The following is a 72,089-nucleotide window of genomic DNA, read 5'->3' as shown; positions in this document are numbered from 1 at the left end:
CAAATTACTTCCTGCTGAAATGGGATGGTGATAGCCTCATGGGGTCCTGTAGGAAGAAAATGTTAGTATAGTGAAAGTCTTGAATGGATTGTATGTATCCAGTCCATGTTAGATGGCATTCGCTTGATTGAAGATCACACTTGAAATCCTCAACTTGATTGAAGTCAGTACCCGAAGCTCTGGCCAGAGCACCAGTTGAAATGGAGCAAGTTGGATCCAGTGCATTTGAGGAGGTGTGGCCCATTTTTTTTCTGGGGGCATCCAGGGATTGCTGTCAGGCAGGTCTTCATTGGCTGTGTGAGACTCAAACATAAATGTTAGCAGAGAAAGGTTTGCTTGTATAAGTATGCATACTAGAAAAGGCAACCATGGGAGAATAACAATTATGAGAGGGTGTACACCTTGAAGGAAAGAGCCAAGAAAAGACAAAGACAGTCTCCAAATTCTTCTCTTATTCTGTATTACATCAAATGGCTTCTTGATATAATACAGAAACTCTAAAATTAGTTAAATAATGTGCTTGGATTTTAGAGTAGGAAAGCCAAGTCCACCTCTAAATCCAGCATTGGTTTAATTGAATAGGGACTAAGAAATAAAGAGAAACAGAGTTCTCTGAGAGACAGCTGTAAAGTTTGCTATATGGCACATTCCTTTTGTTTGATGATTATAACTACCTTCTCTTCTTAAATATCTACCTGTGCAGTGCTCTTGGACTTCTGGAGATGAGTTTTCCTGTGAAGATAAAAACAAAACACTGCACTTTCCTTTGGGAGGTTTCTATTTAGTTTATGAGATATGCCTTAGTAGAATACCTGTCACTTGTCCTTGTCGATAGGTTTGTCTTTTTCAAATGGAATCTTGATCAACTTTGATGGTATCCAAAGTTTTTCTTCTCCTGTGGAAACCAATGCAAAACCCCTACCCCATCATAACATATGTCCTGGTTTCCATACAGAGGTTAGCACATCTTTGAAGTATACCAGCTGATTCAGTTCAGCAGTTCTTTCCATTGTCCAATGTCATTCTGCAGCTGTTTGTCCTTTCTCATTGGCATTAAAGTATAGTGTTAATAAAGCATATGCAACCTATGTTTGGGGGGTTTAGTTTTCCAAGCCTGTTTATGGAGCATCTCCTTAAGTGTTCTATTAGATTTCTCAACTACTGCTTGTCCTGTAGGATTGTGTGGTATACCAGTGACATGCTTTATGTTATAATATTTGAAAAACTGTTTCAATTTTGTGGAGACATATGCTGGGGCATTGTCAGATTTTATTTGTGAAGGTATACCCATAACTTCCATCAACTCTAGCAAGTATGTAATAACAGAATCACCTTTTTCAGAGTTAAGAGCAGTAACCCATTGGAACCCTGATAATGTGTCTATTGTATGATGCAAATATGTCAAATTTCCAAATTCTGCAAAGTGAAAGACACCCATCTGCCAAACCTCATTTCTCCGAGTACCCTTAGGATTACAGCCCGCTGGCAATGGAGTTGGGCTCTCACCATCTCCTTGTCTTATTGCCAAGAGATAAAGAAGTCCTTTTTCAAACCTTTGCTATTTACATGATGTTTCTTATGAAATTCTGAGGCTTCTAGCACACTTCCCATTACTAAACGATCAATCTCATCATTGCCTTGTGCTAGTGGGCCTGGCAGACCCATATGGGATCTGATATGTGTATGTATATAGAATTACTTCTGTTTCTGATTGTTTCCTGTAATTGTATAAACAGTGATGTTAATTCTGTATTATCAGGAACAAATTCTGAAGTGTCAATGTGTAACATGACTCTATGCATATTGCAACTCAGTAACTTATTAAGAGGTTCTGTAAAATCCATGAGTACCATGAGAATTGCATATAATTCTTCCTTCTGTACAAATGCATATGGACTTTGAACTACTTTACTTACCTCACCTGCTTTATAACCTGCCTTAGCTGATTTGTTGGCATCAGTGTAGAAGCTAAGAACTCCAGAAATGGGAGTTCATCTTACAATACGTGGAAGAATCCAGACTGTCATTTTTATGAGTTTAATTCTGTCATTTTTGGGATAATTGTTGCTAATCATTCCCAAAAAGTCAGTAAGAGCTATTTGCCAATATTCATTATCCTTCCACAAGGAGGAAATTTCCTCATTAGTTAAAGGTACTATAATTTCTGCTGGATCTTTTCCAGTCAGTTGACAAAGTCTTAATTTGCCCTTTAGAATCAATCAGATATCTTTTCTATATATGTCTTTAACTTTTTATTCTGTTTATGTGGCAGAACTATCCACTCCAATATGGTGTCTTCCCTTTGCATCAGAATCACAGAAGGGTATTCTCTGGATGGCAAGATAACCAGAATACAGTCTAAATTAAGGTTTATCCGATCTACATGTGCATCCAATATTCTGTTTTCTACCCATTGTAATTCTTTTTCTGCCTCAGTGGATAATATTCGCCGACTGTTTAGGTCCTTATCACTTTTAAGGGCCATTTTTAAATGCTTTAAGTCATGTCCTTCTACACCAATAATCGTCTGTAATTGAGAAATTTTCCCTAATAATTTCTGAAGAGAATTAAGAGTTTGATAACTATCTCTCCTAATTTGTTCCTTCTGTGGCCTGATCCTTTGTAAGTCTATCTTGTAACCTTATAGTTAACAGAATCTCCTCTTTGTATCTTTTCTGGGGCAATCTGTAACCCCCAACTAGGCAGAACTTCCTTCATCATTTCAAACATACATTCCAGAGTTTCCTTATTAGAATCTAATAAAAGAATGTCATCCATGTAATAATAAACAAGAGATTGTGAAAATTTCTTACAAATTATTTCCAAAGGTTGCTGTACAAAATGCTGACACAAAGTAGAGCTATTTAGCATTCCTTGTGGCAAAACCCTCCACTGATATCTCCTAACTGGCTGTGAATTATTAAGAGTTGGTACAGTAAATGCAAATTTTTCTCTATCATTTTCCTGTAATGGTATTGTGAAAAAACAGTCTTTCAGATCAATGACTATGATTAGCCATCCCTTTGGATCAAGGAAGGCAATGGCATTCCAGGATGCAGAGAGCCCATTGGTTGAATTACCTTATTTATGGCTCTTATGTCTGTCAGCATTCTTCAATTACCTGACTTCTTTTTGATAACAAATACAGGAGAATTCCAAGGGCTAGTAGATTCCTCTATGTGTCCAGCCTCTAGCTGTTACTGAACTAACTTTTCTAAAGCCTCTAGATTCTCAGAGGCCATTGTTCTACCAAACAGGTTCATCTGTAAGACACTTTAATGGCAGTGCCTTTGGGTCCTCTGAAGGTCTATCATTTGTATTTAGTTTCTGTACAGCAAGGATGGTAAGTAAATGTTTTCCATAGCTTCTTATCAGATCTTTTCTACTATCTAAAGATTGTACATAATTTGTATCCGACACTGGAGCAATATTGATCTGAGTATTCCATTGCTGTAAGAGATCACAACCCCAGAGATTTATAGCTATATCTGCCACGTATGGTTTCAGTCTCCCTTTCTGTCCTTCTGGTCCAATGCAGACCACCGAGTGAACACTCTGTTAAACTCTAGATAGAGTTCCAATTCCTAAAATTTATACATTCACCTCTCTAAGAGGTCACTCACTTCTGAGGCCAGGATTTTTGGGTAAAAATAATCACATCTGTGCCGGTGTCTACTAAGCCAGTAATAACTATTATTAATTCTCATTTTCTACTGAGGACTTTTATCATTAATAGAAGTTTGCCAAAATATGTGTTTCTCATTTTGTCCAGTCACATTTGATTCTTCATCGCTAGCAAAACTACCATCTAGAGCAGTATTATTTTTCATAATAGGCAAAGAACTATCTATTCGTCCTGTGAGAGATTGTCTTCCATTGTTACTGTTAATGATCCAACCTTACTCAATGTGGGAGCCTTCTTGAGGCCCCCTCTGGGTTTCCAGGGTTTAACGGGTTTCCTTGCATGTCCCTGGTCGATCTACATTCATTGGTCCAGTGTCTGCCATTACCACATCTTCTACAGAATCCAGAAGGCAGTTAACATTCCTTTGTACATAATTTGTACAATAATGTAATACATAATGAAGCATTGTTAAAATTCCTTTGTCTACAATTTCTCTTAATATGTCCCATTCTACCACAGCTGAAAAATCTAGGTTCCTGGCATCTTAGTGGTTTCCTGGGGAAGGCTCTTCCTACCTGAGGATCTGGTTCATAGTAATGATAAACTCTGGCCTCTTGGTACCTATGTTGACCTCTATAAGGTGCTTCTCCTTCCGAAGCCCTTGCGTCCTCACCTCTAGAACTTTTAATCTCCTGTTGCCTTTTTAAACCTTTCGAGATGGCTTCTCCTACCCAAGCTCCAGTATCTTGCACATTATAGTCAATGTTGGCTGTATGCAAAACCTATTCTTCTAGTGGAGCTGATATGATCTTTAAAGGTAAATGTATTCTTTTGCATATTGGGTTTGCATTTTTATAAGCTATTGTATATATAATTGATTGTCTTGTTTCTGGATCTGTTACCTGCAATTCTACTGCCCTAGTTAAACTTTGTAAGAAGTCCTGGAACTGTTTTGTGGGTCCCTGTTCTATTCTGGTGTAAGCTTCTAGGTATTCTCCTGGCTCACAAACCTTATTCCAGGCATTTCATCCTGCTTTCCTGCATAGGGACAGTATATGGTCATCATATTCAGCCTGAGCCTGTGGGTTAGCATAAATACCCTCATCAAGAATCTTATCAAGGGGGTCTTCATAACCTTCCTTTATGCCTTGATGCTCAAGTAGCTTCACTTCTTCACTGACCAATGCCTTTCACTGGATTTGGCATGAATTCTCAAGTACAGCTGCCATCAGTCTTTCCCAGTCCATGGGTGTCACCCTGTTAAAGATCCTTCAGCTGTATAGGTTGCCATACATACGCCATCTGTCCCTGAAAGTGTTTTTAGAAGGTGGCTTTTCTACCATGGTAGCTGGGAACACTAGTGGTGTATGAGTAACAACCTTGGAAGAATAGTCATGAAACCTGGGTGGAGTAGGTGGCTCAGAGTAGAGTGATTCTGCCTCTGAGGCATTCCAATGATATTTAAGTCTAGTAATGATATACTCATGAAAATTTGCAATTTCCTGAGTCATAAAAGATTCCAAGCATGTTAGTGAATCTGTAAATTGTTCTAACTTCTCCTCTACACGTTTTCTAGGTCTTTAATATGCTTGTCCTTACATAGCATCTGGATGGTATGGAAACTGCCTTCTAGGTATTGGAGTCTAAATTCGAGGTCATGATTTGCTGATTTTGAGTCTTCAGCATCAACCACATGGACTTATCTAATCTGCCAGCCCTGCTCTGTAAATTATCTTCCAAACATGCGAACCTAGATTCAAATTTGTGATCTGTTACCTTAGATGCTTCAATGATTGATTGAATGGCATTTTCCAATTCTTCAACCCTATCCTGGGTATTGCAACTTTGCATCTAATTTCTGGGACATAGAGCCTATCTGAGGTTCTATTTGGCTACATATATTCTTTAGTTCATCATGGTCCTCTGCCAGCCTAGCCTCTAATGCCTCAGACATGGAGCATCTCTCTGTGTTTATCTTATCATAAATATGCTGAATCTCATCTTGGATAACAGACAGCTCTGTCTTTAGCGTATTGGACATAGAGCCAAGTTTATCATCCAACTTCTGTTCCACTTGCTGCACAAATGTGACATGACCTAATCTGTTCTCCAAAACTTCATTTTGTAAAGCTGTTATCTTTTTCCCTGTTCCTAAGGACTCTGGCTAGTAATGTTATTTGTACCATCAAGCTAACTGCCATTACTGCATATAGGCAGGTAATTGGCAGAAAGCGTCCTCCTCAAACTTTGAATTCATGTAATAAGCAAAAATATTACCAATTTTAGCAAATGATAAATATTCTGCCATAATTTTACCTGATGGCTCCTACTCCAGATGTAGTCACTATCTTTGACCAGCAGGTGGCACAGGCATTCAGCTAGTCTGCTCGGCTTTTGGCAGTGGTTGGTCAGGCAAGATGGCAGTGGTGGTGGTGGTGCTTAGTTGGGAGTGCTTAAGGCCTTTCGGCCTCAACTGCTGAGAGAGGCTTTAAGGCTGGCTCAGCCAGGGGAAGCCATGGATCCTGAGAAAGTAGACTTGACTCAGGGCCTGAGCAGGCCCCAGGGCATGCAAAGGGCAAGGAGCTTCCAGGCGCTGGCAGGCCGCAATCTGGGCTGGACCTGTGTGTGCGCAGCTACAAAATGTGGTGGTAAAACCATGAGAGGTCTGTAGAACTCTCCCAGCTGGGAGCACTTTTCTGAGCAGCTCAGCAGCAGTGGGTCTGCTGCAAGCTGGGAGCACCTGTGGAGAGAGGGAGTGCTTTCCTGGCCAGTAGTCTGCCATCCCGGTGGGACCCTCAGGGCACTCCCAAAAGGGGCCTAGGTTTACAATATCCTGTTCCCAACACCAGATAATGTGGGAAATTACCAATACAGAGCTAGGTAAAAACGCAAGGGAATTTAATAGGGACAAGCCTTACTTACAGAGTGACCTAGCCAGCCGGCAGGGCAGCAGTAAGCTGCCTCAGCTGCCTCAGCTGCCTCAGCTGCTTCAGCACAGCAAGCTGAGGAAGAAAGGGCTGCCACGTGAATGTCCCTCACTCTTTAACCTTCCCTATGTCACCCTGACCATGCCCTCCCAGGTGTGGTCAGGAACACCTGTAACCAGGCCCTAAGCAGGTGTGGCTACAGTTTTCCCTACACATAAGTGCTCTCAGAGACTGGTTAGAAAGCCTTCGTAGGACTTACTTAGGCATGGAGTATATATGTTACAGTTGTGTACCTTGATCCTCTTTTGGAACTCCTAACACTGGGAGCAAAAGCTGTCTGACTCGTATTGGCTCTTTGGACTCTACTTCTCATCCTTGGTCACCTTGTCCAGTCTCAATACATGTGGCAGTGCATAGTCTTACAGCTACTTGATATGCCATGTTTTATTGATAGTCATGGGAGACCTGCCCTTTTCTAAACAGAAATAGAGGAGGAGTGGATTGGGGGTGGTGGAAACAGATGGGGAGTGGGGTGGAGGGACTGGAAGGAGTCTATAATGCAGTCTATAAATATTTCAAAGTACTTCCTTTACTCTAGGCATTAAAGTGCATTATAGTATGAATCCGTTTTAAAAGTAATACTGATTAAACAAAATTCTCTTTTCTCCTACCCCAAAAATAAAATTTAAAAATCACCATCTCCGAGATACCAAATAAGATAAATTCATGGTTAATGCTAATGTCAAGTTGGCAGATGTTTTGGAGGCTGGTCCCTGGGTATCTCTATGGGGTATTATCTTGATGGTATTAGCTGAATTGATAAGATTTTCCCAGTGTGAGTAGCACCTTTTCCCTAGTCAGAGGATCCTGGACAAAAATGAAAGTGGAGAGAGTGAGCAGAGAACCAGCATGAAGGTATTCATGGATCTCTTATGACTGAAGGCACAGACAGTGTGACCAGCTTCTTCGAGCCAGCTCCTGATACTTTGTCTGCACCACCATGGACAAAAATGAACCCATTCTTGCTTAAATTACTTTTATCAATGTGTTTTAATTCAGCAATAGAAAATCAAAAACAAAACAGTTTAATTCCAGTTGCCAAATACCTTCGTCCAACCATGGCTTTATCCCCCACTTCTGACATCCCAGTATTTCCTTCTCCAGCCACCACTTGAGCAATGGCTCCTGCAACTCTGAGGATGTTGATTTGCAGATATTGAGCTGCATAAGAATTGTGAAATCAAGTATTCAAAACTTTCAATGAAATTTTATCTTAAAATTATTTTTAAGACACTCGTTTCACTAAATTTGGAAAGGATATAAATTAATTTCATGGTTAGTTGTTTCTGGGAGCCACTGAGCTGTGATCTAGCATTTCTACAGTGGTTTATTGTTTTGTAGATATTTTGTTATCTTGTGTAAGAGAAATTCAAAAAGCATTTCTTTTCCTAAAATCTTTTAACTTACTATGACTTTTCTTCTCAAAGTCAAACCACCGGGTTTTCAGAAGTAGTTTTCTTTATAAAAAAAAAAAATGTTAAGTGTGGGGCAGTTTTCTCTTTCTCTGTGTGTTTTAAAATATTATTCATTTACTTATTTATGTATGCATGCATGTGTAGATCAAAGGACATTTTACAGAAGTTAGTTCCTTTCTTTTACCTTGTGGGTCCCAGGGAGAGAATTCAGATGGCTATCCTTGATAACAAGTGTATTTACCCACTGAGCCATCCCCATGGCCATCTGTGTGGACTTTTAACAAGTAGTCAGATAATTAATACAAAGAACAACCAAACAGGTAAATAGTCAGTAGCAATTCTGAGTGTTCATTGAATACAATGCAAACACCAGATTTCACTTTGAGATAGGAAAACACTGTGGATGCAGTAGCAAAGTAAACATCTGCAGAGACCCACTGAGGTGATAGGAGTTCCACTTCACTGTGGACAGACAACACTGAAAAAATACTGCATAATAGGAGGAGTATTTTAGCCAGGCAGTGGTGGTGCATGCCTTTAATCCCAGCACATGGGAGGCAGAGGCAGTCGGATCTCTGTGAGTTCTAGACCAGCATGGTCCTCAAGAGCTAGTTCCAGGACAGCCTCCAAAGCCACAGAGAAACCATGTCTTGAAAAGAGAAGGAGGAAGAGGAGGAAGAGGAGGAGGAGGAGGAGGAGGAGGAGGAGGAGGAGGAGGAGGAGGAGGAGAGAAGAAGAAGAAGAAGAAGAAGAAGAAGAAGAAGAAGAAGAAGAAGAAGAAGAAGAAGAAGAAGAAGAAGAAGAAGAATTTTAATCAAGGCTTAAAATTTCAGGAAACTTTTAAGATGCCCTTCTCATTTCGAACCACACTATAGCATCTTAAGAAACTATTTGTTCCTTAAAGCAGTGGAAGAGACTACACCCAACAAACTCACACCCCTTCTTCCTCCAACAGCAGAGACTCCCATGAAATCTCTTAACCCACTTTCAAAACACTTGCCTCTTGGGAAAAAAAATCACAACACTGACACCAATCAGTAGTTATAATTGTAGAGTTGTGTTTGATATTTTGTTGTTGCTGATGTAATAAAGTACTTTTATGGGGTGCTTGAAGGGAAAAACTCCCAAGTGGCCTGATTAAGTCGATTGGAGTCTTTATTAACTGCTGGCTGGACTGCCCCAAGCAAATTAGCAGGAAACATCCTAGACCTCCAGTTGATTTGAGTTTTTTTAAGGGCCCAGAAAAAAATGCAATTGTGACGTATACAGAAAGGCAGTTCTGGACATCTGCAGCAAGCAAACATTGAGTAAAGAAGTAAAGAGATAGCAGTTAAAATGTCAGGCAGTTAACTTTTAGCTCACAGTCACATTGTATAAGAATTTGGGGCTAGTCCAAAGACCAGCTTCACCCAAGATAGTTTATCACTTTAAATATTCTTAGGAATATTTTTATGGGGAAGCATAACTATAGTTCAATAAGCCACTACAATACTATTACCAAAGGCAACTTAAGGAAGAAAGTTTAATTTGGTTTACAGTTCCAGAGAGATAGAATTCCATATGGTAGGGAAGACATGGAAGAAGGGCAGTAGGCTGAGCCATTGCATCTCAACCACAAATGCAGGCAGAGAGTGGTGATAAGGTGGGATGGGTATACACATTGGAAGTGGGAGAAGCTGCTGTCATTTAAAACCTCCATGAAGGCTCCACATCTTAAAAGTTCTGTGACATCTCCAGATTGTGCTACCAACTGGGACCAAGGATTCTAACACATGAGCCTGTGAGAGGTAGTTCTCATTCAAATCACCATGGCAGCCATGATGTTTCTTTACCTTGCCCATTTATTTTACCATGTCAGTTCCAGAAAACATAAATCTACAAGTGAGATGTTAAGGTCTGATGAGAACAGGTGGTGTACTGTGTTTCCAGCCCAGGACTTCCCAAATTTTATTCTATGTAGTAGTTACTTGACAGATTTCTTGGACCTTTTCATTTAGGGTCATTTAAATTTGAGCCGCTCCATCCATGTAGATATATATATATATATATATATTATATATATATATATATATATATAATGTTTATTTTCTGAAGCCCCATATGTCACAAAACTTACAGGTACTGGCTTCCCTTTAGAACGGAAAATGTGTAGGCAAAGAAAGAAAAACTGTATTTTTAACAAGTTATCTGCATTCATTAATTTTCTTTAAAGAGCCCACTGTCCTCCTAGCACCATTATGAAACACATAGAATGATCATAGCATTATTGGAATCAACAGACCTTCAAATATTAGATAAATGCCTTTATATAGTATTCTTAAATAACTTTGACACTCTCTTCTCTGTGAGTAAACTGATCAAAACTCAACCATTTTCATTAAAGATCTCATACTAAGGAGTTTAAATTGAGAAGTACAAGTAACTGTTGCCTGCTGGAGAAAACTACTTTCCTTCCCAAGTTGCTTTTGGTCATGATGTTTTATCATAGCTACCCTAACATTGCACCATGAAACTCCTTCAGAATTATGTCTCTTTCCAAGTGTGGTGGTATGTGCTTTTTATTCCACAATTGGGGAAGCTGGGTGAAGAGCGTTCTCCAAGTCCAGGCAAGCCATGGCAACATATGAGACCCTACTTTAAAAAGCAAGAGCAAAACAAAAGCAAACAGACAAATACCACTCTGCTCTAAAAATCTCACCAACTTTCCCCTCATATCCCCTTGATCATATAAGTTCTGAAAGTGTGGATAAATCATAAATAAGTATGCTATTATCTCTCTAGCTTGTAAAAACTTGTACTGATCACATTTTCCATGGCAGGGCCATCTTATTGCTTCATTTAGAAGCAACATTTCTCCAGAGAGCAGTTGGTGTATACTACATCAAGCTTCTTGAAATTTGAAAGAGAAGGGCCTCCATAGACTCATATTTGAATTGTTGGTCTCCACTGGTGGATATTTTTGGGAAGGATTTGGAGGTGTGGCCTTGTTGGAGGGGATGGGGCTTTGAGGTTTCAAAGTCCACCCAATTTTCTCTTAGTATTCTCTGCCTTCTACATATCAATAAGTATGTAAGCTCTCAGCTACTGTCCCAGAACCATCCCTGCCTGCCTGCTGCCATGCTCTGCCAAGACAGTTATGTACTCTAGCCCTCTGCAACTGTGAGTCCCCAAGTAAAGGTTTATTTTTATAAGTTGCCTTGGTTATGATGCTTTGTCACAGTCATTGAAAAGTATCCAAGATAGAGTTGGAATATTAGTGTAATAAACTTTACCCAGGCTGGTTTTTGGAGAAATGTGGAAAACTTTGGGACTTCAGACTAGGAAAGCAGTTGAATACTTTAAGTGGGCTTAGTGGGTCACCTTTGTAGGAGGTTGAAAGACAGTGGTGCTGAGAATGATGTGTTCAACAGAAGCCCAGCTCAAGGCATTTTGGAGGGGAACAATATTAGCAGGTGTACTAAATTTTATTCTTGTGATATTTTGGCAAAGAATGTAACTACTTTATGACCTTGTTCTAAAAATCTATCTGAGGCCAAATTAAAAAGCTTTGAACTAATTTCATTGGGAAAAGAGATTTTTAAAGATAGCCTAATATTGACTCTATCTCATGGTTATTAGTAATCACTCTTCTGTAAGTCTACAATGAAAAGAAGACTTTTCATTGTAGACTTTGGGGTGGGATGGTACTCAGTTTGAGGAGAAAGACATCATAAACTAATTTAATCCTGGAGCCAAGACTTGTGCTGACTAAGGTAAGAAGAAGCCTGATGCCTTCGGGGTAAGACTTAACTCAGCCAAGCTTCTGACTTACAAGACTTAACACAGCCAAGCTTCTGACTTACAAGACTTAACTCAGCCAAGCTTCTGACTTACAATAAGTAAAGACCTAGGGAAATTTTGTGCTCCAAAAAAAAAAAAAAAAAAAAAAAAAAAAAAAAACAACAAGGAAAAGATTATGCAAATATAATTCAAGAAAAGGGTCAAACTCCATCCCACAATGGCCAGCTGAAATATTGCAGAGTTATATGCAACATTGGTCAAATACTTCTGGCTTTAGAATCAGAACGGATTTGCAAGTAAAGGGATTATGGAATCTTCCTCTGTGGTTAAGGAGAGCCACTGAAGCCAGGCATGTGACAGGTGTTGCTTGAAGCTGTGAAAATGAAGCCTGTGGGTTTTTTGTTTTTTTGTTTGTTTGTTTGTTTTTGAGACCCCAGGATACTAGAGGTAATAAGTATGTATTGTCTGTCAGGTAAAGCTGCAGACAGGGAGTGAAACTAGCCTTGGAGAGAGAAGTGTGTTACACTTAGTAAATCTGGAAGGGCAGAGCCATTTAAGCTCTTTGATATCAGTCATGAAAATACAATATTTGGAGTTTTACCCCCTCTGTTCTAGTATTTCCTCACTATTCTCTATTCTTCTCTTTTGTAATGGGATACAGGTTTTATGTTGGAAATATGTAATCTGCTTTTTGATCATACAATTAAGAGACTGCCCTGAATTTCAAAAGACACTGAACTTTTAAACTATGTTAAAACTGTGAAATATTATGGGGACTTTTGAAGTTGAAATAAATGCATTCTGTATTATGACATGGCTAAGAGCCTGTGGGGGCAAAGGGGTAGTAGAATATGATACTTTTAATGAGAATGACCTCCAAAGACTAAAATATTTGGATGCCAGATTCCCAGTTGTTGGCACTGTATGAGCAGAATTAGGAGGTGTAGCTGTGTTGACAAAGGTGTGGTGCTGAGGGTGGGTTTGAGGTTTGTCTTTGTCCCTGTAGGTTATATGCCCAAATTTCTGCATCAGACCCATTAAGCAGGAAATATAGGCAGTGTAAACTGGCCTACAGGCATGCTGGAGACCTAACTCTGAACACCTGAAAAAGCATGAAATATTTTTTCCAGCTCCTGTTTTCAGTTTTCTTACCTTATGTGAACCTAAAGAAGATATTTTCTAGGATGCATCTACCAGACAGTTTTAATCTCCATGTCTGTTTCTATCTCTATTGCCTTCTTTCCTCTTTCTGCTGTTGTTCACTTGCCTCCTTTTCTTGCTCTCATTAAAACTCCAGTGTTTGGATTTAGGACTGTCCTAAATCTACAAGTATCTTATTACAGCACTCTTAAATAATTATCTGGCAAAATCCTATCCAAGTGGGGAGTCACATTCTGAGATTTTGAAGTTCCATAGATTTTGCTTTGTTTTGTTTGTTTTTGGAGACACCATTTGTCCTACAGTGGTGTGTAAAATCCATATGATGAAACTTCATTAACTGTAGTGTACAATCTTCCATGGTTTGAACTTGTAAATTTCTAATTTTTATTTTGCCGTCTTTGAGTTGTTGTTGTGCTTTGTTTTTTTACCTTTAGTTTTGTTTTGTGTTTCTAAAGAAACATTGAGCATACAATTTAAAATCTATCTTAGAATATGTCCAAATGTACTACAATAATGGCAATTTTTCCTAGGGTACTAGGGAGTGCAGGCAACTGCTACCCAGATGTTCTATTGCACAGAACTAAAAGTTCAGAACTGAGAAAACAGAAAAGAACATAAAATTTCAGGGTGAATATTTGAAGTAACCTTTTTCTACTAACCTTGACCCACAGTGTCATTTGCTGTATGGGCACATCATTTGGCAATCTCATGGGCCTGCAAGTTAAGCATTAGTGGAATCCTGCCCCCTCTGTTGACCAATGACAGGGACATTGTTGATAACTGTGGATGAAATACCTCTTAGTTTTTAAGGACAGCAGTGTCTTTCTTGGCTAGGATGCAGTTGTGTGACAAACAGAACCCTCCTGCAGGCTGAACCAATAGCAGGCCACTGTGGGCTGATGAATGAAGAGCCCATCGGCATTCTCCCAAGTGCCTTTTGGTGAGGTGTGGGCTTTACAAATACACAAATATTTAGGATATGCCCATGGTGCATTTAACTAATGTTTGTTAATGATGATGTCACAGACACACAATATTTTTCTGTCTGCATTGCTCCTTGTATAACACAAAGGATAGCTAGCAGCTTTTTACACTTAAGATCTAAATATGGGCATTTTCTTCAATCAGTGTATGTAAATAAAAATCAGAATTCTGTTTGTAAACAACATCCTGTTAGCTACAGTCATAGAACAGACACATAATAAAATAATAGAAATTATGACATTCACCTTTTTCTTATGACTCAAGACATATTGAAGTTTTGTTTTTAATATGTCTGATGGAAAACTACAGAATGCATAAATAAAACATGAGCAAAATTATTGAGTTATTTAAAAGGAATATGGTGAAATTAGTAGTCTATGCATTGCCTTACCCATTTCTTCATAAGCACTCAAATAAATGAAGACTGAAATGGATATGAGCAAACTCCTTTTCTGCACTTAAGGGACCTGGTTTGGACTCATCAGTATCTCAAGCATTATAGATTTGAATTCTCAAAAGATCAGAATTGTTCTTCCACAGCCACAGTGTGCTTTGTATTACATTTAATGGATAAACATACAATAAACTTATTTTCATTAGTTTTCCCCGGAAAATTCAAATTCAAATAACCTTTTATTTAACCACTGTCAAAATACTGTAAAAGGTATAAAATTATTAGGCAGTTCAGGAATTTATAAATATAATCATTTTTTAATCAGGAAGAACAGAAATTAATCTCTTCAATCTCTTCATTACAAAAGGATTCCAATCAACAAATATAGAAAGAGTGATAGGAATCAAGTACTGTCATTCTATAAACAACATAGGAATAATTCTTTCCAACAAGGTTAGCTGACTTTTATTAAAGCCATGGCATTAAAAAGATTTGAAGGGAGATATTCTTTTTCTTAAATAGCTACCTCTGCAGTTTGCTTGCTAATTTTGGAAGGGAAAAGATAGAGGCACAAAGGAAAACCTGGACGGTTCTATCCAATGGAAGAATGTACAGTCACCAAATACAGAAAAAAACAGGACCTTGGTGCCTCTCTATTTGATGCCTTCTGAAGCATCACCTGTGTGACTCCTGCCATGAATATTGGACATGAACCTACAATTAAGAGGGAGACTGGAAAATCCTGCTTGGAGATGTGCTGTGCAAAGCATCTCACAGGAGTTTTTGAAAATTAATAACAATGAAACAAAAAGCAAATGAATGGCTTCAGATCTCTTTTGGACTAGAGATTATTAAATATACATGAAAACCACAATCTGTGATCCAGGATTGGATCCTGGATTAGATAAATTACATATTACAAAGTTATATTTGGATAGACTATATAATATTTCAACATTGGCTGCTAAATAATAGGACTGCACTAAAGTTGTGAATACTAAAGGAGCTCTATATAGTCTATCCATCCTGGAGGATGTTCTGCTTCTTAAGAAATAAAATGTTTATACCTTTAAGAGTGGAGACAAGACTAATGAGGGAGGTGATGGATGAGGTAAAAAGCAGATCTGTGCAATCATTGTAAAATTTCCAATACCAAAGGCATACAAATTTATTAACATGCCAAAGCAAGCACAGCCTAGTGGCCCCATCTCCAAACAGTGTTATCTTTTGGCTAAATATAACTAAATGGCTTGTAACCCCTTTTCTCTAGAGGTGTGGCAAGAAAGGGGGAATCTCAAGGGTCTGATAGGTGATATTTAGAGGAACTCAAAGCATTTAGAGAGCAGACACTGACACTGGCTGACATTGGCCAAATTCCTTTCACTTGCAGAAGAGATAGTAGCTAAAATACAGTGGCCAAGGATGGTCTTTTTTATACTGTGCTGTATACACCAAGGTACATGAAAAAATTCTTGCAAGAAACTTGACAGTGTGATGTCAGCTGTATTCATGAAAGCTCATAGAAGTTACTGAAAGTGAGTCTTCCTTTGATAGGTCTGAATTTTTCCCTGGTGAGAGCCAAGGCAAAAATTTGTAGCAAGCCAAGAAGGTGGAGGACCACGAGTGGGTTAGAAGGATACGGAATAGGGCCGACTCTAAGACTTTTAACTCCTTCATAACAAATTTCTCAGGATGCCATACTTTTGCAGCTGTGTGTTCCTAGTTTTCTTTCCTTTGAGTTCTGAAGCTGACCTAGGTCTATGCTTATATAGATATGTTCCCTGTCCCTGGGAGGCACCAGTATGAAGTTCATCATAAGTCATTATAACATAGTCGATCTTTGGTTCCAGTTGCTCTTTCATCTTTATAATATAGTCAAAATGAAAATAACTGAAGGTTAGAGATTCCAAACTATGAAAGGGGAGAGTCTTCATAGTAGCCAGTGGTCCACAAGGACCTTAAAGTAGGTTATTCGTTAAGGTGGAATGAGGGCAGTACACAGATGATGTACTTGAGAGCTAGAGTGTGTGCACAATTTTTCTGAGCCTCAACTCTACCCTAAGGAAGTGGTGGCATTGAGCTTGTTTTTGCTGACAATGACAACTTACATTTTTGGTTTTTGCCCATTCTGGCCTCTTGTGGGAAGCCTGCAACATTGGTGTTGTTGATTTTTTAGACCATTTCTTTTCAACGATGGAGTCTGGCTGTGAATGTTTATGGAAAATGGGGTGGACTCTTCCATCTTCTAATTAACTGGATGATTTACCTTTGTGGATGTTTCCCCATCTTTCTCCACAGAAAGAGCCTCCGAACCTGGCATGTGTTAACTCATGTATTCCTGTAGTTCACTCCTGTAATAAGCCAGTTTTAAATAATTTTACTATGTTTCACTTTTCAAAATAAAATGTTGAAAATCTTCCAGGAACTTTCTTCTAACATAAAAATTAAACTAGTACAAGGCAGTGACAAATCTCTTAGTCGTCCATCTAGTATTTGCAGGCTGATGCCTACCTATTTTTCCATTAAGCACATTAGGTAGCAAACTAACCAGGCTAAATGTCCACCTTCATATGCCTTCCATGCTCCTCCCCTGTTTCTGAGCTGCCTCCTCTGTTAAATGACAGGTCATATGGGCTGGTTTTGAATCCTGAAGTAATTCTCTACATTATATGTTTTCACTTCAGATATGTGGATTTGTTTACATAGATATGACTTACTGATTGATTGTTTTTATCTTGTGTCCTATAAACATAAAACTGGATGCACACATGAACTTCTAGACCATAATGAGTGAATCCACAAGACCTGCAAAAAATCAAGCCAGCCCAAGTCCCAACACAGATAAGGGAGGGGCTCCTGAAGTCCCACCCTGAGCTGAGCAACTATTGGGAACTGCTGGCTGCTGGATGAAGGACAGCCAGTTCTCTTCAGGATGCAATTCCCGATTCACTGTGCTCTGGTAGACAGTCCTATTCTCATGTACATACTGACAGTGAGAAGTGGTCTTAGTGGGTTTAAAAAATACATGAAGTTGGGAGAAAAAATGGTGAGAACTGCATTTACTCTGGCCTAGTCCAAGTTACAAAGATGATATTCCTGTTCTTAAAGTTTTGGAATTGAGCAAGTGGGGAATGGATCTAACAAAAAACATGATATGCATTTATGAAATTCTGAAGCAGTAAATGAAAAATTATCAGTCACTTGAAGAATAGCAACCAGCATCAATATTAAACATGCCACCAAAAGAACATTTGTTACCAACATGAAATTCAAGCTTTTAAAAGAATACTCACCTTAGTTAAAGATGACCTTTATGTAACCTGCAGCAAAACAAAATGAACACACATCACCTGTACTTGAAGCATATAGTAAAACTTGGTTCTGTCGATTTCAATTTTATATTATTTCAGACCTAAACCAACAAGCTATTAAATTACTTATTCTCTAAAACACATGGTAAATTGGGGAATTATTTTCAAAAATTATTGGAAAAAAAACCAAACATCTATTTTAGGGAAAATTAAAAAAAATTACACCTAGTCTGAATATAAGAAAAAGGAAGAAGGTGGAGGAGGACAAAGAGGAGGGGAGACAGGAGGAGGAAAAAGTCATCTCGAGTTATGGGCATATTCTCCCAAGAGAAAAATCAAACATAAAATTTTACTTCATAATGAAATACAAAGTAGGAATCAAATGGCAGAATGTCAGTAGTCAAACAATCAATTTGCTTGAGCAGGGTTTTGGGTCCCATTACCACGTGGATTCACGTTAACAGAAGAGAGCAGTCGACAAAGATCTTTTAATACTGTGCTGTACATGCCAACACAACATAACTAAACTTTTTGTTGAAAAATGTCAGTATTTTCAAAAATAGAATTAATGAAACTATTCTCCAATAACTACGTAAGTAACACCAACTGGATCTTTGTTAGTGGGCCAGGGCCAGAGTAAACACAGTCTTCTAGACGGTGCGTATTGATTTTATTATCACTCATACCCAGAATCTCAGTGAAAGGTCAGCTAGGTTTGCTGTTTACTCTTTTGTCCAGCATGTTTTCTTCAGATTTTTTCATTCGTCAGTATTAATAAGTCATCGTTTGCTGATGGTGCGGCAAGTGCTAGGCGGTGGTGGAGGTGGGGAATGACAACTCAGGGTTCTCTCAGTTCTTATTGGATGTGTTTTATCAGCTGATTCCCTAGCTTTAGGTTTGTATGTGAGAAGTGGGGAGGGGCAGGGAAGAGGGGCTTGCAGACCTATCTTCTGTCATATACCTTCATTCCAAATATTGTCACAGTCAGAGAAAAGAAGTGTGAGCATCTATGTTTATCTTTAATTAGATATCTTAGAAAGTGAACAGAGCCAGTTAACAAAATCCTGGACTTTGATTTCACAAAAGCTGAGGGAAAATGTAGAAGGGATTATAACAGGACAGAGAAGTTGGAATTCAAATTGGATTCAGTCACTAATGTAAAGGGGGAGAGAGTGACTTCTCGGTTAAAAAGCTGCCAAGGAAAGTGATGCTGTGAAGCCCATTTTCATGTACAAGAGAGGTGAGGAATTCCACTTATCAGTATGACAAAGAGCAAATGTTGCCTGTTAATAATACAGGAAAGAGAAACACATGTCCAAATGCATTTGTGTCATACAGCTCAGTTTTCTTTTCTTTGTTGTCAAATAAGAAATCCACAGGGCATGGGGACTCGCGTTTCTGTTTTCTGTCATTATGCAAAGGTCCTCGAGGAAATAACAATAAGTTGGCTTATAAAAGGACATTAATGGAAAAATGAAAACTAGAAAGCGGAGTTTAAGCAAATTTGCGTTCGTGCCTGAGCCTTGCCTCTTGCTTTTTTGTTCCAAGTGTTTCCTTTCCAGAAAGGCCCATCTTTTTGCTGTCCTTTCTCCCAGTCTGTGAGAACCGGCCTTCTAAGCAACCTAGCAACAGAAGATACCTCCTTAGCAGCTCAAGCGATGCGCATCTGGCAAGCAGCCTCCATACTTCTCTGCTAGGTACTTGTACACAAGGCTGCTTTACAAATCGTGCAGAGGGATAGTAGGACTAATTGTGTCTGCAGTCAAGGGAACAGCGAATGCATTCCTATTGTCAGAAGGACCTGAATCTGCGACTGTATCCCAGTCTGTAGTTTAACCCAGAAGAAGAGATACTCATCTCACTGGGAAATTCATCTTACAAGATTCACCCTGTCCCTCACAATAGTGAATGGAGAAGGGCACCCAAATCCCTGCTCTTCCATCACCCAAGGACTCTTATTTTGCCATACAAGCACCGTTTCACCTTGTGGTACTGTAGTTTCCAAATAGCTGTCCAATGTACTTATGTTGAAGTGAATGGGTGCTTGTGAAATGCTACCATGGCAAGGCCAACAGGCTCTGGCTGAGATACATGTAGTTACTGGACTTGGGCAACAGATGGCAGCATTTATACATGTGAATTCATATTGACGTTTATTACTAAAAGTAAATGGTAAGTTCTCAAAAGTGCTACAATGAAAAGTCTGGCCCCTGTGATTTGGCAAATCTGTACTATTTCAGTTAGCATTTGATTATCTTTAGTTAGTATCTTTTGTAGTTTTATCCACTGGACACTCTTTCTATTACAAACAGCTTTATCTCTTACAAAAGGAACCAGCACACACACACACACACACACACACACACACACACACACACACACACACACACACACACACACACACACGTGTCTCAATTTGATTTGTATAGAGCTGAAAGTAGAAGAAAGGGGAGACCGCCCCCTGAGCACCCACCAGTGTGATCAGAAGTCACAGCTTTTCTTCTTCAGAAAATGGGTTCCCAAGGATGCTTTCTCTTTTCCAATCTACAATGGCCTCTTGCCAGTCTATAAATGCCCATAGCTGCTTCTGTCAATGGTTTTCGATTTACAGACTAAGTGCTTTATGAGGCTTAACATAGCAACACAAATATTTAAATTGCTCCTACATTTTACAACCCTAACTGCTGCATTTTATATAAGGTCCCAAAATGAATATTGTTATTGATAAAAATTGAATGCACCAAGAGGGCTTGGGATCACTGAGAGAGAAAAAATGGAACATACAGAGAAATCCAAGCTGCATGATGAGAAAGGTAAGAAATCTCCAACAAGTACATCTGCCATCCCTGAATGCCAGCAATAAGCAGAGGCGGGTATATGTTTGACCCCTCAAAAAACTGGACTCCCAATATTATTTCATAGAAACAAATATGAGTTTCAAAATGAGTAATACAGTTTTGGAAGCAAAAGAGTAATTTGTGAGGTTTCAAAATTATGTGGAAATATTGCTATCCATTAGAACCAACTTTAGTCATTTGTTTGTTTCTAGTTAGTATGAGCTGGTGTTCCTAAACTGCTTCTGTGATGGGCAACCTTCCATGTCAGGTCCCAGAACTTTGCATAGATGCACTGGGTGGAACAGAGATCTGTGAGGAAAGTCCAAAGCCTCAGTTGTGTAGATTGGTGGCGCTGCACTGCAGGCTCTGGGCGTCTAGACAGATAGACATTGCCCTGAAGCTTCAAGTGTCACCTAAAATACTAATTTAAATTAAAAATGACTACGTTTCTAACAAAAAGCAGAAAATGCTTCAGTAAGGCTAACACAAGTGTCAATGAGTATGTCTTTATGAAATGGTCTGGTGTCTGAAGGAAGCTTGCACTGTCTTATTCAGGGTAGTGTTTGTAGCCAGCTGCACGGTGCTTGGCCAGGTGCTTCCTACTGGAGTACACTTCTCACTAACAGCCAGATCCCTTCCATAGGATAGGCTGGGTTGGTATTCCAGTTCTGGTAAAGACTTTATAAACACCTCTAAGCAATGATTAAATAATACAAATTGATTGCAATTAATTTATTTGATAACTAATGATAATAAGTTCTTTTTCAGCCTTCTGAATTTATCTGAAACTTTTCCAAATGTTATTTTTTCTTTTTTTCAGATTTTTTATATGTGTTGGTTAACCTGATACTAAAAATCATAATCTATAACTGTGATACTGTTATAGATTATGGTGCATTTCCAGCAAATGGTATTGATATAAACATGACTACAAAATTTGTAATAGCTTTAACATTGCAATACTAGTTCTAAATATGCATATAGTGTGCATAAAATAGGAAACTTTAGAAAATGTAGATGAATACCAATTATATCATTAGGTATCCCAAACTGAAAACAAGCTTAACTTACTGATTAGATACCTGCAAGGTATTAAAAACTAACTGAATAATAGGTAAAGATTGGAGCCTTTTGGAAGATAACTAATACTTTTTGTAGTTGAAAAAATGATATATATTGAATTGGAGAAAAGATTTAAAATTTTAAGTAACTTTATTTTGAGAATTTAGCAGGATTTTAAAATCTCATTTTTTACTTTTATGAGATTTGTGTTGTTATTTTTAGTGTGTGTGTGTGTGTGTGTGTGTGTGTGTGTGTGTGTACATGTAAATTATGGGATGCATGCCTCGGTGCCATTGCAAATACATGGAGATCAGAGGACAAACCTGTGTAGTTTGAGGGTTCCAAAGATAGGACTCAGGCTTACTTAGGACTCTTACCTGTTGAGAACCAGCCAGCCAGGCATCTCACTTGCCCAAGGACTCATTTCTTAAATGAGAACTTGAAATCATTTCTTAAAACTCTGAATATTTAGCCATTCACTGCAACACTACTAGAAAAACAAAAATATTTAATAATGTTGAGTACCTCTCATGGTCTGTGTAATAATACACTGTGAGAAGCATTATGCTCTCTAACATGAAAAGTCATAAGGCAGATTTTATTGCTGTCAGTTAATAGAAGAAGCAGCAGGAGAATGAAAAACTTAACTTAAGTTGCTGAGGTTACAAGGGGAGGGAGGAGACCTAGACCAGAAGTTGAATTCTTCAATTGCCAATGAACCTCATCCTCTTAACTTCTCAGAAGAGGCATTGCATCGTCTAGTATAAGGTCAAAGACGATATTAACCCAAGGGACATTCTGATTGCTATTTTATATATTATCAAATATATTTTAATGAAACTCTTACTGCTGTCTACTAACCAATATCACTAATCGTTATTGAATTGATCACTGGGACTGTGAAAAGTATAAGTTCGTTTTCTAAACAGGTCGGGAGATGATCATACCACTGAACTGTAAACATCCTGATGAGTCTATGAAGGGATAAAGCAGCTGTGTGCAAAGCATACAATGCATGGAAGTCAAAACAGCAGAAGTCACACCACTGTGACCAGGATTAGCTGAGGAACTGACTGCTTGCAACTTCACTTAGGATTCTCCAGAGAATAAGCCTAACACACCCCAAGAAACTTTGTGATTCTCCAGGGAGAAAGAGGAATTAAAATCTAGAACTATTCTTAAAAGTTATGAGCTGTTACAAACAAACAAATTTGGCCTTAACAACACACCAATATGCTGCTGCCACCAATGCCTCTTCCCTAAGTAGAGCTGTTTCCAGATGGCATCAGCAGATTATCAGCAGGTTCACCTAGTCGGAACTTTTACTGATCCCTAAATAAATCGTCCAATGCAAATGATTTTGGGGTCTTTATGAATTGCATGCCATGGAGACAATCTGTCTAGTCATTTGTGAATTGTAGTTTTTATGAACAGCTTGAAGTTTTACTAACTCATTGACTTGTTTTTGTCTAATGTTTTGTGGGCACTAGGACTCTTAGGAAAGATAAGGCGTTACCTCTCAAAGAGGCCACTGCCATCTCCAACCGACCGGAAGAAGTTTGATCATGAGTTTGCCATCTCCACTTCCTTTCATGGGATACATAACATTGCCCAGAACAAAAGCAAGGTTCGAAAGGTGATCTGGCTGTCTGTGGTGCTGGGCTCTGTCTCACTCTTGGTGTGGCAAATCTACAGTCGCTTGGTCAATTATTTTGCATGGCCAACTACAACATCTATAGAGGTTCAGTATGTGGAAAAAATTGAGTTCCCAGCTGTGACATTCTGTAACTTGAACAGGTAAAAATCATTGCTTTAATCATGAATTTTAATTAATTTTAGTATAAATTTATTTGGATAATTAGCATAAGGTGTTCTGATGCAGTATTTAACATACGTTAAGAAAATTGTAATTTTTAAGTTGAACTTAAAGTACAAAGATAAGGCAAGAAACCTGCTAATTTCTTCATCAATTCATGTTTTTCCTCTTCCCTTCTTCCCTTGTGCAGTAATATGCTGGGAAAGTACCAAACTCTATGGTTAAGTAGAAGTAAAAATAATGCAGTTCCCTGAACTTAAGTTTGCTAGTAAAACAGGGGAATCCTTATTTATTTGAGTAAATATTAAACACAACATAGATATATACCCAAGTATTCTATGTGGACTGTTTTGGAGATAACTGGAAGCTCCAAGGAATAGATGAGGGAGAACTAAAAATGGACTAATGCACAATACATGGAGATCCTGGGTTTAAGTGATAATAAAATGGAAAATCTACCATAGTAGAGGCGGGACTAGCTATAGACCCAAAGGTATGTGTCTTGGTCCATTGCTTAGAGTCCTGGGCTCTGAAGACCATTACATTCTGCTGAATTCTCTGAGGACAATCTCAAGCTCCAGACCATAGTCCACTGCAGAAAGTTGCAGTCACTGTACCATGTCAGCAGCTAAAGGATAGGTTTTTCCTGTGAGGCCTTGACAAACTGAACTGTTAAAGTATTTAGTCTGAAGGAAATATAGACTGTGTAGACATGATTCATCAGGGGTATTTACTTGCTAAATGTCAGCACCAAACATGAAGTTCTGTACAGCTTAGACAGGTTTCTTCACTACTCTACCTTTTAAAAGTTGTCCTCCTGGTGGATTGGGAAAGAAACCAAAAGCTCCCCATGCCTCACTCCCCAGCCAGGGCTTCCAATGTGTTCTGGGTGATTCAGGTTTACATGTTAGCTCCACCCAGGTCCATGTGGCAGAGGCTAAATTTTTGATGACTGTGACATGGAAGCTGGGTATATCCTACATCCCTTTGATTCCCACGTGTCAGGTGGAAGAAAGACGTAAGAGGGCACACTTTAATCCTCTTTTGTGTTGAATTACCTTATGGATAGAGATTGATATCTGATAATGTTGCTAAAGGATTCATGATATCTAAGAAGGAATCAAATTTTTTTTAATAATTCCCCAGGAGACCTGTGTGTATATATGTAGGTTAGAGTTCAAACTACAAGCTTACCCTATCCTGACATTACTGACACACTTCTTCCCACTAACAACCATGTTCTGAAGCAGAAAATAATGTGTTTTAAAATGCTGAAGATAAAAAGAAAGAATAAAAAAATTGAGAAAAGTCATATGATAATACTTTTATTATTGTTATATTTTTAGAAAAGGACATATTCTTTTTTTTACTTTTATATTTAAATTAGGAGCAAGCTTGTTTTACATGTCAATCCCAGTTCCCTCTCCCTCCCCACCTCCCCTGCCACCCACCAAACTCCTATACCATCTCATTGTTGCTTCCCAGGGGGGTGAGGCCTTCCATGAGGGATCTTCAAAGTCTGTCATCATTTGGAACAGGGCCTAGGCCATCCCCCATGGGTCTAGGCTGAGATAGTATCCCTCTATGTGGAATGGGCTCCCAAAGTCTATTCGTATACTAGAGATAAATAGTGATCCACTGCCAGAGGCCCCATAGATATTCTAGGCCTCCTAATTGACACCCAAGTGCAGGGGCCCTACAACAGTTCTATGCTGGTTTCCCAGCTATCAGTCTGGGGTCCATGTGCTCCCCCTGGTTCAGGTAAGCTGTTTCTTTGGTTTTCTCCAGCCTGGGCTTGGCCCCTTTTCTCATCAGTCCTCCCTCTCTGAAACTGGATACCAGGAGTTCAGTTCAGTGTTTAGGTATGGGTGTCTGCTTCTGCTTCCATCAGCTACTGGATGAATGCTCTATAATGTCATATAAGGTAATCATCAATGTCATTATCAGGGAAGGGCATTTAAGGTAGCCTCTTGAACTATTACTTAAATTGTTAGTTGGGGTCATTCTTGTAGATTTCTGGACATTTTTCTAGTGCCAGATTTTTCTTTAAACCTATAACGGCTCCCTCTATTATGGTATCTCTTTTCTTGCTCTCCTCTATTCTTCCCCAAACTCAACTTTCCTGCTCCCTCATGTCCACCTCTCCCCTCCTCTTCTCCCCTTCTCATTCTCCAAACTCCCTCTCCCCTCCCTTCATTCTCCCAATTTGCTCAAGAGATCTTCTCCTTTTCCCATTCTCCAGGGGACTATGTATTTCTTTCTTAGGGTCCTCCTTGCTTCCTAGCTTCTCTGGCGGTGTGGATTGTAGGCTGGTAATCCTTTGCTCTATGTCTATAACCCATATATGAGTGAGTACATACCATGTTTGTCTTTTTGTGACTGGGTAAACTCACTCAGTATGGTGTCTTCTAGTTCCATCCATTTGCCTACAAATTTCAAGATTCCATTGTCCCCCTCCCTCCACTGATTAGTACTCCATTGTGTAAATGTACATTTTCTTTATCCATTCTTCAGTTGAGGGGCATCTAGTTTGCTTCCAGGTTCTGGCTATTACAAATAATGCTGCTATGAACATAGCTGAATAGATGTCCTTGTTGTATTAATGGGCATCTTTTGGGTATATCCCTAAAAGTGGATTTGCTGGATCTTTTGGTAGACTGATTCCCATTTTCCTGAGTAACTGCTATTCTGATTTCCAAAGTGCCTGTACAAGTTTACACTCCCACAGCAGTAGAGGGGCATTCCTCTTTCTCCACATCCTCTCCAGCATAAACTGTCACTGGAGTTTTTGATTTTAGCTATTCTGACAGGAGTAAGATGGTATATCAGAGTTGTTTTGATTTGCATTTCCCTGATGGCTAAGGATGTTGAGCACTTTCTTAAGTGTCTTTCATCCATTTTAGATTCCTCTGTTGAGAATTCTTTATTTAGTTCTGTACTCCATTTTTCAATTGGATTATTTGGTGTTTTGGTGAGTCGCTTCTTGAGTTCTTAGTATATTTTGGAAATCAGCCCTCTGTCAGATATGGGGTTGGTGAATATCTTTTTCCCATTCTGTGGGCTGCTGTTTTCTCTTGTCAACTGTGAAGGACATACATTATTATCAGTTACATAATTTAATAGTAGCATTGCTTTTCATCTAGACAGTAATGGAAAGTTGTCATAAACATCAGCCTCTTAGTGCATCATTGTTCAATATACTAAATGTCACACTCAATATAATAAGCTTAATATTTGCATCTGAAAGTTGCCAATCTGCTTCACTTGCAGTTTATAAAATAACCATTAATTTCAATTATGAAAAGTTTCTTTACAGTAGCAATGTACAGACAATAAGAGCTAATCTCATAAAGATACATTTGGCACAGAGACATATAAAGTTGTACAACAGATTCTGGAAAATGAGATAATTATTCATGGCCTTTTTATTTGGATCTAATCTAGTAAATTATAAATAGCTCTGTAATAGCAGATTTCCTGCTAAAATCACCATTATAGAATTCACCACAGATTTCCATTACATTTTGCCAAAATTCTTCATATCTTTTTTCTATTAAAAGTACAAACAGTGTCTTATGGATAAGAGCTCATGTACCTAATTCACTTTCTATTCTAGCATACATTGCCAAAATTATCCTTTAATGTCTCTCTACCTTATATACTTAACACCTCTTTAGTGAATTTCTTTTCTGAATCAGGAAACAAAGAAAATTACACTATAACTATAAAGTCTTCAATTCTATCAGAGATCCAAGAAGGAAATAATAGTAGCTGAGTGCAAGCAAACAACTTCCAAAAAATGTAAGAAATGTCAGAAACAGAAGACTGCCTGGACAGTCACCCAAGGTTCCTCTGCAACACTGGGGCATCCATCTTCAGCCTACAGGCCTAGCATATCTGACAGACTTTTCTGTGCAGCAGCATATTCTGAAGGGCTGTCCTATGTGTCTTGGCAAAGTTTGGTACTCACTTTCTTTTGTGTTCTGCTTGTCCAACTTGGATAGCATACTGTCAGCAGTCAAGTCAAAAGTACTTTCTTGCCCAGTGGATAACTTTTGCCACAAAGAAAGTAAACTCCATGTAGAGTTTCTTCAATGCCATCATCTTCTCTGAAGTAGATTTGGGTTGCCAGGAGCAGACATGACTCATTGTCATAAAAAATATGTTATTAAAACATCTTAAATGTCATATTCTGCAGATCTCTGAAGTTTTTGAAGACAACCTGTCTTTCTGAAATATATCTGTTTGACTTTAAAAGCATACCTAATATGACCACAAGTTTGATTGTAATGACTAAATATTAACTTTCATTTCTTTATATCCTAATGTTAATTTTCAAGGACTACAAAATTGCATTACATTATTAACTGAGTTCTATAAGTACAATATCTTGAACAAGAGTCAAAATATGTGTACAGTGTGTTCTAACAAAATAATCTCAACTTTGTATCAATATACACAATCAATATCAATGTAAAATATTTAAAACCAATAGTTTCTTTTGAAAAGTAGATTCAATAATCTACCCTTTTAGCCTGTCATATCTATATCCTTCTTTCTCTTTTTTTTTAGTACAACAAGCCTGAATTTAATCTCCTTTTTTGAACTATTTTTTAACCATTACCAATAACAACTTGCAATCAACTACCCTAAATAATGACAAATATCCATAGCCCATTGAAGAACCAAAACCACCCACCCCACCTCTTGGGACTATGGGCATCCTGTTCTTAAATTTTCTTCATGCTGTCTGGGCATGATGGCATCTTTAGGGGATCCTGAAAAGAAAAATTAGGGTTAATTTTCAATTGGTTATATTATTTGTTGTCCAGTCTCTGCATAATGGAAAGTGCTGGGCTTGTCTCAAGTCCTGGCTAGAGTAGTCTGTGAGGCTGCATCATCCATTCTAGCCTCTGGCCCTGAGCAGTTTGAAGTCCAAAGCTAAAGTTTAGGTAGTGTTTTCAGCTTAGTGGTGTTATCATAGTCATAGTAGAATCATCATTGTGGGGCCAGATCATCCTCTTGGAAACTTCAAAGTCACTCTGTTAGGTGTGGTCATAGTTCATTGCTGAAAACTGAAACATTTTAAACATCATATACAGCAGATTTCCAAGAGGCTGAAGGATCAATATTTGTTATGTACATCCAGAGTACAAAACTTAGTTCCTATTATTCTGATAGAGACTCAGACCTGAAATCATGTACAGGAAGCTAGATGAAGCCTTTTTCTAGAATTAGTTAATATTCTATATAACCATTAATATGATAAAATGTTTAATATATGTGTATATATTAATCTGCATATATTAACCCTAAAATTTTTGAGGTAATATCTATACATTAAGAAAAACTTTAAAGATTCAAAATAAAACCAAATATTATGAAATTAGTGGCAATACAATAGTCCCTTATTTTTGCTTTTCTTCTGTCTCCTATCAGGTGATAGGAGACATCCTATCCTATCCTTCAGACATGAAACAGAGATTTTGGATTTTAATTTAACAAGCGTGCTTGGGTTTAGAGAAGGAGAGAGCCACACTCCAACTCCAAAGCCAGCTTTAATTTTTAATTGGACAGGGACTACAAAAAGACCATGTGTATTAAATGTTTGTAGACAGAAGCAGAAACAAACATTTGGGAAGATTTATGAAATTTTATCCTGTTGGAAATGTGATATGCTATCATACCAAATTACTCCTTTTCTTGGGACATTTTTTTTTCTGGATGATTTGTTCTTTTTCTTCACATGTCTTATTTGTCCAGTAGTCTTCAGATTCCTTAGCTGGATGCCTTCATTATCCTGAAAAGACAAAAACAAAACCTTTATCCAACCTTAATTTCGGGAAGGTTACCTTGTCAAGTTCTATCTGATCAAATGAAAAACATTTGTTAGTTTTAAAGTTAGTTTAGATTAAATGACCATGCTGTTTGATGAACTATCACCTCTTGTAATCAAGAGGTCTCTCTTGTTCAGTCTAATCTTTATCAATTTTGATGGTACCCATAACTTTTCTTTCCCATGGAAACAATGACGAAAGGTAGAAATTGTGTAACCAATACAACCCTTTACAAATGTAGTTTTGCCTTGTTTCTACCTTCTAGAAAATTAACTTTTATCATTCTAACCAATGTCTTCATTCCTTAATAGATTCAAAACCGAGGCTGCATCTAAATTCAGCATCATTTTCTTCTTATGGGATGTAGTTTCCAAAGTCCTCCGCCTTCAGGAAATTAGTGCCAACAACACTGACTCTCTAGAGACTTTAGATTTTGTTACAAGTCATCAAAACTTCAGCATTACAGAATTTGTCAAGAAAAATGGTTTTTATCTCAATCAGGACACTTTGTTGCACTGTAAATTTTTTGGAAAACCATGTGGTCCAAAGGTAATAGTTGAATATTTCTCTAAATTTAATCAAGATAGTAGACTATGATTTTATTCTCAAATAAAAATCCCTAGAGAAACAAACCTATTTATATAAGTGCATTTCATTAGCTCTGCTAACTTCTGCTTTGTAGTAGCAGGAGATGTGGGATCCATGTGAGACAAATCTCTTCCTTCAAGAAGTTCCAGATGGGGTTGGAGAGGTGGCTAAGGGGGAAGATCATTACTTGCTGTACAAGCATGTCAATCTGAGTTCAAATCCAGCAGCCTTAGAAACTGGTGCTGCTGTGTGCCTGCAGGCAGCTGAGGCAGGAGGATGGGGGGGGGGATGGATACCAGCCTAGCTTCAGGAAATAATGTGGAAGGTGACAGATGGATACTCAAAGTTGTCCTTAGGCATCACACATAAAAGAGCATTGCATAAGCACACATGTGCGTGCACACACACACACACACACACACACACACACACACACAACTTTTGAAGGCCCTTTTTGAAGTATAGTTTGTTTTTTTTTTTGTTTTGTTTTGTTTTGTTTTGTTTTTACGAAGTAAAAGATCGTAACACAATAGGATACTGTAATTTTTCCTTATCTTTCAACACCATATTTGAAGAAAGCATTTGTGTCCTCCTTAAGAGCTATCACACTGTTTTTAGATAGTGGCATTTTATGAGAATACACAGAAATGAGTCTTCTAGTCTTCAACTAAGAATTATGTGTCACATGCACAATATGTGCAGTGAGCTTTATATTCACGTGTATCACATCTAAAATTCTATTTCAATTACTTGTACAATTAGTCTAAGATAAAGCACAGCATGCCTGGAATCTGATCTGTTATTTCCTGCCTATCCAATCCCTATTCTATGAGAGAGATTCAAAGTGAACATCAAGTTCATAATCCCAGGAGACAACCAGGCTTCTGAGAGGGACAAAATGGATACTCCTGAGAGTGGACAGGGATAATGACAAGCAGAAGGATGGCTTGAACTCTAACCTAAAGGGGCTCTTCTTCCTTGCTTTGTTTTTACTAACACATTGCAATTCACTACTGAGAAAATTTTCACTAGTGATAATATACATTATGAAACCCCACTTCTAATAATCTCTGAAGTCAATATATGAATTAGGGTTTAGTTTCCTGAGTAATATAAAAGCAGGCCTGACTTGAGAAAACGCTGTACCAATGAGCCTCCTTACTGTGATTCTTCTTCCTGGTCTCTTAACTTTTCCTGCCTGCTTTGGGATGCTATCTCCCCACAGAGAGCCAAAACTTCAGCCACCAAAATTTTCTCACAGTGACGTATTAGCACTCAAGAATCCAATGGAAGGCTCATCATCTGTTCTTAAATCAGTTAGTGAGGCAAGAAGTTAGGGTAAACAGATCACCCCATGTTATACAACACACACATCTTTGTGGAGGATGGGATAGTTATCATTAGAGGTCAATGGAGAGCAGAACGTGACTGATGGAGTGGTGATGTGTCAAAGGAGGGGTGTGAAAGCCATTCATCAAAGTCTAAAAACAAGTTTCTATGAATCATTACTTAAAAAGTAAAGCAAATTATTTTTAATTGTTATTTTAAAAAAGCATTCTTGCCAGGCGTTGGTGGTGCAAGCCTTTAATCCCAGCACTCGGGAGGCAGAGGAAGGCGGGTCGCTGTGAGTTCCAGGCCAGTCTCCAGAGCGAGTGCCAGGATAGACACCAAAGCTACACAGAGAAACCCTGTCTCAAAAAGCCAAAAAATAATAAAAAAGCATTCTTAATTATATGTGACAACATCTCATTTTTAAAATTACAGGCTAAATGACCTAAATGTTCATTATACAAGTCAAAACTGTTGATAAAATAAATGCACAAATTGCCAGACTATGAAAACTTTCTGACATAGGCAATCACATATAAAATTTTGCAAGTATAGAAAATGGTAGGGTGATTGGAACTTTGGGGCATTGAAAAGTTCTCCACTGATTGTGTTCTATTTGATTCATTTTCATATTGGAGGATTTCAAACACGTTTTTACTGAATATGGAAATTGCTTTACTTTTAACCATGGTGAGAATATCCAAAGCAAGAATAAAGTGAGTTTGTCTGGAAGAGGCTTAAAGCTGCTCTTCGATGTCCATCAGGTATCCACTTTACTTCATTTTAGTTTGGGCACATGACTCAATTTTTAGTAAAAATATTTTCTCTGTCAAGCAAGTTCCACCAGTTGAGTTTATTTCACCCTAATTCACTCTAATGCCCATTGAATTGTGAATTACTGTTATCTTACAGCTTCAGAATGCAGATGCAGCGACACAATATTAGCTGTTCTACCACCTTCTATTATCATAATCCCAGGGATCATGTATGCACTAGAGTAAAGAAATGGAAAGTTCTGTCATCCCATGTATACAGCTGATGACACTACCACTAAAAACACAATTGTAGTAGAATTTCCATCTGAACATAGAAATGGCTTTTGAGAAGAACTCTATATATATATTGATTCATCATAGAATTCTTCTCTAAAAAGAAGAAAAGACCCTACTATGTAAGAATAGTACATACATACACTTTACCTAAACCTTATTGTTCATTGGTTTGCTTTTGTTTGTGGTTATTGTTTGTAACTGGCCTATGAAGTTGTATTTGAACCTAAGACTCAGGTGTCCCAACATCCAAGAATTGCATTGCTGTTACTTCAAAGGTGCTGGATGAATAGCTTTGATACCTGCCCTCTGCTACCAAGGGTTTGTAGATCAGTATTCTTCTATGCTGGTAGAGTATGTATTGAAAGACAAACAATGAATGACAGAGAAAGATTGTCATCTAATCTTTAATCACAGAAAATTACTGCATCCTCCATAAAAATGAATGAGGTCATGACTCCTTTTAAAGAACTTCTGTTAATACCATCTTCATAGCTTCCAGCTGTATCTCACTTAAAATAATTGTACTTATTCCAAAACATAACCCTGCACTCAGAAAGTATTTGACCAATATTTATACTATTTAGATAATAGCCCTAGGGTTAGTTTAAACATTAATTATGAATTTTTATTAGTGTAAAATCCAAAATATTTGTATAATACAAATAAAACCTACAAATATAATATGATGTTCCATAAGCAAATGGCACCTAGATGGTTCTGTAGAGCAACCTAGTCAATACTTCTTAGAAGATTTTAACAAGTCCAGAACAAATGGGCCTCTGAGTTCCAGGAGTTTAAAGCTTGCTCTTCAAAGGATAATTACATAATATTGGACTGATTCATTGCACAATCTCTATATGTGCACATTCAATCTTTTCCTTATAGCCTAAAACTGCAATATCACTAACAATTTACATGCTAGTATCTTTACCTGATACAGATGTATATTTTTTAAAGGTCATTAGAGAAATAGTGTGGATTTTCACAATTATTGAAGAAGACATTTGAATTTTAAACAAGGTTTAATTACAAAGACACCTGCATCAGGAAAGAAAGAGCCAAGTAGGGACTTCTGAAAGGCACCTAGAAGATGAGACAGTCAGAGGAAGTAAGGTCATCAGCTGACACCATTGTGCTTGTGGATTTACTCAGGAATAACTGACACAGGTGTACTTGTAAACTCAGGAGCAGTTGCCTGTGATACAGCCTGGAAACAGGTGTTTTAGATACCTAATTTCAACACCTCACACACAATAGATTGAAGCCTACTATGATATAACTGATTTTAAGAAGTTATCTGTGAATTGCTGAAAACAAACCTTGAACTCCAGTGGAGCTATTATCCATGTATGTGTGTGTGTGTGTGCTCCCTTCAGGAGGAATTTACTGATAATCCCATACCTGGTTTTGCTGATGCTGGGATCATCTTTGTTATTCACTCCCCAAAGAAGGAGCCACAGTTTGATGGCTTAGGTTTGTCTTCTCCTGTGGGGATGCATGCACGGGTGACCATCCGCCAACTAAAGGTAAGAACTTGGGTGATGTGGAGAAAGCAGAAATTAGTTGGTAATAAATGCATTAAACATACAAATAACCTTTTCCATGACAGACCCTTTTCTCCTATGCATTTAAGCTATGGCTGGAAAGGCCAACACTACATTTAATAGTCTTTTTCTTTATGTGGAGGCTTCTCTGTAGTAAAAGGCAGTAGATTCCTATGTACAACCTAAGTGAGCGTGGGAAAGCCTATTAAATCCAAGGTAAGTTCACATGGCACTAAGAACAGGAAAGTAAACTTCAGAATTGAGTGTTTCCTCTGTGAAGCCATATGCAAAGCATTTTTAAAAAGGAAAAAAAAAAAAACCCTAAAGTGCAAGATCAGCGTCATGGAGACAAGCCAATGTGGCAGGCTTCCATGTGACAGACTTAACTCAGGAACTCCCTTAATTAGCTTTCTGAATTTGCATCCACTCCTTGTACTCTTGGCTAGTTAGACAGGTGTCCTTTCCAAAGATAGGATGTTTAAGTGAAGTAACATAAAGGAAGCAAAGTACTTGTTGCATTTTAAATAAATGTTGTTCAACAAAGGATTAATTTTTGTCATATTGTTTGGTGTTTGAGAGTCATCTGAGTAATATGATGACATAACATTTGTATAAATGTTTTTTCCTTATGTGAATTAATTTTAGAATGGTTGACGTAGCTGATGTTTTCACTTAACATTTAGGTTAAAGACATAAACTCTGCTATTGTAGTGGCCATCAGGGCTTTCAAGATAGTAGTGTGGACACATGGGTAAATTTAGCGTATTGAAAAATACTTTTAAAAGTGCAGAGATAAGTCAAAGTGTATATCATCCTTTCATGGAAAATGTGAATCAACAGATGTCTGTCTCCTAACCTTGGCACCTGTTGTCTTCAGACAGTCCACCAGGAATACCCGTGGGGAGAGTGCAACCCTGACATCAAGTTGAGGAACTTTAACACCTATAACACTTACAGTTGTTTGAAGGAGTGCAAAGCCCAGCATATACAGAGGCTGTGTGGATGCTTGCCCTTTCTGCTTCCAGGTAGATAAAGACTGACAACTTCTCCCACACACTCCTTAATTGGAAGCATAGAAAGTTTGTGTGTCTTGAGTTGTTTTCCATTCTCATGAAAGTCCATGCTGGAAAATGGTCCACTTGCCTCTTTTTATCTCAGCTGTTCCATTTGAAAGCATGAAAGCATCACAGAGGTTTCCAGGAAAGAAAATGATGCTGTCAGTCTAGGTCCTCAATTCTTAATTAGAAGGCTAAAGTCAGATGCCCTTAAATACCTTAAATTGAATGAATGTCGAGGGGTTTGCAATTTGTAATTAAAAATTAGGTTATGCCGGGCACTGGTGGCGCTCACCTTTAATCCCAGCACTCAGGAGGCAGAGGCAGGTGGATCTCTGTGAGTTCAAGACCAGCCTGGTCTCCAGAGCAAGTGCCAGGATAGGCTCCAAAGCTACACAGAGAAACCCTGTCTCAAAAAACCAAAAACATAAAAAATAAAAATAAAAATTAGGTCATTATACATATAGCACTGCAAACCCTAATGATATCACTGTTGGGAAATTCTTTGCCTTGTGATGGTGAAAGAAACTTCAAGTCTTCTTTGCACACAGTCTCATGTTTTTCCAGGACCAGGGATCCCTCAAGCAATTAATGAGCCAGGGCTAAAATTTGGTTCTGATTTCACACTTTCTCATCTAGCCCTTGTCACACTGCTCTGTGCTTCCTATAAAATGGGGAGAATTGGGTCCTCCAGAGCAGGGTCCTTATGAAGATGAAACAAGTGACAGAAAATATAGATAAAATCTATAGAAATGATGGGCAATTTAATTTGTATTTATCCTGTTGCCTTTCCTTAGTAGGTCCATAAAGAGATTGGGTTATTAGAGAAGTAGAAAGGAAAGAATAAAACTGTGGCCTCTCTAAATCATTCATGCTCTCTCTCTCTCTCTCTCTCTCTCTCTCTCTCTCTCTCTCTCTCTCTGTGTGTGTGTGTGTGTGTGTGTGTGTGTTTGTGTATATTTACCCTCTATCTTTCTATCTACTTCTTTCTCTTTCTATCTCAATAAAGGTTCACAGAAATGTTATTATTTCAATAAGCAGTAAGGAAAAACAAAAGTGTGCACTAACTTCCTCTCTTTCTCTCTTTATTTTCTATCCCCCTCCCTCTCTCCATCTGCCAGGCACCCTCTCTCTCCCTCTCCCTCTCCATTTGGGGCATAGTCTTTCCCTATAGCCTCACACGCATTCTGAAAACATTCTCAGAGCACAATTTCCTTTAAATTTTGAAGATTACTGAGTAAACATTGTGACTTATCTCAGAGACCACTTGTGTTATACCAATAAACAAATATCTGATTACAATCAAAGGCTTTTTAAAATCAGCTCAGGTAATAAACCTAGGTCAAATATAAATTTTTTTCTTTGTCTCAAGATACAGCAGGTGCATAACAAACATTGCCACTTATATGACCTAATAAAACCCCTAAAACATCCCCAACCTTCCTAATACTGTGACCCTTTAATGTAGTTCCTAATAACCCTTTAATGCTATGGTAACCTCCAACCATAAAATTATTTTCATTATTATCTCATAATTGTAATTTTACAACTGTTATGAATTGTAATGTAATATTTTTAGAGACAGAGATTTGCCAAAGGAGGTGCAACCCATAGGTTGAGAACTTAAGGCAGTTCATCAATGTGAGTAAATATATATATATATATATATATATATATATATATATATATGTTAATATAATATGTTAATATCTAGAGAGAGCAGGCAGGATACAAGTTAGAGTACTCCAAGGTCTCTCTAACTATATGGTCTACTACAAGTCACTTTTTGAGACTTAGTTCTTCATCTGGAAAATGGTAATTCCTCTACCATAAGATTATGAAAATGATAGAATGACTTAAAATTTGGAAGCAATTGTAAAACTGAAATTTACAAGCACTTAAAAACATAGAGATTTGACTTGAGGAGATAAGCAAAAAGCATCAAAAAATAGTATTCTTTTCGATAGTTCCTTTTTCTAGATTCTGACTTGTTTGCATGCTAATATTCCAAAGAATAAATAAATGTCCATATGAAGGGAGTATAGAGAAGATATAGAAAAGAAATGTTCTTTTAATTTGAATAGCTATTTTTATCAAGAATCTGGGGCCCATATATAGCTCAGTGCTGTAGGTGGCTGTCTCGGTGCTGGAGGTGTTGTGCTAAGAATATTTGAAGTCCTGAATTCAATCAACTGCATCCCCCGAAATAAAAACTCCAATGAACTCAAACAACAGTCTCCAGAATAAGTCCACAAAATCATCTCTCCAGATAGGTGCCCACTCCAGAGCTTCACTGTCTTTTCAGTGGGAGAATTTTATTTCAAGAAAAACTTCATATGTTATACTTATTGTTTTTAAGGAAACGGTGTCGAGTGTGATCTACTAAAACACTACAACTGTGTGTCTCCTATCCTTGGTAAGTGGCTTGATTTTTTTCTTTTACTTTTGAGGCTTATATTAAAATTATTTAGTTACAAAACATTAAGTAACATTTTGGATATCCCAAAGATGAAAAAGATAATAAGATACATAACGAGTTTTTAAAAATCCTTTAATACTCACTACATAAACACAGTAAAGGAAAATTCCCTCTAACTATAGGATATCTCTCAGTTAAAGGCACAGAAGAGCAGAGTACCAGCAAGAGATCAGGAGTTTATTTCCAAATCTTTATGTTGTTTATATTATATGCTCTCTATATTATGTCTCTGTGATTTTTTATTTTATTACTGAAATAATTTTAATGCTAGATCAAATATTCCAAATTAGAAAATCATGTAAAACTCAGTAGAATCTTGTTTGTTTAAAATTATTAATATTTTATGAACCATAATTTCATTTAATTAAACATATGCATATGTAAAACCTTTGTTTAAATTGAATCATAACCACACGTCTTACGTATTGACAATGTAGACAGATTTATTTTACCTAAACTTTGCATAGACCCCAAATTAATAATAATATAGTATATTCTGATATAATTTGATCCATACACATAATTTCATATTTATGCTTTTAAATCATTGGTTGCCCTCTTGTAATATATTATATGCCTGTTGTTTTGTTTTTGTGGGATATAGCAACCTATCAAACCCAGGGGACAAAGGATTTATTTTAACTCACAATTCTAGGCTACATTAGTCCAGGACTGTGGGGAGATCAAGGGAGTAGGAGCTATGAACTGCTGGTCATATTTCCACCACAGCTAAGAGCAGGGAAGAGTGAATTGAAAAATGCACACTTGTTCTTACTTTACTTTCTCATGCAGTTCAACATCCCTTGAATGGTTCCACTGGCAGTGGGTGGGTGTTCCCACCTCAATTAAGAAAAACGATGAATAAAGTACCACATGTATGCCCACAAGCCAGCTGCATCTATAGAACCCCAATTGGAATTCTTTTCCCAGATATTTCTAGATTTTTGTCAAGTTAGCAAAACTAACCATTGTACTCGTCTATGAAAGTCTTTTTTTTCTAACCCATTATAGAAATATCTTTAAGATGGCAGCAGTAGAATAAACATTTCCTTTTAAATGGTTATAAAATACTTCAAGGTCTGGGTATGAAGTAGATTTATATTTCTCTTTAGTTTTACAAAGCAATCATGTAAATGCCATAATGCCATATTGAAAGCAAAAAGAACAAGAACTATGTTGTCAAGCTTTTGTTTTCCTATCACTGGTGAAGGCTAGCGGAAGGACCTTGGAAAAGAAATCATGTACACAGTAGTTTGGAGACTGCTGTGGGATAACAAGATCGCAAAGCTGTACATGCATATGTGTGAGTACATTGTGCATGTGCTGTGAGTGTGTCAGGATATGTGGATGTGAGCACCAGATGAGGGTATCCATGTATATTCAAGTGTGTGTATGAGAATAGCATATGTGAGCATATGAGGGTGTTAGATTTTCTTATGTGGGTGTAGGAATGTATAGTAGTGTGTACATGAAGGTGGAAAGATGAGAGAACATGGTAAACAGAGAACCTCACTGGCTGCCTGAGAACCTAAGGGGACGAAGGAAACAAGGAACCTTAAGCCTACAGTATTTCACACCAATTTAGGGTAAGTCTAAAGATCAGTGTAGTTTGAGTCACTGACCTTCACAAGTATATCTGCTGGTTCCTCTCAAAGTGACATGCTACGCACCACTCCCGATCCTGTTCTGTACAAACAGTTGATCTCATATGGAAATAGTCCAGGAATGGCCTGGAATTTCTCATTCCCAATGAAGATCTGACCCCAGTGACTCAGTGGATCAGGATTACAGCTGATTCTATCTTGTTGGTAGTATTAACAGTAAATTAATATGATTTACTAAGATAATAGGTATATTTAACTATTTTTTAAATACAGAAAAAGAAATGATGAATTTTAGATGCCCTGTTATCCTGTTGTGAAATCTTGTCTAAGTGTACTGTTGTGGTTTTCATTTCAGACCACATTGAGATTAAGGGACTGTGCACAATGGGAACACACAACTCCAGCTGCCCTGTGTCATGTGAGGAAACAGAGTACCCTGCTACTGTTTCTTATTCTACTTTCCCAAGTCAAAAAGCATTAAAATTTCTTGCTAAAAAAATGAACCAAAGCCAAGAATATCTCAGGTAATCTGGTTAGTCTTATAAATTATTCATGATTACTTTAAATTTTCTTTAATGAACACTTAAAGTTTCAGGAAATGACATGGTGGTCAGTCTAGGCAGACAGTTTGGAGGTCATTGAGCTAACAGTGACAATGATAGGGATTTAGAGTGACATATAGTCACTTCTGTTAGTCTCTCATTTTAGCTTAGAAAATTAAACCATATTATCAGTGTGTATGCAAATTGAAAGCACAATGGAGTACATGAAGTTGAGAATTCCCAAGACAGCATTATAATTTCTTTCATTATGATAACTGATTTTATCACTTGTAAATATGACAACTTCCATTGATGACCTGTACATTTTTCTGTTACCTAGCATTAGACTAATGGAAATTAACTAAACATAATAATGGTGCCTTTTGCATTACGTTTATTAGAGAGTATTGATTTCTCTAAACTGTAAACAATAAAGAAAAGTGGTTTATAACTGTGTTCCTTAGATATGTTAGAGTATGCCTGGTTGTTTCGGGAAACATTGACAAATAGGGTCCATTCTTCATTAAAATTCTTATTGCCGTCTGAAAACCATGTAGTAATTGATTTCAGTTTCAGCCCAGACAAGTTAATATTTAGCCACTTGTTTGTTGGCTTCATCTTTAAGTTGTTGTGATTTTAACAAATACATAAAAAGTATGTGTTGGGTGTTGGGGACTCAAAGGCTGTGATAGGCATGGAATTTCTCGATGAACAAAAATTACAAGCCGTGCCTTATTGAAAATGTTTCCAAGGTGGTGTAAATGAATGAAAAATATGTGCATGATATAAAATGATTCATGATGCTGCAACAGAAAAGATAGAGGAAGTGTCATCCATAGAAGCCAGAGTGAAAAAGACTTGTCTTCATGGGCTGTTGGGCATGACAGAACGACCTTGGGCAGAAGTGAACAAAACTCTACAGCCATGGGTCTCAAATATCCATTATGATGTTTTGTCATGAGTGCCCTGTGAGTGTCAGGGGAGAGCAGATAGAGTGTCCTGATTCAGGAGGTTGAAGAATTACTATTTATTTTATGAAGAAAAATGAATATTCGCTGAGGTGTGGTAACTTAAATTGAAAGCATAATCCCTATAATATTTATAATAATATCTATAACAAAACTCCTAGGGAGATTATGATGGTTTGGGTGACAGTGGGAAGAATGGTGTGCAAAGCAATGGGACTCTGTATATGTGCTAGTGGTTCCACAAAGACAATTTCCTATTAGGAGTGCCAAACGGAAAATATCAAGAGCTTGACTTGGAATGTGTTGGAGTGTGTTAAATTGTTAGACAAGCAAATGGAATTATCTAAACTTAGTCAACTATATGATTGGAATTGAAAGGAGAGGTCTTGGTAGAGAAAAGAGAGAGTTGGTGCCCTTGGCTGTATCAAGAATATAGGTTTAAGATGGCATTGAACCACTCTGAACATGTGTGAAGGTTTATAAAGGACATTAAGAAAATAAAGTCTTTGCTCAAGTAGGTCAACAATAAAAGGGAAATTGCATTTATCAACAAGGCAGCTTCTACTCTGGTCCATATTTAATTTCTCAATAAAACCTGTGAGCTTAGCTCTTCTATACTAACCTTGTACAAGGTAACAGCATACTACTTCAGGATCATCTAGACAACTTAGAAAAGTCAAGAATTGAATTAAGATTATCATCCAAAAGTTTGTAAATATAATGGGCCACAATTAGATAATTCCGGGGAGGCTGTAGCCATGCCTACTTAGGGGATGGCTATATCCATGTCTTTCTTAAGTTTCTTAAGAATGAAACAGAAAAGTTATGGGGTACTGTTCTCCTCTCTCTGTCTTTTTCTCTAAATATTACCTTCCAGATAATGCCAAGGGGATTAATAATTAACTAACACATGTTGGATCTAATGCAATGTTAAATAGTTTCTGAATCTAAGACGGGGATTAAAAGTAGTAGTGACAGCTGTAAACAATGTTCATTCTGTTTCATACTCAGGGAGAATCTTGTGAACATTGAAATAAACTATAGTGACTTAAACTATAAGATAACACAGCAACAGAAGGCAGTGAGTGTACCTGAGTTACTCGGTAAGTGTGCTGACTCCTACCTCAGCTCTCATTTCCTGTCAGACTAATTTCCTGTTCAGGGGTTAGGTTATCAATGGAGGAACAAGAATCAATTGTCCTTGTCTACTACCAGTGACTAAGTGTTTGTAGTCCCAGAGAAACACCAGTGACTCCACCACACAGGATTTTGCCTAAGCAATCATTGATGCCTATCTCAGAGTTTCCCTCACAGTTAAGTTCCTTTCAGGCTGCCCCCTCACCATGTGACTGTTGTACAGTGTTTCAGGAGGTTCAAATATTTGGTCTTCCACAAAGAGCTTCATGCTAGGGAGGGGTAGAGAAGATCCCAAGCAAGCAATCTTATTCATTTCCTATACAGCCACTGCCTGCTTCTGCTATTGCAACATGGAGTCTTTAACAAACCACTGATTTCCTAGATTCAGTTCCACACTAGAGGAACCCACATAGGAGTCAGAGAACATTAGATTCAGGCATAAGCATTGTCAGATAAAACAGCTGAGAGTGAGATTGTGAGAAAGTATCCAAAATCTTTAAAAGTCCTACAAAAAGCACACTTCCGTAGATCATTTAACAGACATCAGTTTCCTAAAGATGAGTCCAGGTAGACTATTAATAAAGAGTACTTCCTTAGAAGGCAGTACTAGAGCAGCAATGTTCACAGGGGCTAAAACAAAGGGTGATTGCTAGGGTCTTGTGGTGGAGGGAACTGGGGCACTAGCAGTTCAATTTGCATGGAAATTGTCTTCTTGTAAAACAGCATAATCCTGCAAGGCCATATGGTACCAAGTGCCAGTTCTGCTTTGCATTTCATGAGTGCATGTCACATTGTAGTTAAAATTTTACCTATCATTCAAATCTTCCAAAGTCTAAATTAGATTTTTGGGAACATAGTTTTATACTGTTTCCTTTGGGAGATGATTTGTGTGAATATTATTTTCATGTATTACTAGTTTGCATTGCTTTATACTGAATTTCAAAATAATATGATTAATGTAAATTCATATATCAGTCATGATCAACTTAATGAATTCAAATAATGCATACCATGATGATGTTTAATTTTGTCTGATAAAAAATGTAACTTTTAATGGATTTTTTTACAGCCGATGTTGGTGGTCAGCTGGGCCTATTTTGTGGAGCTAGTCTGATTACAATTATAGAAATTTTTGAATATGTATTGACAAATTTCTACTGGATATTCATTTTCTTTTTGCTGAAAATACTTGAAATGGTCCAGAGGACTCCTCCACCTCAGGCAGTATAGAAGAATGCTAATATTCTGTTAGACTAAAAGTAGTTGTTTTTTTTCTTTTCATAATACATATAATCTTAATGGCTCTTTCATTGTTACGAAACTTTATGTTATAGTTTGGAAAGTCTAATAAAAATCATTGAAGGTTCCTACTTTTTATACACCCCTCTCTGCCTATATCGTTTAATATATTCTGTGTTGTCTAATTATTTCTCTCTTGTAGCCTGGGCACTTAAAATATTAATAATTACATGATAAGCATCGTTTAACTTTTTATAATAATGACTGGAAAGGGGTGTACTTTTTAAGTAAATATGGTAACTATACCCATTGAACTGCACACAATTGGTTATTTTAAATGTCAACCTGCCACCACCCAGACTCACCTAGGAATATATAGTTTGCATTGACCCATGGGCATATCTGTTGGGAATTGTCTTGTTTGTTAATTGACTCAACTCAGTATAGACAGCATCATTCCCTATGCTGGCCCTGAACTGTTAAAGAATGAAGGATGCTATTGAAGGCAGCAAACATGCAAAAAACCATGCATTATCCCCTCTCTGCTCTTGACTGTGGATGTAATTTTTTTAAGCACCTGTCTTGACTTCCACTCAGGAGTGGACTATGATCTGGAATTGTAAATCAAATAAACCCTTTCTTCATTAGCTTCGTGCTTTTTGTGGGTAGTTTTATCATAGCATTAAAAAACAATGGATAGCTTGAACAATGGATAATCAAGACAATTTTTCATTTAGGAAATAGTGTGCATAATTTATGCTTTATAAACTTTCTCAGAATTTTTGTTTTCCATAAACCACAGCATTTTTGTTCTTTCTTCTGCATAATTTTGTTATAACTGACTTGAGGGAGGTAGAAATCTGTCCCTTTTTGTACAGATAGATTCATAATATAAATGTAACTGAAAACAAGCTGTGTCAGTGGTATAGAGAGACTGTACACCATTTCCTCATTTCTTTATAATAAATACTATATACTCATTTAATTTAGACAAAAATTCAACAGTTACATTGGTTATGCTTTAAGCGATCAACTACTTTCATCCTCTCAGAATGTTCATGCAATGGTGAATTGCTTAAAAGCCTTCTTGTACACAGTGAACAGTAATCAAGGCAAAAAACTCTTAACTCCAGGCCTTCTTTCAGCTTAGCATGTATGAGGACCTGGTTTCAGTCTGTGGCACAAACAATATCAATCTAATTCCTGATTCTTTCTGCATTGTATTGTTTGGTTACATTTTCTTCCTGACCACATGGCATCCCCAGTCTTTTTTGCTCAGATAATTAAGAGAGAATGGACTGATAACTAACACATACGGACATGAAATACATTGTTCAGAATGAACATTGATGATCAACTGTTTACACTGGTGCCCAGCATCCAGAAAGCTCCTGGCATTTAAATGTATGAGTGCTATCTGTTTGGGAATTGGTGGTGAGAAAATAAAATATTTGTACTTTGAAAACAAAATTTCTAAATGTTGCCTTAAGAAAAGTTGAATAGCCTCTCAGAGCATTGTGAAGTCTGTGGCAGGAACAACCCTAGTGAATGATTACAGCAACGAGCCACCCCAAATGATACAGTCTTGACCAAACAGAAGTGCATGCAGTAGCAACATCAAGAACCTTATATAATCTCTTATCAAGAAGGGATGGGTCACATGACCTCCTCAATCTGTGGATGTCCTACTTAGCAGAAGTCATATATACATATAAATAATGAACAAAATTACTGAGTTCACTCAAGGAGGATTACAGAAAAACACGATGAATGATAAAGAACACTGGGGAGGGGAATGCTAACACATGAAACATTGGAAATGTTTGAAATGGAACAAGAAAGAGAAGAGGGTAACTTGATAAGGTCACTATGACAGAGACTCTGACATTTTCTTTTTTCAGGATGATAAGGGACTCCCTACTTAAATCCAGCAATATCACAGTTACAGAGCATAGCATTTCTTGCCTCCCCCCATGGGGTGAGTTTTGTAACAATAACACAAAAGTGAAGTGGGGAGAAAAGAGTTAAAAACAAGTGCTGAATATGCTCTTCTCACAAGTTGGCAAGAAAATAGATGATTGGCTTGATGATGAAAATCTCTGTTCTAAAATGTGTAATAGTTATTGCTAAAATCCAATGAGCTAGCAGTTGTAAACAAACCAGTTCACTTAGACTTGCAGAGAAGCAAAGATAACTTTTAAAAATCAGGAGCAGTAGTTGGAAGATGCAGAGCTGGTGTAGTTGGATATCAGAGTTAATATCAAAGTGAAGTCTGCAGATCACAAAGTAAGAGATGACTATGAGAGCAGCAGTTACACCCAAGCCTGTTGGGATACACTAGCTGTGTAGACATATGACTTTACTGCCTCTATATTAGAGTCTCCATCATTTCTCATTTCTTCTCATCTTCCACCATCATCTTCCTAACCTGTGACTTCATCCCTGGAAGGACAACCATCTCTTAGGACTCTACACTACTCCTTAACAAATGGTATCATGCGGTACAGTGCTATAATGCAATTTCTTAAATAATTCTACTATCATGCAATTTCTCTACTTCTACATAATTCATTAGGTCTTATTGTCTTATGATATCCTATAAGCTAATCACATTGCATATTAAGTACCACTTTCAGTTACTTCTTAAACATATTTATGCAGGCTAGTTTGACAAGGCAGAATACACTCAAATATTTCATCAATTTCTTCACTTTTCAAAATAATTTTCTTTTGATAAAGATGCTTAAGTTTCCCTGACTTTTGAGGGTATGTGTTCTCTGACAAGTGATCCCCACTTTCTTTAATCACACTGGTGATTAAATATTTTCCATCTAAATGTAAGACATTTGAGCAATAGGAAATATTGGCTTACAATATTACAATGAGTCAGCAAATTCACCTAGACAGTTGAATACATTTCATGCAAAAATTAACATAGAAAAGTATTTGCATGCAATTTCCAATTTATCTTTTGAGTATTCAATGTTTCAAAAACAAGAAACTTCAAGTAAAAATGAAATGAAATGAATAGCCATATATTCATTACTCAGTTTAACATGACCAACATTATTTGGATTATTTCCTTCATGGAGTTCTGTATGCATATTGATCTTAACATATGTTTATGCCCATAGAGTAGAGCCACTTTCAGTCTTGGCCAGAAGAGCCACATTTGCTGTGAGAAACAACACAGAGATTCATATTTCTTGTCAAATTGCTGTGAATAGCTCAGTACTAAATGAGACATCAATTTCAACCCACTTACTCTGCAAAGACATGTAAGAAAGGGGCCAGACTATGAGATACAAAGAACAGGAAGGAATTCCATGAAATTCTAACTTGTACACTTGACATGGTCATTGCACTTATGAACTCACTGAAGTTATGATTACTTACACAAGATCTATACAAGGTCAAGTCAACAAGATCAACAGACTGCACTAATGGGACTCAGAGGGTTACAAAAGAATAAATATAAAAGAGTATGTGAAAGTTGAAGGGTACATGTTCGGGGTAGTGTAGGAGAGAAAAGGGGAAATAAATAGGCACAGATATGATTATGATACACTGTGCACACATAAAATTGTCAATGGATAAATGAAACATACTTTTAAAAGTTAAAACTAGAGAAACATCTGAGGCAAGCAACTTGTGTGCCGGACCCAGTTCGGCAGCGGCGGTGAGTTCCGAACACCGAACACCCAGAGGCAGCCCAGCCTCCATGTGCAGGCCCAGGTAGGCCAGGAACCATTTCCAGTTCCGGTTTGTCATCGCTGTGCAGAGTCATCTGAGGCAAGCGACCTGCCTACCAGATCCAGTTCGGCGGCGGCGGTGGGTTCCGAACACCGAACACCCAGAGGCAGCCCGACCTCAATCCACCAGTCCAGGTAGGCCAGGGGCTGTTTCCGGCTTCTGCTCAGCATCGCTGCTCAGAGTCATCTGACACAAGTGACCATACAGAGTTTGGCAGCAGGATCTGACACCCCAAGGCCCGGTGACGGCTCTGCTTCCAACTGCCCACCCGGCGGGACCCGCATGCCTGGACATTGCTGACACCTCCATCCAAGAGAAGAGGACCCATATCAGAGTATTGGATCTGTTTGCATCTACCAGAAGGGAGCCATGGTCCCACACCCACCAGGAGAACAAGAAACACTTGCTATACCCACCAGAAGAAAGGATGAGAAGAGGACAAGATAAAAGCACATCCAACAACAGAAAACCCAATATGACACCACCGGAGACTAGGAACAATACACCAGTAAGACCTCAACAACACGATGCAGATGAACCAGAAAAGAATAACCTTAAAAACATCTTCAGTAAAATGATAGAGGACCTCAAAGAGGACATGAGAAAATCCCTTAAAGAAATTGAAGACAAAACAAACCAAAAAATACAAGAAACAGTTCAAGACCTAAAAACCGAAATAGAGACAATAAAGAAAGCACAATCTGAGGCAATGCTGGAAATAGAAAAGCTGGGTAAATGATCAGGAACTACAGATATAAGAATAACCAACAGAATACAAGAGATGGAAGAGAGAATCTCAGGAGTTGACACACGAGTAGAAATAGATTCATCAACCAAAGAAAATCTTAAGTCCAGCAAATCCCTAACACAAAACATCCAGGAAATATGGGATACTGTGAAAAGACCAAACCTAAGAATATTAGGTATAGAAGAAGGTGAAGAAATCCAACTCAAAGGCGCAGAAAACATATTCAACAAAAATCATAGAAGAAAATTTTCCCAACCTAAAGAAAGACATGCCAATGAAAATACAAGAAGCCTACAGAACACCAAATAGACTGGACCAAAAAAAATGTCACCTCGCCCCATAGTAATCAAAACACCAAATATACAAAACAAAGAGAAAATATTAAGAGCAGCAAAGGAAAAAAGTCAAGTAACATGCAAAGGAAAACCTACCAGAATCACACCTGACTTTTCCTTGTAAACTCTGAAAGCCAGAAGGTCCTGGATCGATATTCTACCTACACTAAGAGACCATGGATGCCAGCCCAGACTACTATACCCAGCAAAGCTTTCAATCATTATAGATGGAGAAAACAAGATATTCCATGATAAAACCAGATTCAAACAACACATATCCACCAATCCAGCCCTTCAAAAAGTACTGGAAGGTAAACTGCAACTCAGGGAAGTTAACTACAACCACAAAAACATAGGCAATAGATAATCCCAACTTACCAACAGTCAAAAGACTAAGGGGATAGAATTGCACACATAATCTTGCCACCATCACCAAATAAAAAACAAACAAGAATGAACAATAATCAAGGGTCATTAATATCCATCAACATTAATGGTCTTAACTCCCCTATAAAAAGACACAGATTAGCAGAATGGATAAGAAGACAAAATCCTTCCTTCTTCTGCTTACAAGAAACTCACCTCAACCTCAAAGACAGACGGTACCTAAGAATTAAAGGTTGGGGAAAGATCTTCCAATCAGATGGACCCAAGAAACAAGCAGGGGTAGCAATCCTAATATCCAACAAATTGGACTTTAAACTAAAATCAGTCAAAAGAGATGAAGAAGGTCATTTCCTACTCATCACAGGAGAAATCCATCAGGATGAAGTCTCAATTCTGAACATTTATGCCCCAAATACAATGGCATCCACGTTTGTAAAAGAAACTTTACTAAAACTCAAATCACACATAAAATCGCACACACTTGTAGTGGGAGATTTCAACACCCCACTCTCACCACTGGACAGGAACACCAGACAGAAACTTAACAAAGAAACAAAAGAACTAATGGAACTTATGGCGCAATTGGACTTAACAGATATCTATAGAACATTCCACCCAAATACAAAACAATTTACCTTCTTCTAAGCGCCACATGGAACCTTCTTTAAAATCAACCACATATTTGGCAACATAGCAAACCTCAACAAGTACAAAAAAATTGAAATAACCCCCTGTGTCTTATCAGACCACCATGCTTTAAAATTAGAATTCAACAACAACAAGAACTACAGAAAACCTACAAACTCATGGAAATTAAGTAACACCCAATTGCACAATTCATGGGTCCAGGAAGAAATAAAAAAAGAAATTAAAGATTTCCTAGAATTCAATGAGAATGCGGACACAACATATCCAAACCTATGGGATACTCTGAAAGCAGTGCTAAGAGGAAAGTTCATAGTGCTAAATGCCCACATGAAGAAACAGGAGAATAATCACACTAGAGAATTAACAGCACAACTGAAAGCTTTAGAAAACAAAGAAGCCAATAGATGCTGGAGGAGCTGAAATAATCAAATTGAGGGCTGAAATCAATAAAATGGAAACTAGGAGAACAATACAAAAAATCAATATAACAAAAAGTTGGTTCTTCGAGAAAATCAAGATAGACAAACCTTTATCCAAACTTATGAAACAACAAAGAGTGAACATGCAAATTAATAAAATCAGGAATGAAAAGGGGGTCATAACAACAGACACAGAGGAAATCCAGAGAATCATCAGGTCATACTTTGAAAACCTATATTCCTCAAAATTTGAAAATCTAAAGGAAATGGACAATTTTCTGGACAGATTTCACTTTCCAAAATTAAATCAAGAACAGATAAGCAACTTAAATAGACCTATAACTTCTAATGAAATTGAAGGAGTCATTAGAAGACTCCCAACCAAAAAAAGCCCAGGGCCAGATGGCTTCAGTGCAGAATTCTACCAGAAATTCAAAGTACAGTTAATACCAATTCTCCTCAAAGTATTCCACACAATAGAAGCAGAAGGGTCATTACCAAACTCTTTTTATGAGGCCACAATAACCTTGATACCCAAGCCACACAAAGATGTAACTAAGAAAGAGAACTACAGACCAATATCCCTCATGAACATTGATGCAAAAATTATCAATAAAATATTGGCAAATTGAATCCAAGAACACATCAGAAAAATCATCCATCCTGATCAAGTAGGCTTCATCCCAGGGATGCAAGGATGGTTCAACATACAGAAATCCATCAATGTAATCCATCATATAAACAGACTGAGGAAAAAAAAATCACATGATCATCTCACTAGATGCCGAAAAAGCCTTTGACAAAATCCAACATCCTTTCATGATAAAGGTCCTGGAGAAATTAGGTATAACAGGAACATACTTCAACATAATAAAAGCAATATACAGCAAGCCAACAGCCAACATCAAATTAAATGAAGAGAAACTCAATGCAATTCTTCTAAAATCAGGTACAAGATAAGGTTGTCCACTCTCTCCATACCTCTTCAATATTGTCCTTGAAGTTCTAGCTAGAGCGATAAGACAACAAAAGGAGACCAAAGGAATACAAATCAGAAAGTACAAAGTCAAACTCTTACTATTTGCAGATGATATGATAGTATACATAAGTGACCAGAAAAACTCAACCAGGGAATTCCTACAGATGATAAACACCTTCAGCAAAGTGGCAGAATACAAGATTAACTCAAAAAAATCTGTAGCCTTACTATATACAGATGACACATTGGTGGAAAAAGAACTCAGAGAAGCATCACCCTTTACAATTGCCACAAACAACATAAAAATACCTTGGCATAACACTAAACAAAAACGTGAAAGACCTGTACTGTAAGAATTTTGAGTCTCTAAAGAAAGAAATTAAAGAAGATACCAGAAAATGGAAAGATCTCCCATGCTCCTGGATAGGTAGGATCAACACAGTAAAAATGGCAATCTTGCCAAAAGCAATCTACAGATTCAATGCAATCCCCATCAAAATCCCAACACAATTCTTCACAGTCCTTGAAAGAACAATTCTCAACTTTATATGGAGAAACAAAAGACCCAGGATAGCCAAAACATCCCTATACAATAAAGGAACTTGTGGAGGCATCACCATCCCTGACTTCAAGCTCTAATACAGAGCTATAGTCCTGAAAACAGCTGGGTATTGGCACAAAAATAGACTGGTAGACCAAGGGAATAGAATTGAAAACCCTGATATTACCCCACACACCTTTGAACACCTGATTTTTGACAAACAATCCAAATTTATATGATGGAACAAAGAGAACATCTTCAACAAATGGTGCTGGCATAACTGGCTGCAGACATGTAGAAGACTGCAGTTAGACCCAAGCCTATCGCCTTGCACAAAACTTAAGTCAAAATGGATCATACATCTCAACATAAATCCAGCTACACTGAACCTATTAGAAGACAAAGTGGGAAATACCCTTGAATTAATCGGTACAGGAGACTGCTTCCTGAACATTACACCAGTAGCACAGACACTGAGGTCAACAATTGATAAATGGGACCTCCTGAAACTGAGAAGCTTCTGTAAGGCAAAGGAGACAGTCAGCAAGACAAAATGGCAGCCCATAGACTGGGAAAAGACATTCACCAACCCCACATCTGACAGAGGGCTGATCTCCAAAATATACAAAGAATTCAAGAAGCTAGTCCCCCAAACACCAAACAACCCAATTAAAAAGTGGGATACAGAACTAAATAGGCAATTCTCAATAGAAGAATCTAAAATGGCTGAGAGACACATGAGAAAGTGTTTAACATCCTTAGTCATCAGGGAAATGCAAATCAAAACAACTCTGAGAGACTATCTTACACCTGTCAGAATGGCTAAAATCAAAAATACCAATGACAGTTTATGCTGGAGAGGATGCGGAGAAAGAGGAACACTCCTCCACTGCTGGTGGGAGTGCCAACTTGTACAGCCACTGTAGAAATCAGTATGGTGAGTCCTCAAGAAAATGGGAATGAGTCTACCACAAGATCCAGCAATTCCACTCCTAGGCATATACCCAAAAGAAGCATATTCATATAACAAGTGCATATGTTCAACCATGTTCATAGCAGCATTATTTGTAATAGGCAGAAACTGGAAGCAGCCTAGATGCCCCTCAACTGAAGAATGTATAGAGAAATTGTGGTACATTTACACAATGGAGTTTTTTCAGCGAAAAAACAATGGAATCTTGAAATTTGCAGAAAAATGGATGGAACTCGAAGAAACCATTCTGAGGGAGGTAACCCAATCACAAAAAGACAAACATGATATGTACTCACTCATATGTGGACCTGCTTTATGATACATAGTAGTGACCATGCTTTATCAGATCTCAGAATGGTTTCTTCCCAGATGATGACTGAGAAGCTAATTAAAAAAAATGGTGCCAAGTACCATAAGAGTAACAGAACTGTGCTGTTTTCTGGGATTTTGTTTTTTACTTTGTTGTTGTTGTTGTTGTTTGGGTTTTTTTGTTTGTATTTTGTTTCTTTTTTTAAATGGAGTGTGCTGGATGTCTCTACAATTTTGTTCAAATGACTGCAGAACCTGGAAAAGCTGTTGCTGCTATTGATGCATAACATATTGCCATTATTGCTCTCTCTCTCTCTCTCTCTCTCTCTCTATATATATATATATATATATATATATATATATATGCTAATTGAAACTCAAATATGTGATGAATCCAAGGTGTTTCAGTGAGTGCTCACCTGTGCATGCAAATTTGATTTCATCTTTAGTAAGTAGTAAAGTTATATGCTTGTTAAAATAAATAAGTGACACACTGGAAGACAAATGTCACACAATTTCAATTTTATGTGTAACCTAGAAATGATGAACTTATGGGAACAGAGAGCAGAATTGTGGCTATTAGTCTTCAATGTGTGTCTTTTAACAATGGGGAAACGAGTGGTTTAAGGATATAAAACTGCAGTTGGACAAGAGGCATGGACTCTGTGAAGTCTTGAGGTCTACTGAGAGCATGATAAATATGGTTGATAACAATATGCTATATTTTAAAAGTTGTGAGATAGTATACTTTAAGTGTTCTCAAAACAAAAATGATGAATATGTGTGATATAACATGTTAATTGGTTTAATTTAACCATGCCATTGTGAACATACTGTATTCTTTATCATAATTGTGCATGATTTTATATATGAGCTAAATAAATGAATGGAAAAAAGTTAAAACTAAACCAGAAAGCTGACTTGCAGCATTCACATCTCTCTGATTCCTGACCGAGGTGCAACTAGACCCTGTGTTTTAAATTCCTGCTGCCATGATTTCACAACACAGTGGTGGACTGTACTTTGAAATGTGAGATAAAATGAAAACCTTAACCAGAAAAAGGAGAAAAGAGAAGAAGTCAGATGTGGTAGTGAATATCTGTAATCTCAGTGCTTCCAAGGGAGGTGGAAGGAAGAATCCCAGTATTCACAAGCCCACTAAGGAGACACAAAATTTGTCTTAGAGTTCTTTATTCTTTATTAAAATTAAATTTCATGTCTCTCCACTAGACTGTTGAAGTTATTGTAGCCAAATTTTTAGGTCTTATTCCTACAAGGTCCAGAACAAGCTCACAGCCTGAGTCCACAAGCCTTTTACCAAAGAACTGTGGAAGTTGTAAAGTATGGATTCACTGTTGATTGGCTCATTTTTACAGACTAGAAACCTCCATCCAAATAAACTGAGCTGTGAAAGCCATGGGGAGGGCCTTGCTATAGCTGGGTTCGGGGTCTTTCTTCTCTAAAGATGTTTTGTTTTATTTTGGTCACATTCACTGTATTTCGTCTGTTTAATAATAGGACAGAAATTCAAACTTAATGTAAATTAAGGCTTTAAAAATTACTCTTTAAGGCCTCACCCTCCCTGGGGAGCAGAAAGGGGATGGGTTAGGGGATTGGTGGGGGGCAGGGGAGAAGGGGAGGGAGAGGTGTTACATTTCTGCTGCAGCACTTGGTGGTGAAACACAAAACACGAACTTCCAGTCAACAGACCCACGTGGGGTTTTATTGAAGGGGGAGATGAGTGAGGGTGGATTGGCAGCCAACCCAAGAAAAGAGAGAAGAGGGTTGGTGGGGGGTGAAGGTAGGACTTTTAGAGGGAAAACCAAGCATGGGCACTGAAGTTACATGCATGTGCAGAGTCCTCATGCAGGTCTGTAATGTGTGACAAGTGACATGGTGATGGCATAGCTTGTTACTGTGCATGCCCCGCCCATCATGGGGTCGGGGGCGAGGTCAGCCTGCTGTCAGGTCCTAACAATCCCTACTCTTGTTATTATCAAAGGTGACTAGTTGGGTGAAGTAGGTTAGGAAGCTAGGACATAGAGTTCTCAAGACTGCTTCCTGGTGACCTGTGGGTTATTGACCATTTTGGGGGGCCTTGAGAAAGCTGGGGTGTTGCCATGTCCTGGGGTAGCTAATTGTTTTATCATAGTTCAGGCTGTTTGGAACTCTGGCACCTCTTTAGACCTGGCAAGATGTTAGTAGAGGACAACGTTAGGTTTATTTTTTTAATTTTTTTCCCTTAGGTCCTGGTACTTGAGGGGAGGGTGACTGTAAGATGAGGGAGGGATTCCCAAGGGGTCCAAAGATGAGGGAAGGGAATCTGGGACCAGGGAAAGGTTGAATAATATCTGAAGTGAATCTGACCTGTTTGAGTGGGTTGAATTCTGCTCCCTGGAACTTATAAGAATCCTTAGAATTTGTGAAAACATAAATTTTAGACACATTGATCATATCTGGGCTGTATGGAATTTTTCTGGTTACCTTTACTCAGGAGGCACAAATGTTTGGTGGTCTTTGTGTCTCTAGATCCATGGCTTCATGTTGGCATTCCTGTAACAACGTCGAATCAGTTGGATTAGAAGTTTTAAGTAAGTTATTGCGGGATACATAGGAGATTGATGAGCAGGGTGTAATCGATGTTCATCGCAGCATTATTTGTTATAGCCAGAACCTGGAAACAACCAAGATTAACTGAAGAATGGATAGAGAAAATGTGGTACATTTACACAATGGAGTACTACTGAGGGAGGGGGGAATGGGCTACAGAATCTTGACATTCCCAGGCAAATGGATGGAACTAGAAGAAACCATTCTGAGTGAGGTAACCCAGTCACAAAAAGGCAAACATGGTATGTGGATTTTAGACATAGAGTAAAGGATTGCCAGCCTATAATCCACACTACCAGATAAGCTAGTAAACAAGGAGGACCCTAAGAGAGACATACACAGTCTCCTAGAGAAGGGGAAAGGGACAAGTTCTCCTGAACAAATTGGGAGCATGGGGGGAGGGGAGAGGGGACTAGGAGAATGAGAAGGAGAGAAGAGGAGGGGTGAGGAAGACATGATGGGACAGGGAGGTTGAGTTGGGGGAAGAACAGAAGAGAGCAAGATAATATATAATATAATAGAGGGAGACATTACAGGTTTAAAGAGAAATCAGGCACTAGGGGAATGTCTGGAGAGCTACAAAGATGACACCAACTAGCAATCTAAGCAACAGAAGATAGGCTACCTTGAATGCCCTCTTCTGATAATGAGATTGATGACTAATTCATATACCATAGTGTAGCCTTCATCCAGCAGCTGGTGGAAGTAGAAGCAGACACCCACAGCTAAACCTTGAACTGAACTGAAATCCAGTAGCAGAGAAGGAGGATGGATGAGCATAGGGGTCCATACCAGGCTGGTGATACCCACAGAAACAGATGACTTGAACAATGGAGAGCTCTTGGTCCCCAGACTGATAGCTGGGAAACCAGCATGGGACTGATCCAGACCCCCTGAATGTGGGTGTCAGTGAGGAGACTTTGGAAATTTATGAGGCCTTTTGTAGTGGATCAGTACTTATCCCTAGCATAGGAATGGACTCTGGAAGCTCATCCCACATGGAGGGATACTCCCTGAGACTAAACACAAGGGAGTTGGCCTAGGCCCTATCCCAAAGGATATGACAGACTTTGAAGACCCCCTACAGAAGGCCTCACCCTTCCTGGAGAGCAGAGAGTGTATGGGATAGGTAGGGTATTAGTTGGGGGGGAGGGCAGGGGAGAAGGGGAGGGAGAGGGACCTGAGATTAACATGTAAAATAATCTTCTTTCTAAATAAAATTAAAAAAATCTGAACAATGACAGAAAAAAAGAAACAGTAGAGTTTAGTTCAGCCTTGTAGGAGTGGAGCCTTATTCTTCTGAAATAGGAGGTAAAGTAGTTGATCCCGGTGTCCTCAGAAGCTTAAGGGAATGGGGTCCTGTTGCAGAAACTGTGTATGAGGGGTGAGTCTCAAGTGGAGAAGTAAAGGGCTTGAGGTGGGATAGGTGAATCCAGTGGGGAAGGCCCTCAAGTTTAGCAGCTGTTGGAGTGACAAGAATCAACTTGAAGGGGTCCTGCCATTTAGGAGACAGGGGTGAGGGGCACTGGTCTGGAGGAGAAAGAAGAACCTGATCCCCAATATTAATTGGGGATGTACAGGGGTTGACACGTGGTTGAGGTAGAGAGTGGTCAGCAAATTCCCATAGGAGGGAACAGAGATGATGAAATAAAGGTGTAAGCAGGTGGTCAGGGAGAGGTGAGAGTTTAGGTGAGAGGCCAGGTGTTAGAGCTGGCTGCCAAAACATGAGTACAAAGGGTGAGAGTAAAGGTGTTGTTTGGGGAGAGCCCTAAGCCTGAAGAGGGCTAGAGGCAAGAGCTTCATGCAGTCAAGGTGAATCTCCTGTGGCATTTTAAAGAATGGTTTAGTTCATTCTACCTTCCCTGAGGATTGGGGGTGATATGGTATATGAAAACCATATCACGAAAGCCAAAGAATGTTGAAAGCTTTAGTCAGGGTTTGGGAGATCTGAGAGGTAAACTCAGGACCATTGTCTGACTGAAGAGAGGCTGGAATTCCAAACAGGGAAATAATTTCCCTGAGAAGGATGTCAGAGTCTGTCTGGACTTTCTTGTTAGTAGTAGGAAATGCTTATACCCACGCAAGAAGGTATCCACTAGTACCAAGAGATATTTAACTCGCCTGACTGTGGGCATGTGGGTAAAGTCAAGTTGCCAGTCAGTCCCTGGGAGAAAGCCCCTGACCTGGTGGGTGGGAAAAGGGGGACTACGATACCTGGAGTTAGGGTCTGACATCTGATAGGTTTTTACAAGAGGCAGTGATAGTTTTCAAGAAATTTAAGTCCTCAGAAATAGGTTGGAAGTGAACCTTGACAAACAGAGAAAGCGCCTTACTGATAGGGTGGAAGAGCTGGTAAAAATAAGGCAGGATTTTCGAATGTCAGGAGGTGACTGTGAGGATGTGGGTTGTAGTGTATGAACTCCCTGTGGTGGGTGAGGTAGATCTGGATCTTGGAGGGCTGCCACCTTAGCTGCTTCATCATAACCTGAGTTAGTTATGAACCCCCCTTTCATATTAAGTAGCCCACGCTCTTTCCAGATAGCTGCATGGGAAAGAAGGATATGAAAAAGCATATTTAGAGTCTGTGTAAACATTTAGGGAATGTCCCTGTGCTAATTGGAAGGCATGGGTGGGGGCTATTGATTCAGGCTAGAATTGTGTTGGTTAGAAGTGTGAGCAGGGAAGTACCCATGCTTCCACCACCCTCATAGCCTGCTCTACCGGTCCCCTCATATAAAAAGGTGTACCAGGTAGAGGTGGCTTGAGGTAATATGCCCTCCTGTATGTGTGAAGGATGGGGCAATAATTCCTCCAAGGTGTCAATGCAGGAATGAACTGGAGAAGAGCTAGTATTAGGTTGAGGTAGAAGATTTGAGATATTGAGGGGTGGGCATGATTGGAAAGTAAGTGTGGCATCTTCTACCAGCACCACCTGGAGGGAAAGAACTCAGGAAGGAAGTAGAGTTTGTAAACCTCTGTAAGTTAGGAGATGAGACAGGTTGTGGTAGGAGAAGACAGTGATGGGGTGACCCAAAAGTTAGTTTCTTTAACTCATGGATAAGGAGCTCAGCAGCTGCTAAAGCACATATGCAGGATGCCCATCCTTGGGTAGTCAAGGTCTAGTTTCTTCGACAGATATGCTACAGGTGAAAAGGAAGATCCTAGCTCGTGATCTAGAACTCCAAGGGCATATCCTTCTTTTTCTGCTATGTAGAGGGAGAAAGGACTAGTTAGATCTGGAAGATGAAGGGCTGGGGCCTGGAGAAGAGCCTGTTTTAGTTTCTGAAAGGGCTTAGTAACAGGGCTAAGGAGAGGTTCATATGGAGAGCCAAGGGTTGCCTCATATAGGGGATGAGCAAGGAGAGAGTTAGAGGGGATCCAGGAATGTAAGAAACCATCTACTCCTTGAAAGGATAAAATCTCCTCTTTAGTAGAAGCAACTGCAAGAGACTGGATTAGTTTTTTTCTGTCTAAAGTAATAGCTTTGTGAGTTGGGATAGTGGTTAGTCCCAAGTAGGTGACCTGAGTAGCTAATTGAACATTAGAAGGTGAGACTCTGTAACCCTTGCTAGACAGGAGGTGTCAGTCTGGCTAACTTCTAAGGAAGGGCTGCAAAGTAAAATATCATCTACATATTGTATGAGTTTAGATTTGGAGAGAGACAGAGGGAGCAAGTCAGAAGCCAGAGCCTGGCCAAATAGGTGTGGGCTGTCCCAGAAGCACTGAGGTAGGACAGTCCAGATGAGCTGAGTGGAGGCATGAGTGTCAGGGTCAGCCCTGGTGAAAGCAAAGATATTTTGAGACCTGGTATAGAGAGGTATAGAGAAAAAAGGCATCCTTAATATCTAAAACTGAGAAATGATAGGTCCATGAGGGAATAGTGGAGAAGTGTGTAAGGGTTGGGTACCACAGGATGAAGGGGGACCACCACAGAGTTAATGAGCCAGAGGTCCTGATTCAGACAATAAGTTCCATTAGGTTTTTTAACTGCCAGTATAGGGGTGTTGAAGGGAGACAAGGTAGGATGAGGTAACTTTTTCCTTAGGAGGTCAGAGATAATAGGTTTAAGTCCCCTAAGGCTCTGGAGTGGTAGTGGGTACTGGACTTGAGTGATGTACCTCGAGGGGTCCTGTAACTGAATGACAATGGGGGGATGGTGTCTAGTCACAGAGGAGTTTTGTATGCCCCAGACTTTGGGGTCCATCTGAGAGGCTGGTAAAGGAAACAACATACTTGAACCTGCAGGGTGAGAAGCTAGGAAGAGGAGAGGAGCTTCTGGTGAGTCTGGAGTTAGGAGAATGTGGGGAGCAAAAGAAATAAAAGCTCCTACCTTGGCTGAAAGATCCCTCCACAGTAAAGACACAGGACAAGTTGGTGTAACCAAAAATGAATGAGTGAGGGAAATTCCCCTGAAAATGCAACTGATTGGTGGAGTCTGATGAGGTAAGTAAGGCTGTCTCCCAACCCCAACAATAGGGAGATGAGAAGGAGAGGTGGGTCCCCAAAACTCCCTTAGGACTGAGTATGTGGCACCGGCTTCTAAAAGGAAGGAGATAGATTGCCCTGATACTTTACTGTCTACCCAGGGCTCCCTTTCAGAGATGACAGTGGTCGGGTTAAGAAAGCTCAAAATAGAGCCCCTTCATTCATCGTCATGGCCCATGGCCAGGGCTAGGAAGTCAATTACAAAGGTGGAACTTTTAAAGGGAAAATCTAGAATGCACACTGAGGTTTCACGAATGTGCAGAGTCCTCATGCAGGTCTGTAATGCGTGATGAGTGAAGTGGCGATGGTGTAGCATGTCACTGTGTATGCCCCAACCATCATCCGGGGTTCGGGGTCAGCCTGGTGTTGGGTCCTAACAAGAGGGAACTAGGATTGGCATGTAAAACAAGCTTGTTTCCAATTTAAATTTAAAAAAGAAAAAAAATACTCTTTAAATAAGCAGAAGTTTCTTGTTTCTATTTGACAGCTTTCGGTAGGAGGTAAATGAACTCTGCTTACAACAGCATTGTGTTGCAGTTTTCATCACAGATTGCTTGTTCCAAAACAGTTATTTAACTCCCTACAAAATAAGCAGGGAATACTTGATCAGCATCTCTGAAAAAGATATCTAAAAAGAGATTTGATATCTCATGATGAGTAAAAGTGGCTGTTTTGTGGCTATCCTTCAAATTTGTGGGAGAATAGGAATGACTTCAAGATTGCACAAAGGAAGTGATTGTTAGATCCAAGCCACCAACTGTGAACTATCCTGTGAGAGCAATTATATCCTTCCCTTACTCTCCATGGTCTTGATGCCCAATAGCATTCTCTACTGCCCTCTAGAGGTTCATAAGCCATTATTGCGGACAACATACAAAGAAATTCACCTGGATAAGTAAAGCATGCAAAAAGATTTTCTCCCCTTTCAAGGGCAAAGAAAATAGCACATCATTTGGTGAGTCAGTTATATAATAAAATAAAATGAAATAGTTAGGAAATGTGATACACATGCATATTTTTATGTATTCATGAAAATATTTTTAAAATCCAAATTGACAAACTGTTATCTTTTATACTTGAATTTCACTTGTCGGATATTTTCATTGTGTTTGAATATTCAAACACGTTTCAGGTTTTGCTTGTTGAAATTACTGTTTTCTCATGACAAGTGCAGTCTGATTTAGCATCCACAATGTATTACTGATGATTTGTGTATTTGCACATCTTTGGTTATGTTTCTACTATCCTCAAAATGTTGAGCCCATGTTCTAACTCTATGATTTCTTAATGTCTCAATATAGCAGCAAAAAATTTTAGTAACAGTTATTATCTCCCCACTTTTAACAGTGGGAGAACAAGGGCACAGATTAGGTGAAAGTATTCTGGGGACAGGGTGCTGACAGACTGTGTGAAACAGAAGCTGTATAGACCCAATGTTATTTTTACACTTACCCATCATGGCACCTTGAGAGAATAGTCATTATTCTCTTAAATGCAGCCACAGGCACCCTACAACTGTGTCTAATATTCTCATTACCTTTCCTAGAAAATTGTTCTCCCTTATGCACCCTCTGTCTTATTTAGTGGTTTTGTCAGCTGTCAAAAGATGACAGGTAGCCTTTGCTTACCTTTCTCCTCTTCCCCTTTGGCCCATATCTTACTACAAACTTTGAGTTATGAACCTTGAGTTCTCTATTGGCCTTCTGCCCTTCCATCATTTTACTGCAGTCTCATGCTAATAGATAAAAACTCCATAAAACCACATAATCCAGTTCTCTGCTGTTAACTTAGCTCACACAAGTGACAGCAGGACTTCCTTCGAGGACCAGTTTAATAATGGTTTAATAACAGCTTTTCTGTAGCATTTCCTTTTCCCTAATCTCATACCTTTCCTACTCTTCCTGAAAATCTAGTTTCTACCTCCCTCTCTCTGTTCCTTCACTCAACAAGTATTTATCAACTGCATGTATGTGGTGAGTTCAAGTGACATGTGGGAAAAGAGGAAGTATATTGGCTATAAGGTTTACAGTGAACTAGAGAGATGCACAAACAGAAAGTGTGCTCTGTTAAGTACTGTGGGACTATGGAGCACATTAATCCTCTTCTCTAAGGAAAGGCTCTTGAGTTAGGTGATAGGAGGAGTCTGACATCAGAGCATGGACAAAAGGCCTTCCAGACAGAGCAGGTACAATCTTGCAAAGGTAGCAGCTTGCAGATGACAATGGCTAAGGTGATACTCTTCTTTTCAAAAGGATAAAGACAAAGACTACAAATTAAGTTTACATGGGATAGAAATTTGAGGTGTGGAATGCAGAGGTAAAAGTGAGAAACAGGTCATTTAAATGATGATGTCGTCACTGCTCAGGTCTGGTGGTTAGTACCTATTTGGCATTTCAAAAAAACCAAGGTGTGAAATTTTGTGTGTAAATGTTTTAAAGGCAGAGCTGTTTTGCTTATAGCACACCTCATGTTAGAGCTCTCTTAATATAACAGAATGCCTAGGAAACCTAGGGGGCAAACTTTTGCTTTGGATTATGATTGTGATTATAGGAGTCTCAATCCATGATGCTTATCATTTTTTGTACCTGTTATGAGGCGATGCATCATGGAAGGAGGGATGTCACTCACCTTATGGCAGCAAAGAAGCCAATGGGAATGGGTGAGGGTGTTGAATCTTTTAACCTTTTTCAAGGGTGCTACCTCCATAACTAGCTTCCTTCCACTGGAGCTTTTTCTTAAGCTGCACCAAGATGAAGACCAAGCCATCAGCACTGGAATCAGATCCAAATTATAGCATGCCCCTAACACCTAAGCCAGTGTAAACAAAAAGGAAACCTCAATAAATGATTGTACATTAGAAAGATGTTAATGTAATTGTTATTTTCTTTAACCTTCTTTTCTCAAGTTACTCATTGAGTATCATTCTTTATATTAAACATCTTTCATGGTTATGTATATTAAATCTGTTGAATATCTATGTACATCTCCCTGAGCTATTTCAATGGAGGCAATTTTCATGTTTGTCTATTTCTCTTGTTTCATCTTTCATTCTGTTTCTTTGTTAGTGTTGAAGAATATTGTTTAGAGGCACATCCTATCATCCCAACAATAAAGCAGGAGGGCTGCCTAAGTTCAAAGACAGCCTGGCTAAAATATGAGACTCTCTCTCAAGCCAAACAGAGTATTAATAAAAGAAGCTATTAAAATTTATATCAAGATGGGTGGTGGGTCCAGCTGTTTATTCCAGCATTCGCCCAGCATATGTCATGCTCTGGTTTCAGCACTCAGCTCTGAAAACAAATTATAAAAGAAGAAGAATCAGAATTAATTGCTAGCTCACAAAGTTATAAAATGCCTTTAAATATGAAATTAAGAAAAGTGCAAGTTGTGTGAATATCATTTTATTAAATTAAAACTCTCTGTAGACAAGTGAAAAAAATAATTTATTGTAGAGTTTTTTACACAACTAACATATAACATTTATACATATATTGAAGTGCTGATATGAAATACTAAATTTAAAGACAAACATTTTTACACAAAAGTAGTTGCACTATATTTTATAAAGATAGATATCAATAAATTTTCAGAGACATTTAAAGGATGATAGGCCAAATATTCCATCAGAAATGAAGTGCATTCTATGTTGAAATTAAAATGGTTTTCTGAATATTCTGGATGTGATATCCTGGATTAGCTGACATTCTCCTAAACTAGTGTAGGAAGCTCAGGTGTGGAGATATGCCAAGGCTGGCTCTAACAGCAGTGTCCTAGCTGTGTATTCCCAGCTTTGTTCTTTGATATAGTTTGATCCCCAACACTTGCTCAAGTAAATGTCACCTTTCAGTGTGAAAAAATGCAGTCCAACAACAGTCACCAGTAGTATCTGAAACTCAATACAAGGACTTCAATACAAATTAGGACATGTCAGATGTTAGATAAACTGTAATTGACATGAGATTTGAATGAGCAGCCAAATCCTACAATAATAGAAATGTATATCCTACATTCCCAGAAGGGAATTAACATACTTCAAAATAGTCACTCTTTTCTTACTATAACATATTAATTCCTGCCTTGGAAGTCTAGAAATAAATTGCAATTTTCCTAAAACTTAGAGTCACTCCTTTAGAAAATGATTTCTAAAATGACATGCACCAATATGATATAAATTTTGTTTTATGTCAAAGTCCTTAAAATATACATGTAAATATATGTGGAGCATTAAACAAACCTGCTGAGACATGATATATACATACAAGGCCAGAGAATATTAAGTCTTGTTTTATCTAGTTCAACAAATACATATTGGGTGTCTACCACTCTTAGATCACCCGTTTAGGTTAATGCTTGCAGCAGAATTTAAGGAACACGAAGCTCAAATCATCCACATCAAAAGTCAAACTTTAGAAAATATACCAGACATTAAAAGTAGTCAAAAGCAAAGCTAACATCAGATAATGGATAGTGTCAGATATGTGTAACTAGCAGAAAATCTTGGGTCACTAAAAAGGACAGTAGAAATCAGTATCCACAGAGAAGACATGCTCCTGGACTTGACACGTATTATGCTGTCACCAGAAGCCATCTGACAGTTTTCTTTGTTCCACAATCTGGGATTCAGTTTTCATCCTGGCTTGTTTCCTTAAACAGGTGAAAGAAATGTATTATTGACCTTTTGCCTTGATGAAGCATGCAGTGCCCCCCAAACACATTTTCCTGTCTTTGACAATTGAATATGCAGTGATATTTATAGTTTCTATAAACCATCTCCACCCCAGTTTGAGCAGAAATTATTCTTAGGGTCTTCTGATCTAGAAGACTGACACCAGAGAGTTAGCTTCTTCAGACAGGCACCCATGAGCTTGCCACCCTCACCAGCAAATTATTTGGAGAAGTGAAAACAGCTGAAAGGGTTTAAAAGCTGGCATTCCGTTCCCTTTAGTGTTTGTTATACTCTATGAAAACAATTTTGGGGAATGTATACACAGAAGAAAAGATATGTGTTTGAGTAATCTCACACCCTCTGAAGAGTTAATGCACCAAGAGGGAACAAACTGTACTTGTGCTTATGATTTGACCTCTTGAGAAGAGGCCAGGCATGGCTAGGACAGTGCAGTCCTCCCTTGTGTGGTGGCTGGAGTGGAATCGCTCAGCACTTCTCTGCTAAGGAATTGTTTGGATTCTAAAACATCAGAAACAAGGCCTCTCTGAAGGAGAAACTCAAAGAAGACCAGATCTTCAAGGGTCTCTCAAATACTGCACAGGAGCTTCTGGTGGCTTTGGGAGAATCCTAAGCTTTCTGATTGATAAAACTGTTAGGAAATGTGGCCATCGTGTAGACTTGCTGAGAAATCAGATGGAATAGTAGAGGATGCAAAGGCCTCATGGGTCCCTGGGTACCCAGCATTTGGACTACAGAGGAAGAAGTACACCTCAGCTCTGCCCAGCCTGGGTTGGTTCCTACTTCATCAAAAGACCAAAACCATGCAGCCAGCATCTTTTAAGGCAGATTTGGTTCTAACCGGTTCCTCAGTACTACAGTGAAGTTGAATTTTACTGACGTGTTCCTGTCTATAAGCAAGAATTCGTTCCATTCCAAGGTCATTTCAGGCATGTCTGCTTGAATTTTCCACTTTCTGTTCTTTCTCAGAAACAAACGCAATGCCCTGATGAGCCATACCTCTATGCCTGTGTTTTTTCTGGACAGGAACCAAACTTGCATTGGCTCTTTCTTGCCCTTCATAGACACTGGGCCTCTGTGCTCTAAATGGAACTGTGGATCTGAATTTTCTGGAGACATGAGACACCTGGGAGATAGGAAATGGAGTAGAGAGGGATGTTTAGAAGGGTTGTGTAGAGAATTAAAACAGCCAGACCCCACATTGTAGTTGTACTTAAAGACACTTAAAATTTTAGTAATGATGCTTATCAGAAACATCCACTGTGATGTGGAGTGGTTTACCTACCACGGAAACAGTGGTACACACAGAGGGGAGATATGGAGGTAGCAACTGTTTAAAGATAGTGAAACCACACAGTTTGCCCATACACTAGCCTATAAATAACCAGATGATCCCTTCCTCACCTGTATGTATATTCAGAAACATTGATCTTTCCCTTTTCTCCTGTGGTTTCTGTTCTGCTTGTGAGGTTGACAGTGTTTCCAAAAAGACAATACCGAGGCATCCGCTGTCCTATGACACCTGTCACCACCTCCCCAGTGTGGATCCCGATCGTTATCTGTAGAAAGCAAAGTTTTGCTTCAATAGCCTTGAATGTTAACATGTGTATTTTACAGACTATTTAAATACCCTCACACAATATCCCTCTGGGAAGAGAAATATTCTGTTCAAAGAGAAAGACCTGAAGATATGAAGTAGGCAACTTCCATGGTGAGTCAATAAAACAGAAAGAGTGGGAAGTTTTCTTATGCTCAGGACATTCTGTCCACAGAACAAATGAACTAATTTATTACTCGTGTGTATGAAAGACACACGACTCACAAAGATCCGCCTGCCTCTGACTCCCGAGTGCTGGGATTAAAGGCGTGTGCCACCAATGCCTGGCTTGAGACAGTGTTTCTTACAACAAGTGTACAACAAGCACTTTTCTTTTGGGATGCCCCTCTTTGTACATGTTAACCATTTCCAGAGCAGGAATATGATCACGTATCAACTGAGTTCTACTATTAGTATCCAAATGTTCAATTTCTTTACTCACCTGAACAGATTCTCCATCTACTTGAACTTGACCAGCAATTTCCATCATGTCCAAGGCCAGGTGGCATATGGACCGTGCATGGTGGATACAAGGCTCTGGTAAACCACTCACGGTCATATACTTGTCACCAACTGTCTCCACCTAGGGTGGCACAAACATTCACATGTTCAATGATTGACATAAAGTTACTGTTTTTTTTAAAAAAATACTATTCTGTTAAATAGTATTTCCCAGAATTCACAGTGGCCTTCCTTTTAAATTCCTTAAAACTAGAGTGGTGAGCTCTAGCAGAATGGAACACCTAATGATTTGGAGTTGACATGGTATCAGCTCTTGATCACTTCATATGAGATCCACTCATAACTCAGTAGAATATTTATGTGTGCATGCACATATGTGTAAAAATGCCCTTACCCATGTATATGTGCAAGTGTGTGTAGGTGTGTGTGCAGTTTCTTGCCTGTGCATATACAGGTTTACAGGTTGATGGAAGGTCTCTCTATATATATATAACTTAATTTTTGCCATTTTCCTTTTATTTCTGTGTGAGTATATACTGCTAAAGATTGGATTTGAATCCAGGTATTCAAACATGCTAGGCAAGCACTCTTCCACTGAGCCATATCCCCAGCCTGCTACCTTATTTTTGAGACAGTGTTTCTTTTCTTTTCTTTTCTTTTCTTTTCTTTTCTTTTCTTTTCTTTTCTTTTTTTTTTTTTTTGGTTTTTGGTTTTTCAAGACAAGGTTTCTCTGTGTAGCTTTGGAGCCTATCCTGGCACTCGCTCTGGAGACCAGGCTGGCCACGAACTCACAAAGATCCGCCTGCCTCTGACTCCCGAGTGCTGGGATTAAAGGCGTGTGCCACCAATGCCTGGCTTGAGACAGTGTTTCTTACAGAACCTGGAACTTAGTGTTCAACTGAACTAGCTGGCCATCAAGCCCTAAGGATCTGCCTGTCTCCACTTCCCCCAGCACTGAGGTTACAGATGTGCACTGCCACCCTGGCTTTTCCAAATTTAGATCCTCATGTTTGTGCAGCCCTTTGTAGAATATTCTGTTACTTCACTGCTTCTTGGTGAAGCACAGGTTCGAGAACACAGGAGGTGTTGGCTGAAGTTCAATGATTTATCATGGCTTCTAGCCATGTTTTAATTTGTCATTTAATTTTTTTTATTTTTAAATTGAATTGTTGTTTTGGTGCATACATGTTGTGCAGGTACACGTCTCTGTGAACGCGTGCATGGAGGCCAGGGATGACCTTGGGTATCATTCCTCAGATGCCACCACATTTTCTGGTTTAAAATAAGCAGAGTAGGCTGGGGTAAGCCATGTAGTATTGTGATGTGCTCACCAAGTGAAACATTGTGGCTCAGAAAGAACCACAAAATAAATAGTCTTTGTGAAGTTATATTACCCCAGGAGCCTAGACACAGTCAGTAACATTCTTGCCTTTATAAAGCAATATTCCACTGACTTCATTTTTCCAATATTATATTTGTTTCTACTTAAAACAAAGGGCAGAGATGTCTTGTAAATGTTTATCTTCAAGTTGATGGTATCTAAAAGTAAACCTGAGGTCCAGGACCCTTCTCAAGCTCCATGACTACTTCACAGTGCAAAGCATTTATGTATTTTAGGAAAAAATGTCTTTGGCTGAGCACAAAAATGAATGCTGTGTTTATACTCAATGTAATAAACAATCTGCACAGACTCGTTAACCTAAGTGCAAGAAACTGCCGGATCCTTCATGTCGGCCAGAGATTGTCTGCTCCATGAAACGTCATTGCGGTTGCAATGAAAAGAAAGTTCCCTAAGTGGTAACTACTCAGCATTGAAGTTTATACCATAGACTAGTGCTGCCCTCAGCCTGGGTCAGAGAAGCTTCATTTCACAGTGAGCAGTGGTTAATGTGGAAACTCATGGTTGGTCAAGGGGCTGAGAATGACTATTGAGTGCATAGCGCTGAGTACAACATCTATATCATCTCCTCCAAGGCTCATGGACCTCTGGGAAAGTCCATGAAAGGACAGCATAAAAGTGTAAAAGCCAGTGATGGAGAGGAAGCTTGTGAAATGACATCTTCTGGAAATGGCATGGCTGCTGTACTCAGGGTCATAGAGCAGCTTCAGGTGCCTTCACAGGGCCTGCACAAGGCTTAGGCATGTCACATTAGATCATGCATGGGGGATTGCCGCTGGGGAAGTGAGACACACTGTCTTTAGTGCTGTAACTACTGGTAAGTTGTCCATGCTTCTATGGGTAGCTCCACATAACCTCAACGGGTCAGAAAACAAACAAAAGCATGAAAGTGGGAGGGAGGGTACTTGTTGGGAAGAGTGAGATGGGAGGGAGGTAAGAGAAGGTGGATGTGAATACAATCAGAATATGTCACTCACATGTATGAAATTGTCAAATAATACATTTCTTTACATGAAGAAGTATTTAAGCTAGTGGCCTGCAGTAACTCGATAGACTTTATTAACACAGTAAAGCAGCTTCAGTCCCGGTGCAGTGACCATGGGCTTCTGTGGGGCATCCCGGAAGACCAGACCTGCACTGCACTACCACAGACTCCCATGAGGACTTGCCTTATAAACAAATGGGTTTTTCCGTGAATCAGTCAGTGTGTCAAATCTGGTGTAGAGGTCATTGAGTAGATTGACAATCTTCATGGCCCCTTCTCCAGATGCATGCTTGCTACAGAAAGCATTAAAACCCACAATGCCACTGAAGAGGATGGTCACATTGTCGTATCTTTTGGCAGGCACTGGACGTTTGTGTCTCAGCTCATTGGCAACAGATGGAGGGAGGACAGAATACAGCAATCTATGGAGATTAAGAGAAAGCACTGTAAGACATGTTGAGGAGCCTTTACCTCTCTAGCTTGCCTCTGTATTGCATCAAGCCATTGTGCTGGATTCTGATAAGATATCCTTTAAAACCAATGTCAGACATTAGCTATGTACAAACCAGAAACAGCAACTATTTGTCTCTTGTGATCACATATATCCCTAATACTAAACCAATTCAAACCAACTCAAAATAAACCAAGTAAATAAATAGATAAGGAAACAAAAGATTATCAATAAGACCTCACAGTTTTAATTTGTAGTTTTGGCTTCTTGCCCTGTTCTTATGACAGTGACAGGCTTGACATTATCAGTATGGGCATCTATAATACTGCACAAATAGCCCAGTAACAGAAACATGTTCATTTTACAGGAATAAAATTTATCTCAAATTCTGCAGTGTCACAGCAGATAAAGTAGAACTGCTTCCTAGTCTTAGTTATACTTCATTCTTTCCTGGAAGAAACTGATAAAAGAGAAGATAATTGGTCCAGATAGGCAGACATTTTATTTCTGTAGGCTGAGACCTCTACCATAGCATTGGGAATGAGCTAAGGAAAAGAGTGTGGTCAACACACAGTAGGAGTGGAGCTGGTAGATTAGAAGAAAAGCAAAAACCCTTGGGCTCCCAGTCTGAAGAAACAAGAAGAAACAAGGTCTTCCTATCTTTTTCATCCTTTTAGCCAGTGGGCAAAGTTCAAATATGAAATACGGACCTGAGCTCTCTATTTTCTCTCTAGCCATAGTGGAATTTCTTCAGTGATTAATTTTAGCTCCTAAACAGAAAGTATTTCATGCAACATTGAAATTAGATCTCAGTATTGAACTGAGCAGTAGAAGAGCTTAGCTTTAAAGAAAACCAGATGGTTTATAATGAAATTGTCTTAAAAATAAAGTCTCCATTATAAAATAAAATCCCAATCTATTAACCTAAAAACCAATCATGAAAATTAATGAAGCATACTATCCCTGAATAGGGCAAATGGTTTTTGAAAATCCACTCAACCTTGGACAAAACAAAACAAAGAAAATAGTGTGGATGGTTTTTGAAAATTCATTCAACCATGGGCAAACTAATACAAAGAATGAGTCCTGTGATGCATCCTTTTGCTTTGGTTCAGAGGTCAAACTCTAGCAACTGTAGCATCAGTGTCAAAGACTGTGTGGTAGACCAGTGAGAAAAGTGAACACTAAAGCCAACAATTTAGTGGCAATGTGAATGAACAGCATTTTCAGTATGGAATGTAGAATATATGGATATTTCCATAATTTAAAGGTTGGATCTTTGTAGCGCTAGATGTCTGTTTACTACTGGTTTAGTTTGGACCTGAGATAACCCCCAAAAGCCCATGTTTTGAAGTCCCTAGGCTGTAGTGCTATTGCAGACTGATGTAACCTTTAAGAGGAAAGGCCCAGTGGGAGGAAGTTGGGTCACTTGGGCACACTTTTGACTGTCATATGGATCTCATCCTTCCCATTAGCATCCTAGCCATTGTGACATGAGCAGCCTTCTCTGTTATGCATCCCTGCTATGGTGTTTGATCCCATTGTGGCCTAAAGCTACAGGACCAGCAGCAGAGGCTGAAACCTCCAAAGTCACAAACTCAAACTTTCCTCATTTCTTCATGAGTTTATTACCTCAGCAGTTCTAATAGCAACAGGAAACTGAGTAACATAACTATAAGTGTGGATATCAACATACATGGAACCACAATATAAAAAAATGAGATCTACATCATTTTCTGATATCACAGACAATGCAGAATATAGGATAACTGGAACTCACCAACCCATAGGACATTTGTGCATCATATAAAATATGTGATATTTTCCATGAATGAAGTTGTGCCATGTACTGATAAGCAGTGGAAGACATTGAGATGCCTATCCCCATGTGCTTGATGAAATTTACAGAACATGTAGCAAATTAAAGTAGGTGCCCTTACAACCATGGGGGAAGTGAAGTGGTCTCAAAGCAGGTAGACTCAGCTTTCAGATAATTAATGTAAAGGTAAAACCATGTGACTGAATGAAGCTGCTGTGGATAAAGACAGGCATTTACAATGAATTCTCTATTTCACTCATGGTATTAATAATGCTAACTGTTGTGTTTATTTGTGTGCCCAGAATCTGCAGGCAGGCAACTTACACACATGTCAATGCCAAAGAAGCAGAGGGTATGGTATAGCTGTCAATCTTCTGATGCCATGGTGAAATGGCATCTGATGGGAGTGAAATGGTTCTGATGGGAAACAAGCCAATTAGGTTCAATTCTCCAAAAACACAACATCCTAATTCACAAACGAAAATGAAAAAATGCATCCAAGAATCTGGGGAAAAAACACCTTGTGGGCATCAGGGAAGTGGGGCTTTTAGTTACTATGTGGAGACGGGGCCAAACAATGCACAGGGACACAAGAGGTCCCAAACCCTTCTAGTTAAAGGATGAACCCTAGCATTACACAAGTGGTGGTAAATTGTGATGAAAAGCCAGCCCTTTCTTTACTCCATACTTACGTGTCTGTCTTTTTCTTCTCATCCTCCAGGGCTCTCAGTGTGAGCTGCAGCCTATCCGTGAGGATTTCCAGCTCTTGTGTCAGTTTGTACTCCTCCCGGAACTGTTCTCCCAAAAGAACCAGGTCTCGAGTGGCATCATGAAGAGGGATGTCACTCAAGTACAGGCCTCTTCTTGTCAGGTCATCCAGGTTCATCACACTGCCACAAAGCAATGAAGCAAAATCAACACCACTGGCCCACAAGGTGGGATAAGCCCTCCCTACAGCAAGAGAAATATGGCAGCTTTCTCCTTCTCCACCTTCACTCTTCAAAAAATCAGGCTGAAGAAACACAAGGGGGAGCCTGCCCAAAGAAGGCTTTGTTTCCTGTGTATCTAAAACCCCACTAGCAACCTGCAAACTTGAAGTAGGTGTTTCTCAAGTGGTACTTTTTGGAGGTATCTGCATCTGCATTCATGGAATGATAATACAGAAAACTGCCCCACCTAAATCTCCTCCTGCATGTAATACAATGCTAGTACATTTTACACAATCATCTTGTTTTTCCTTATCCCAGAACAATCTATCATCATGCATGAGTCAGGAATAATCATGTTTCTATTGAAAAACCATCTCATTTGCCTTATGATTCTAAGAATCTTATCACTAATTGCTTTGCTATTAGAAACAATGATGGGGTTTCCAAAGTTTAGTAGCCCTCCTCAGTGTGCATTTTAAAGACTCCCTGCCTTGTGCTTTTATGCCATTCTTTCTTCAGGCTTTCTTCTCTTCCTCTATTCTTATTTTTGGTTAATTTTCTCATTTTTAAAATGTGTTAGACCTTGCTGAAATCTATGAATCTTTGTAACTTAAATCTTACCTTTTTATAGCACTATTATAATGATTGTGACTGGTTCACTGAAATTCTGGTAAATAAAAAAGTTTGGTTAAAAATTACTCATTACCTAAGTATCTAAAGATATATTTTTGGTTTGAATTAATTCTTAAAGTATAAAGTTATCATTTCTGGATACATGGAATAGCAATTTCTCTAAAATAACAAATCTGGGTTGTGACTTTACTAAGCAA

The 72,089-nt window shown here is 38.6% G+C and overlaps 2 protein-coding genes across 2 annotated transcripts in view; one reads left to right on the top strand and one right to left on the bottom strand.

Moving 5' to 3' along the window:
• The first annotated feature begins 20,430 nt into the window (after nucleotides 1-20,430).
• Nucleotides 20,431-42,737, top strand: Asic5 (acid sensing ion channel subunit family member 5). The gene is made up of 10 exons (XM_035450666.1): nucleotides 20,431-20,470; nucleotides 23,047-23,353; nucleotides 29,521-29,758; nucleotides 31,765-31,890; nucleotides 33,555-33,704; nucleotides 34,600-34,747; nucleotides 37,137-37,193; nucleotides 39,216-39,384; nucleotides 41,382-41,473; nucleotides 42,577-42,737. Exons 1-10 carry the CDS (start codon nucleotides 20,431-20,433, stop codon nucleotides 42,735-42,737), a joined length of 1,488 nt encoding a protein of 495 aa, XP_035306557.1.
• Nucleotides 42,738-63,553: 20,816 nt separating this feature from the next.
• The window catches only part of Gucy1b1 (guanylate cyclase 1 soluble subunit beta 1), a 42,785-nt gene continuing 34,249 nt past the window's right edge, over nucleotides 63,554-72,089 (bottom strand). The window contains exons 8-13 of the mRNA XM_035451803.1: nucleotides 71,023-71,220; nucleotides 68,245-68,482; nucleotides 65,657-65,797; nucleotides 65,022-65,176; nucleotides 64,617-64,743; nucleotides 63,554-63,577 (exon numbers count right to left, since the gene is read on the bottom strand). Coding sequence (XP_035307694.1) covers nucleotides 63,554-63,577; nucleotides 64,617-64,743; nucleotides 65,022-65,176; nucleotides 65,657-65,797; nucleotides 68,245-68,482; nucleotides 71,023-71,220 — 883 coding nt within the window. The remainder of the gene's footprint in view (nucleotides 63,578-64,616; nucleotides 64,744-65,021; nucleotides 65,177-65,656; nucleotides 65,798-68,244; nucleotides 68,483-71,022; nucleotides 71,221-72,089) is intronic.

The sequence above is a fragment of the Cricetulus griseus genome, assembly GCF_003668045.3.
Source record: "Cricetulus griseus strain 17A/GY chromosome 1 unlocalized genomic scaffold, alternate assembly CriGri-PICRH-1.0 chr1_0, whole genome shotgun sequence".
NCBI classification, from domain to species: Eukaryota; Metazoa; Chordata; class Mammalia; order Rodentia; family Cricetidae; genus Cricetulus; species Cricetulus griseus.
The sequence above is the reverse complement of the archived record's forward strand: the minus strand, read 5'-3'. Positions and strand labels throughout refer to the sequence as shown.

Excerpts from the sequence above, each read along its gene's own strand:
- Asic5 (XM_035450666.1), top strand. The coding sequence starts at position 20,431 with ATGGAACATACAGAGAAATCCAAGCTGCATGATGAGAAAG. Across the intron at positions 33,705-34,599 it reads TGACCATCCGCCAACTAAAG|ACAGTCCACCAGGAATACCC; the intron begins GTAAGAACTTGG and ends TGTTGTCTTCAG. Across the intron at positions 41,474-42,576 it reads GAGTGTACCTGAGTTACTCG|CCGATGTTGGTGGTCAGCTG; the intron begins GTAAGTGTGCTG and ends ATTTTTTTACAG.